Here is a 72089-nt window from a genome sequence, read left to right on the forward strand (position 1 = left end):
GAGAGGTTCGGCTTGAGTCCCGTCGGGGTCGTGTTTGTCGTCCTAAGTTTGCCGAGGTTCAAAGGTTAGTAAACCTCAAGTATTAGATAAGGAAATGTTACGTTAAATGTTCGAAGATGCAATATAGAAATTGGTATGATAATTTTCTGCTTATGTTTTCATCGTATGCATTTTTGCTCATTTTGCGTTATGTGATTCTTGTTTATCCGATGTCATTTAATTAAGTTGGACTAGTTGTTCTATGACACAAGTTTGACGTTAATCTGTTCGTCCTTTCCTTTGCTTAGGTCATTCGGACAAAATTATTATTAGTACATGCTCTTACTACTCCCGAAACACTCATTCGCTAAACTCCTTTTATTAAAACTTCTAACAAATTATGGGATTTTAGTCGTAAAGAGGCTGTAAGTTTTAGTATTGTTAAAGGCATAAAAATGGCATCCTTTTAAAAAATGAAAAAAAAACGAGACAAGCTTCACCAAAATAAAAATGTACAGATTGCGGAGCCCTCTCAAAAATATATGTATTAAATACTTAGATTTCGGGACGGGCCGTTTAGCAAATTTCACGGCCCTACCCAAAATAACAATACGCTAGTTGCTTTAGGCGCGCCTTTAATAATATTATCTCCTTAAACTCGGGTGCACATTTATGTGACCCAAATCCAAATCTCAACGGGATCGAAATACGTCTCTAATCACGGGCACATTGATTGTGGCGTTGCCCGAGATGCATTTCCATGACGTTGTAAATTCCTTTTAATAATAAATGAGACGAGTCTCGACAAACAAAAAATGTAGAAGCTGCGGGGCCCTCTAAATGTATATATATTAAAAATACTTAGAATTCGGGACATACCGTTTAGCAAATTTTACGGCCTTCCCCAAAATAACAATACGTTAGTTGCTTTAGGCGCGTCTTAATAATTTATTTTTCCTAATTCGGGTGCACATTTATGTGACCCAAATCCAAATCTCAACCGAGTCGAGATATGTCAATAACCACGGGTGCATTGATGTAACGTGGTTCGAGATATATTTTCACGACGTTGCAATTCTCGTAAAAAATAATAATAAAAGCGGTCAAGAGTTTAAAACTTGCACATAGGTTTAACATGTATAAAATCAGATAATCAAGCCAAATATAACAGTTGAGCGACCGTGCTAGAACCACGGAACTCGGGAATGCCTAACACCTTCTCCCGGGTTAACAGAATTCCTTATCCGGATTTCTGGTACGCAGACTGTAATATGGAGTCATTCTTTTCCTCGATTCGGGATTAAAATTGGTGACTTGGGACACCCTAAAATCTCCCAAGTGGCGACTCTGAAATAAATAAACCAATCCCGTTTCGATTGTCCTTTAATTGGAAAAAACTCCCTTGCACCCTCTCGGGTGCGGAAAAAGGAGGTGTGACAACCGTTCTTACCTCTTAAGAATTTCAACTTCTTTTCTAATTCATCCTTTTTTGCTTTTTTATAGCAATCATGGGAGATGTGGAACCCGTTCCTAATTTCGTGGTTGGGTAGATTTAATCATGAAAGCCGTGCCTATGGAGGCGAGAACGTGGAAATCCATTTCCAATTTACATGGTTGGAAAGTGAAAACTCATGGTATGGATCTCTTTATCATTTTTCGTATGACAAGTCCTTTATTTTTCCTAACCTTTTTTTTAAATCCTTCTTTTTGTCAGGATTTGCTATTTGAGGAATGACAACCGAAGTGGCTACTGCCCTTCGAGCCTCTTCTGGTACTTCTCTTTCTGTGGAGAGAACTCAAGCTAGGTTGTCAAAGAGGAAAGTTGTAGAAGAAGATTCTGAGGACGATGAAGACGAAGACACCTCTTTGATAGCTAGACCAAGAGCCAGGAGACACATAGTTTCCAAGAATGAAGTTGAAGTTACCCCTGTCTGTGCCTCTCTTACTGAACCAGTTCACGTTCCCTCTGAAGATGAAACCACTCCGAGGGACACCAATGAATCTATTCATCGTCTCTTCGTTGGTGGTTTTGAAAGTGGAGAACTAGGTCCAGTTTTAGATGAAGTTCTTCTTTCTTCCTCTATTCCCATTCCTTCTTTTCCTGCTTCTTTACCTACTTCTGCTCCCTTACCTGCTTCGAGTCCTATGACTCCTGTTATTTTCACTTCTTCTACCACTCTTCCTTCTATAGTTCCCCCTTCCTCTGTTCAATATGCAGAGGAGGGTTCTAGTAGCAGAAGTTTGGCTATGAGGAGCGTTACGCTTGAAGTTCCTGCTAACAACAACCTTTTAAGGAAGTCTGGTAGAGCAGATGACTGGCTTAGGCCTTTGATTGGAGATATTGAGAAGAAGAAGATGGACAACCATAGCTGCTTAACTTTGATGAATGATATTGTTCATTCTACTTTGAAGGTATTCTTCCTTCACTTACTAACAAGTTTTTTTTTAAAAAAAAATTCTTATTTCTATGAATTGTCATTGCAGGCTAACCTCATTGGTACAGAATTGATGGGAAGAATTTCCCTTCTGGAAAAGAAAGCCCGTGAGTCTGAAAAGTCTATCCACGAGGCTGAGGAAATAGCCAGGGGAGCACAGCTAGAAGCAGCCAATTGGAAAGAACAGCTTGAGAATGCTCAGGGAACTATAGAAGAATTGCTAGAGAGTAGTAATCTCCTGGAGCAACAAAAGCGAGGTTTGACTTCTGAGCTAGCAGTTGCCAAGGCTTCTTCAAGCCAATTTGAGAAAGATAAGGAGCGCATTGAGTGTTCATTTCAGAACAACTATCAAATTGTAGTGAAGAGATCAGAGAACTTAAGGTACTCTTGGCCAAGAAAGAAGAGTATGCAGGGGAGTTAGAGCAAAGCTTGACTCAAGCTCAAGCTGATTTAAAAATCTCTTCTGATAAGGTACGTACCTTAGAGAGTTCTCATGCCTCCCTTGAAGCATCCCTTGAATCCTCTTTAGCTGAAAATCAAGTGTTAAAGAATGATCTTGCTATGTGGGAAAGGGAGTATGAACTTCTTGAGGAGAATTTTAACATAGAGGTGAGTTGGGCTTTTCTAAACTCTCGTCGTGATGCTCTAATGGAAGCCAGTCAAGAAAACTTTGATTTAAACTCAGAGTTGGCCAAAGTTTTAGAGACCATTGAGAGAACCCAACAACCACTTGACTTTCCTTCTCCGTGAATTGAAGCTCCCGTGGCTGAAGAACCTTTAAATGAAGAAGCCGTTGCTATGGCAGTTGAAGTTGAAAATGTTGCAATTCCAACTTTAGAGGGTGAAACTTCTATGACTCAGTCTGTGGAAGTTGAAGCTTCCGTGACTCTTGCTTCCCTCGTTGATTCTAACATTTCAAGCTCAATTGAAACCGTTCCTGTTGCTGCTTCTTCAGAAGTTGCCACCGTGCCTGTGGCTGAAAGTGAAATTAATATTGCAACTTCCGATGTGCTAACCCCTTCAATTGGATGATGGTTTTATCCCTTAGTTTTTAAGGGATTTTTTGGTGAAAGTCCCCAGTTATCATAATGGGGCACTTGTATAAACTTTTATTGACTAAGTTTCTACTTAGTCTTTTTAATTATATTAAGAAGTTTTGTTAGTACTTCAATGTGTTCTATTCTTGCCTTTTCCTTACTTATTTAGGACTTATAGAATAGTTTAGCATTTTTATCCTTTGAAAATGCTTTATGATTCTTCTCATGACTTATTAACACGAGGTTTATAAAAGAGGGCCCTTTTATTTTATCGACACTTAATGAAGAAGACGTCTCAACTTCACAATGGTGTTATAATACGATGAAAGAAATAGGAATACACATGTTTTGTATGAAACAACTGTGACAAGTTTTATTCATGAACTTTAACAAGTTTTTTACATGTATTAAAATCCATCTATGACTTTCTTATAACTGTTTTTCTTGTAACAGATTTTTACAGCGGTGAAATAAACAAGGTTTTTCTTCATAACCTGTTTTAGTACATAGCCTTTATGAGTTTGAGAGATGACTCTGTTGTTCTCATGGGAAAAACATTATGATGAATGTCTTGTGTTTGTTGAACACGATGATGAATGTTGAAGACTTCGTAACTTTTTCTCAACACTTGTCTCTTTGTGGCCGACTTTTGTTCGATATTCGTATCTGTTTATCTACACATATCTGTGTATAATATGTAGTCCCCCAAGTGTTTCAGCGGTGAAGTATGAAGCCTCGAGCACTTGTTTATTTCTTTCTATTTGGTCCTTTTCCTGAAACAGAAAAAGATACGGGACTCGGAGGTGTGATTATAGATGAAGACTGCCTAACTCGTGTGTATTTCCATCAGATTAATTGTAACCCTGGGCTGGGAATTTTAGAACACTCTATTTTGCCTTACAGGTCGTGACTCATCATTTGGCACGAGTTAGGATTTTTGCCTAGCATCTAAAATCGTTAGTAAAACTTTAATAATTCAAAAGAAAAATTTTTAACATAGCGATACCTGACCGTGGGTACTTTTTCAGAAGTAATACCTCTTTAAATGGACGGCATTCCAATGTGAGGGTAAAACTTTGTCGTCCATTGTCTCCAACTCGTATGCTCCTTTTCCCGCAATGTCACGAACTTTGTATGGTCCTTCCCACGTTGGACTTAGCTTTCCTGAATTAGCAGCCTTTGCAGATTGGAACACCTTTTTAAGCACGAAGTCCCCAATTTTGAAAAATCTGAGGCGTGCTTTCCTATTGTAATATCGTTCAATTACTTGCTTTTGTGCTGCCATTCTTATCAATGCAGCTTCTCTTCTTCCTTCAAGCAAATCATGGTTGACCCGCATCTCTTCATCATTAGATTCCTCCGTTGCCCGAACGTACCGTGTGCTTGGTTCACCTATTTCAACTAGAATTAAGGCTTCCGCACCATAAACCATTGAACATGGTGTTTCTCCAGTGCTTGTTTTTGTCGTTGTACGATAAGCCCATAATACTCCAGGTAATACCTCAGGCCAATTACCTTTTGAATCCTGTAACCTCTTCTTCAAGTTGTTGATAATGACTTTGTTAGTGGATTCCGCTTGTCCATTACCCACTGGATGGTATGGCGTAGACGTTATCCTTTTAATCTGCCAACTTTGAAGAAATTCTGTGATTTGAGCTCCTATGAATTGTGGTCCATTGTCACACACGATCTCCTTTGGTGCTCCAAAGCGGCATATTATATTTCGCCATATGAAGTCTTTAACTTCCTTCTCTCGTACCTGTTTAAATGCTCCTGCTTCTACCCATTTAGTGAAATAATCTGTGAGTACAAGTAGAAACTTTACCTGACCTTTTGCTTGTGGAAGTGGACCTACGATATCCATTCCCCATTTCATAAAGGGCCACGGGGCTATAACAAGGTGTAGTAACTCAGCTGGTCTGTGCATATAGTTGCCGTATCTTTGACATTTATCACATTTGGACACGAAACTGTTTGCCTCTTCTTCCATCTTAGGCCAATAATATCCTGCTCGAATCAATGTTCTTACCAGTGATCTTCACCCCGCGTGATTTCCACAATGTACTTCGTGCACTTCCCTCATCACATATTCTGTTTGAGAGGGTCCGAGACACCGTGCTAGTGGTCCACCGAACATCTTTCGATAAAGATTTCCTTGATAAAAACAATATCGAGCGGCTTTTTTGCGAAGCGCGTGAGCCTTCCCTTTGTCAATAGGCACGGTTCCGTGCTGTAAAAAAGCAATAATTTCGTTTCTCCAATCCCATGTTAGATGATTAAAATTTACCTCATTCTTATCAGGTTCGAGAACGGAATGAAATAAATGTATGACTGAAGCATTTCCGTCGTTTGCTATGTCAGCTGCAGATGCAAGATTAGCTAAAGCATCTGCCTGCACATTCTCATCTCTTGGGATCTGCATTACCTTCCAAGTTTGGAATTGCTTAATTAGTTCCCGTACCTTTTCGAGATATTCTTGCATTCGAGTTTCCCTGGCTGTATAAGTCCCTAGCATTTGATTGACCACGAGTTGAGAATCACTCTTGATTATAATTTGTGTTATGCCGAGTTCTCTTGCCAATTCCAAACCTGCAATTACAGCTTCGTACTCTGCTTCATTTTAGTTATAGAATGACATTTTATAGCTTGCCTAATAATTTCATCCGTAGGTGGTATGAGAACTATACCCAGACCTGCTTCTTTTATATTGGATGATCCATCAGTGAATAAAACCCAAGTCCCTGGGTTTGCACCATTAAAAACTTGTAATTCTTTTTTTGCTTCTAAATGCATCCCCTGACTAAAATCAGCCACGGAATCAGCTAGTACTTGAGATTTTATAGCGGTCCTGGGTTGATAAATGATTTCGTATTCACTTAGTTCTATAGCCCATTTTGCTAATCTTCCTGACCGTTCGTGTTTATGCAAAATATTTCGAAGCGGAAAAGTAGTAACTACAATAATGGGATGACATTGAAAATAAGGTCTTAATTTTCTAGATGTCATGATCAAAGCTAATGCTAACTTTTCTAGCTGTGGGTATCGTGTCTCAGCATCTAATAAGGACTTACTTACATAATAAATAGGAGATTGTTTACCTTGGTCCTCACAGACTAAAACATCACTTACCGCAACTTTAGATACAACCATATAGATGAGAAGCTTTTCTCCCACCTTTGGTTTTGCCAATAATGGTGGTTTTGACAAATAAGCTTTAAATTTCTAAGGGCTTGTTGACAATCTTCATTCCATTCAAAATGATCTTGTTTTTTGAGTGCAGAGAAAAACTTAAAACACTTTTCTGAGGATTTGGAAATAAATCTCCCCAAAGCTGCAATTCTTCCCGTTAATCTTTGAACTTCCTTTTTATTAGTAATGATATCAGGAATTTCTTCTATTGCTTTGATCTGAGAAGTATTTACCTCAATACCACGGTTAGAAACAAGAAAACCCAAAAACTTACCTGACGCAACTCCAAATGCACATTTTTCTGGGTTGAGTTTCATATTAAATTTTTGCAAAATTTCAAATGATATGATCATGAGACTGCTGGGTTTTGACGAGCATATCGTCTATATATACCTCCATTGTCTTTTCTAAATGTTCTTGGAACATTTTGGTGACCAACCTTTGATAGGTTGCCCTAGCATTTTTGAGACCAAAAGGCATTACTTTATAATAGTAAGTCCCCCTGTCTGTGATGAAAGAAGTTTTTCTTTATCACTAGGGTCTATTTTAATTTGGTTGTACCCTGAATATGCATCTAAAAACTTAAAAGTTCATGTCCTGCAGTTGCATCAATTAATTGATCTATATGTGGTAAAGGAAAAGAATCTTTTGGACAAGCTTTATTAAAATCTGTATAATCTACACAGACTCGCCACTTACCATTTTTCTTAGGTACAACAACTGTGTTGGCTAACCAATTAGGGTACTTTACCTCGCGGATTGACCCAATTTTTAATAGCTTTTGGACCTCATCTTGAATCACCTGGTTTTTGAAAGCCCCTTGCTTTCTTTTCTTTCACTTTATTGGTGTAAAGGATGGGTCTTCGTTTAATTTGTGATTCATCACATCCGGTGGTATCCCTGTCATATCAGCAAGGGACCAAGCAAAACAGTCCACGTTAGATTTTAGAAATTCAATTAACATACCTCGCATGTTTGAGTTTAAATTAACTCCAACATAAACTTTCCGTTCAGGCCATTACTCAAATAATATCACAGCATCGAGTTCTTCGATGGTTGTTTTGATATTTTCATTCTCCTCAGGTTCTTGAATTGTATCAGGTCTCGAGTCTAAATCTGTTTTCTCTCGCTCAGTTGAGGTTTGATTGCTGACACCTTCAACTGTTTCCTGTAATTGCTATTTTTCTTTGTTTACGATGCTCGTATCTGTTACAGTGTTGATACTCCTTGCTGTTTGCTGATCCCCTCGAATTTGACAAATCCCTCACGGTGATGGAAATTTAATAACTTGATGTAGAGTTGACGGAACAACATCCATATCATGGATCCAAGGCCTCCCCATGATCATATTGTAGGCCATTTCCATATCAACTACCTGAAATTTAGTTTCTTTAACAACACCTGCAACAAAAGTTGTTAGAATTATCTCTACTTTTGTTACCACACTTGAATTGTCGAAGCCTGACAAGGTATGCGCCTTGGGTATTATTTTGTCTTCAGCTTGCATTTCACATAATACCCTTAGTAGTATAATATTTACGGAACTCCCTAGATCAATCAAAACTCGTTTTACATTAGTATCATGTACAAGTAAAGATATTACCAGTGCGTCATTATGGGGGGTTATCACTCCTTCGGTATTTGCATCATCGAATGAAATACTTTCATTTTCTAAAACCTGCCGTACCCGTTTCCCGTGTGTAATTGTTACTTTAGAAACCTTATTGGAAGTTGTGTAGGTTATGCCGTGAATATCTTCTCCCCCACTTATCACATTCACTGTTCTCTTGGGTGAAGGAGCCTTTGGTGGCTCTTGCCTATTTTTCGTATAGGCTTGTTTACCTTTTTCACTAAATAACTCAGTGAGGTACCCTTGCTTCAATAGATGATCCACTTCACTCTGCAAGAATCTACATTCTGAAGTTTTGTGCCCGTGATCATTGTGGAATTCGCACCAATGATCTGGATTGCGTCTATTTGGATTTGACCGCATCTCTTTTGGCCACCGCACCTTATCTCTCATACTTCTCAAAACAGCCACGAGCTCGGAGGTAGTGACATTAAAGTTATATCCGCCGAACCGTGCCTTTAATCTTCTGTCATTATCTCGCGACTCTTGTCTGTTCCGATCATTTCTGAATTTTGATGAAGAACCAGAGTCCCTATTCCTCGATTTTTGATCATATTGCTGGCTATCTTGTTTTTACCGTGGGTCTTTTCCTATAGGTCCCATATATGGATCGTACCTGTTTTTACCTGATCTTTTTTCGGTTTCTGATCTTCTGGAACCACCCCTTTCTTCATGATGAAACTTAGGTACAATATCTTCTTCAATTCGCAGCTTCGTACTATACCTGTTGTGAACATCATTCCATGTGGTTGTAGGGAATTCTCGAAGGCTTTCTTTGAGTCTTCTCGTGGCTTCAGAACTTTTGTCATTTAAATTACTTGTAAAAGCTATTGCAGCCCAGTTGTCAGGCACACGGGGTAGAGTCATTCTTTCACGCTGGAATCTATCAACAAAGTCTCTGAACAACTCTGAACCTCCTTGATTGATTTTGAAAATATCTTCCATTCTTTTCTCAACCTTTTGTGCTCCCGAATGTGCTTTAATAAAAGAATCTACAAGCTCAGCAAAAGAATTTATAGAATTTTCAGATAAAAGAGAATACCAGGTTAATGCACCCTTGGTGAGTGTTTCTCCAAATTTCTTGACCAGTACTGATTCAATTTCTTGTTTGGTCAAGTCGTTGCCTTTTACGCCTGTTGTAAATGCAGTCACGTGGTCACGTGGGTCTGTAGTACCATCATATTTCGGGATGTCAGGCAGTTTGAACTTTTTCGGAATTGGAAGGAGAGCAGCACTTGGCTTCCAAGGTTGTTGTGAGTATTTATCCATGTTAACTCCTTTTATTACAGGCGGAACTCCAGGGATTTTCTCAATACGTTCATTTTGTTCCTTAATCTGTTTCTGCAAGGTTAGTACAAAATTTTGCAAATAGGAATTATTTGAATTACCTGGTTCCCCTTCATGTGGTTCGCTGGTGATTCCTCCATTTCCAGAATTAACAAGACCAGAACGGGGATTCTTCAATGTATTATTATTAGGAGTTGGTGTGGGTGGTGCAACAGGCAATCGACTAACTAGAGCCTGAAGAGCTTTGCCGACCTGTGCATCAATTAGCTTTTGTAAAGCTTCATTTGTACCACCTTCAAAGTGTTCAGATTGTTCCTGTTGATCAGCACGTGATTCAGGAGTGCCTTCACGAGATTGACGAGGTGAATTTTGAGGGGAGGGAACCACTTCAATGTTATGTAAATCTCCTTGATTTTGATGGATTTGATTTTCAGGGTTTCCCAAAGTGTTTTCATTGTTATTGTTGGTGTTGTTGTTTGACATGGTGATAACAATGGACAAGATGTAGCTTAAAAGAAAAGATTATCAGATTCCCGGTAACGGAACCAATTTGTTTAACCAAAAATCTGAGTCTTTGGTCAAAGCTAGAAAGAAATTCGGGTTAGTGATAATCAGGAGACAAAAATAAAATATTTTTGAGAATGAAGGTAAAGCAGTAAATAGTTTTGTATTTCAGTAAGATCTCAATAGTATTTCCTATCCTTACAGATGTTGAGTCTCTCCCCTTTTATAGTTGATTCTAGGAGAAGATATAATGCCTTTGTCTTAATGAGGCAATTATGAACAATAAATGATATTTAAAAGAAACGTTACACAATCATTTCTATTTAATTCAGATTCTCTGACGTATTTGACATTTAATGCTGTATTTAAACTCTTTTACGTCATCAGATTCGTATCTTCAACTTCTTCTGATCTTTGATCTTTAAACGTCTCGAATAGGTACGAGACTCGTACTTACTTTAGTAACGGTCCACACCTATGTTGCTTTCTTTTCCCCCTATCTGTTGTCGCCCGTGCCTCTAGGCTATTTATTGCGTTTTGACCTTTTGACCAGTCCATGTGTCATGACACGTCATCTTCAATATTCAGACTCAGTTTTTTCCCAATACACCATGAGCCCATGATTAAGAGATGAGCTAGGTGGGAGGACAATGTGGTAAAATATGATATAAGCAATTCGTAAAAATATTCAAATCAAATCAAGAGGCAACAAGTTAGCTAACAGAGACCACCCCAAAACCACAATACATGCACACATTATTCTTTCAAAATGGGTCACTTTACATCAGTATGTACGCATGATTCTTGTTTTAATATTTCCACAAACCACAAGTTGAATTATTCATTACTTTTGGAACAAGAGATTTTTATCCCTTTCAAGCAAAAAACTAATACTCCTATTAATAATGGATGGGCCTCATATCACCCAGATTTCGGACAGTAAACGAGAAAAATACACATGGGACCAATAAACACGGTACTTGGGGTGACAAATAATGACAATACAAATTGCAAGGCATATGTCATGGTGAAATATATATAGAACAAGGACAGCGCAATAACTATGAGAAAAAGTCCTTGCTTAACGATTATGACTTCTCTTTGTATCCAGCTTTTTCTAAAAGAGACCCACTTATGGACAGAGGCGGATTCAGAATTTTAGGTTTATGGGTTCTTACAAAAATCTCGAGTTAATATACAATACTAACTGGATGAACGGAGTGGGTTCTAAACTAAATATTCTTAAACATTTAATGTATTTTTCAATATAAATACAGGTTCTAGACAAAAGCTACTGGGTTCACGGGAACCTATAACTATTAAACTGAATCCGCCCCTGCTTATGGAGCTTCCTCTTTAATATCTTCTTTATGATTTATTTATAACTCTCGAATCTTAGAATCCCATAGATAGAAATCTAAGTTTACTAAAAAGAAAATGTCACGTTATGTTAGTGTGTTATTTTATACTTAAACAAATTCGAAAGCTAGTTGGATTGAACCAACAATCATGCAGGTTTCAATTTAGGGCAACAATGCGAACTGCAAAAGCAGAAGCCAAAGTTCTCAAAATCCTGGGTTTTCTCACATGTCGTTTCCTGCCTTTTGCTTTAGGACAGAGCAATATATAACTACAAGAGCTGATGCTTAATGAATTTTAGCTGCTCTCTGCATTCCGTTCCCTCTAGGCTTTAACAATGTTGGGTTTTTTGGCTTAGCGTGGCGTGCATCAAAAATTGAGGGAAATGAAAATTTTGAAAAAAATTCTTTTACAAAGTAACTTTATCTCTCGTTGGAAAAAGTGAGGAAATTTTTTACACTTATATAGAGAAGCACTGACTCTTAAAGAAAGGCAAGTCTCGCATCGTCGTCGTCATTGCTCGACTCGGATTTAAATTTGAATTTGATCAAATAATCTGATTAATTGATTAACTTTTTTTGGATAAATAAATAAGTATATTTGTTAATATTAACATTTTATGACCGTTTTCGTAACGACAATTTTAACTTTTCCCTCATTTTATTTCTTGTAGTTTTTCAGATCAGCCACTGGTGAGGCCTTTTTCGTAAACAGCCACTAGAAAGGATGCAACTTTTGAGTTGCACTTTTTGAGTAATTACTCAACCTCTTGGCTGTATATATTTGGCCATTCCTTACGATTTTTCTACGGAAATTTTGAACTCTCCTCTTCCTTTCTGCACTTCAAATAAAAGTGTGATTTTCTGCCGCTATTTGTGTTCGTTAGTAATTGGTGTTTGAACTATCATCACACTCACACCAGTGAGGTTGATGCGTTTTATCCTAAGAGGATATAATCCTAAAAATTCAAAAGGGGATTAAGTTTCTCAAAGACACATTGTGGAATCAGTGGCTTGAATTTGTATCTTTCTCCCGTTTATGTTTATGTCTTAACGTTTCAGAATTAATCTTCGAATACAGAAAGATAACAAAAAATGGCCCACTTAATTGGAGCTTTCCTCTCTAATATCTTCCTTATTTTTGTTCACAACTCTCAAACGTAAAAATTGGGCGCCCCTTTTTAACCTGTAGCCGCTTTGTTTTTCTGTTTGCACCCGTTTTAGTTTTTTGTTAAAAGCCTTTTTAAAAAGACGATTTTCCCTTCTTTATTAAAAGACTACTTTCTCTCCAAGTATACGCTAGTCCTTTATGTTAAAACTAGAATTTTCTCAATGGAAGCTAACAATACACCTATGTTATTTCAAGGAACAATGCAAAGTCGTTAAGCACATTTTAGGACTTTTCAGAACCAAAAATGGGAGGAAAAGTTGATTTCATCACCAATAAATTCACTTTCAAATTTTCTTTTCTTCTAGCACTACAGAAGGATGATCTTAAAAAGCCTTTGCCACTACCTCTTTATAGCGAACATGCACGGAAGAATTCATTGGAAAGAGAATCTTCATCTTTTTCATGATTGATTATACCTGTGATTGCACGTTCCCACGTTGTCGAAATATACTGCGAGCCATTTTGTAACTGGTGAACTTCAACTTTAGGAGCTGAAGTTTTTGTTTTTGTAATTGGTGAACTTCAGCTCTAGAGCTGAAGTTTTTGTTTTGTAACTGGCGAACTTCAGCTCTAGAGCTGAAGTTTTTATTTTGTAACTGGTGAACTTCAGCTTTAAGAGTTGAAATTTTTTGTTTTTGTAACTGGTGTTTGTTTTATAACTGGTGAACTTCAACTCTAGAGCTGAAGCTTTTTGTTTTTGTAACTGGTGAACTTTAGCTCTAGAGCTGAAGTTTTTGTTTGTAACTGGCGAACTTCAGCCTTCTTAGAGTTGGAGTTTTAACTAACTTTTCATATGATTCGAACGTTGAAAGTATTAGATGGAAATACTGGTGCTCACTAACTTATGTAAGCCTCTTGGTCAGATTCCTCCAATTTGGTATACTTATTAAATACCAAATTGATGAACTAAAATCTTTCTATCTCCACAGCCCATGTCAATTACTAGAACATTTTCACAATCAACGACTTCAGAAAGGAGTGGCCTATCGGATTGAGGGCGGATATAACTTTGAGGGATAGTAGAGTGGCGAATTCCGCTGGACAAAACTTTTGTTTCCATGGAATATATCTGGCTATCTAAAGCATATGAAAAAAGGGATTTTTCGTTTTGGAAGGGGTATAATGATCATATTATTACGGATTTTTGTTAGTTGGCTACAAATCAATAGTTTTTAAAAATAGGGTACATGTTAAAAGGCGGCATAAATATAGAGTATGGTTGCAAATCGCCCATCTTAAACCTCGAAACATCTTCCCGTATACTTGGTTTTACATTCTGGGAAACGTATGTCTTTTCAGCAAACTTCAGATAAAACCCAATAAATTTTGGACCACTTTTTGACATTGGGCCCAAAACAGGAAACTGTCGACGATAACAAATTTCTTTTAAGTTATTAAATGCTTTTCTTTTAAACTAATTGAAAGTAAGAAAGATTTATTATGAGACGGCAGATGATATTGATTAGTAATTAAGTTGTCTCCACGGAATTGCCGACAATTAGTTTAGGTGAATGCCACAAAGTCATGAAATTATGAATTTAATCGGGTCATTTACTTCTGTACCCAGTTTGGGGTCACAATTGTACTTACACACACTTTGCACAAAAAATTACAAGCCTACTTACTTTAGGATCAATCTCAGACTTATCGAGTATGAAATTAAAAAAAATTAGTTTAAGTGTAATGTATTTAAGACTAAATAGGTCTGAAGTGTAACAAACACTTTCATGCACTTAAGGTCAAATAGGTCTGAAGTGAGAGAAATTATATTTCAGATGCATTTAAGGCCAAATATGTCAGAAGTGTCAATGTTTTCATGCACTTAAGACTTAAGACACTAGTAGGTCTAAAGTGCAAATTGCCCCGACAAAATATATATGTTCAAATTTTAACAATCCAATATACGATTTAACAATTAAATCTACTTTAAATGAGCTCACATTTGAAACATAACCTCCAAATATCATCAAGAACAAACCCCAATCATCAATTTGTCAAAATAAAAATAAATCTAATAAACTCATTTTGTAATTAAGGAGGAGGAGGAGAAGAAGAAGAAACCCTCAGCGGTAGTAAAGCATAAAATACCACAATAGCTCACCATATAAAACCCCAAAATATACATTAAAATATGCTCACAAATACTATATGAATTCACTATCACCTTTATTTTCACGGAAGAAGGAGGAGGAGGAGGAGGAGGAGGAAGAGAAAAATGTCTGAAGTTGTCTAAACTTTTAGTACTAGTTAAAAAAAATTAAAAAAGTGGGTACATGTTAAATTGGAGCGATCAAATAGGATGCCCCGTGCAATTTAACGAATTTAATAAAACCTTTTTGGGCCTAATTTTTCATTTTTCTCAGACAGTTTCCAGTATATATATATATATATACATGAAAGCTAGTAATCGAGCCATTGGCGCAACCAATCTCCAAATGAAATTTCCATTTAGTAAAAGCTTGACGTTTTCCAACCTTCAATTCCCACCGGAAAAGAAGGACCAAAGTAAAATTGCAAAAGTAAAGCTTGCTGTTCATGTGAACTGGGGATTATTACAAAGTAAAATTTGATCATGTAATTAGCGAAATAAAGATCTAGAAACGATGCACACACCCAAACTTGTAGTTGATGATAGATATCAAGGAGGAATTTTTTTGTCACGTTCAAAAGAATAAGTGAATAATTTTGAGCTGAAATTTTGTAACTGTAGTTTTGAGTCTCGTCTAAATACTCACTAAACTAATGAGGATCGATACATATAATCAATAATAAAAGCTCCGTTCACGGTACATAAAAGACCGTCGTCGGCCATTACCTTGACCAATTCCTTCTCCCAACTTGTTTCCTCGAAATCATCCTCACAGGATAATGGTCAAAATTACTAACACCTTCCTCCTTATTAGTCGGACTCTATTATGAATTCCTTATCACATTCTTTATAGGCCCTCTTATCTCTTCCTTTTCCGAGCTTTGCTTATGGTAGAAGATATCAACAACAATATATACGGAGAAAATCGGGCCCATGGTACCCTCTAGTTTCCGATAGGATAAACCGAGTTCGAGGCATGATGACAACGGACCGGAATCAAGGCAAGGGTATCATCGAGTCAGAATTCGAGAGCATAGCGCTCGCCCTCAAGAATATCGAAGTCAAGATTCGGGATCAGTCCAAACCCGAAAAACTTCAAGAACATTGTCAAGCAATCAAGCACGACCAACAGAAGGCCGTAATATCCGTGACCGGCTGAATATCACGGCGTGAATCTCGGCACATATTGATAAGGAACCAGCGATCGGTTAAAAAGAATTTTTTTTTTGCCTTTTATGGAATTGTACCTAGAGTAGAATTCCTCTATTAAATAAAGGGGGTGGGGAGGGGGTATGATAATTCATTAGACACATTGTAACACGCATGCAAAGCAATATACTACGATTTTCTCCGTTATTAGCTCTTTTTCTTGTCCATCAGTGCTAGCCATTGCGAACCAAAATCGGGGTGAATATTTCACTACGACTGGAATCTTCCTCCTCGTGTGGTTTGTATTCATTATATCTTTTTCACCAATATAATTCAATTTATCGTTTTGTATCAAATTAATTTGCGTATTCTTAAAACCACTTACAAATTTAATTATTACGGGACAACTCGTAATGTTCATATCGATTTATTATGCGCCTCTGCATCTAGCATCGGGTAGACCTCATATAATAACTGTCCTACTCTACCATATCTTTTGTTTTATTTGGTTTAGAATAACACACTGGATCTAGGTCGTTACGATACTTAAGTCTCTAATGTCAAAAGAAGGAATGAACAGTTTTAATCCTCTCAACAATTTCCTTTCAAATTCATAACAGGAAAATTAGAAACACAAGTGGCATCTAGTCATAGTATAAATTTTCGTCGTCGTCATTCATAATAGTACACAGAAGTAGCGCATATACAACCAAGGAAAAATTAAGAAAAGTAAAACAGAAGTACAACTTGAGAGCAATAAATTAAAAGGATCAGGCTTTGAAGCACGTCCACAAGTAGTGGTGGTGGTGGGCGGCGTTATCTTTGTCTATGATACCCTCAACGTAACGAAACTCCTCGACATGACAAGGGATATTAACTGGACCATTGTGATGAAATCCGTACTCTTTCTCTGCTTCTTTCAACAACTTGGTGAAGAGGGGATGATTAATGTGCATTACAGGTATTACGAACTTTTGTTGCTCCTCTCCTTGACCTACCAACACCGTAACACAACCTCTTGGGATGTCCCTCAATTCATCCTTTTGATGATGATGATGATGATGAAGGTGAAACGGCACATGAACATGGAAATTCAGATGATGGCGTTTTTCTCCGCTCCCCATCCCTGCTGAGATTAATTAATAAGATCCAACCAAAGTTTTTCTTTTGAGTTTTTGTGAGGCAGAATATGTAATGTATTGAAGGAAATGTTAGAAGAAGAGGAGAGAGAAAGGCCAAGGATCAGAAGAAGAGATGACTAAATTGAAGAGGGTGAGGGAAGAATCTGTTAAAGATCTCGGAACGTTGCTCATAATATATTTATTTATGAGGTATAATTAAGAATGGTTTGAATTTGATATGTTGTTGAATGGGAAAGAGATGGCTATTTATGCAAATTGGCAGAGGTGGATTTGAGGAATATGTCAATAACTCTTCACCGACTCTTAACGCATAAGAATAAGAATTAGAAGGTGCGTTCCAGATAAGGAGGAGACTCGTTTTGTATGTATATCTACATGGCATAGGGAGGTTTAAATGTCCTCCCCTGGTGACGGCTGGCCACAATTTAAGGGAAGTGGTTGGGTTGGGTTGCGTTGGGTTTCGTTTGAATTGAATATCTGGACTTTTATCTCATGTGTTAAAGATTTGAGCAATTACCATGACCACTGTGAACGAATAGTAGCTTCTTTGTCTTTTCGGGATATAATTAATCTAGACGTGTCCATTATAAATTAATAGTAATTCTTTAATTTGTACAGGAAAAGATATATACATAAGATAATGTATTATTTATGCTGGGAAAGGAAGGACGTGTCAACCTTTTAAAGATTATTTTTATTAACATATCCTTTATTTTCAGGTAATTTTAATTCCACGTACTCGTGTGCTTGGATATAAATAAAAGTCTTTTCTAAAATGACTTACAAGCTGGAACTCACCTGGAAGTAAGAAAAAAGTGGCTGATTATAGAGACTGATTTCAAACCAAAACTTCTGGAAATTGTTAAATGGCCATGAAATTTTCTTTTGATTAGTGGTTGTTCTGAGTAGGGGTGGGCATATATCAGTTCGAACCGAAAAAACCGACTGAACCAAATTTTTTTAATTTCGGTTTCGGTTATTCGGTTTTTTCGGTCGGTTTCAAATTAAATTTTTTAAAATTCAGCTTTTCGGTTCGGTCGTCGGTTATTGATTTATTTTTTTCGGTTAACCGAAAAACCGAATTATTAGTACATGGATTCTTTAAAATATATATTTCATACTTATATAGGCTAAGGCCCAATTTTAAGTTTCATAAAAATTAGCCCATCCCAAACCCAATTGCCCAAAATCCAAATACGCTAGGGTCCTTCTCAGTTCACTCATAAGCTCCTTTTCTTTTCTCATTCTTAGGCTAGGGCTTTTCTTTCTCCCTTCTCTTCTCAGTTCTCTCTATCGGCAGTTCCGCCCCCCAAATACGCTAGGGCTTCCATTGATACACTAGTGATTTTCCCAAATACGCTAGGGATCTGTCATTGTCGTCAAATTTCTTGTGGTGGTAAGCTTAATTTTTGTTATATTTCGCTCATTTCTTTTTTTCTTTGTGTTCTCTACTCCTCGCCGATCTTCTCTTCTTTCTCTCGTTTCAGTTTATTTTTTATTTTTTTCCTGCTAAAAGTTAGTATTTAAAGACTTAAAGTGCATGCAACATATATATTGTTGAAAGAAGTCTTGACTCTTGAATGTGATGTCCATTTTCTTGTAATATTTGTTGGTTTCAGTGTTGTTGAGAGGTTCTAACTTGTTATTAAAACAAGAAAAGCTCACTGCTCAGTATTTTATTGTTATGCTTGTATTCTTTTTTGTAGATGGAAGAAAATGGAAGTAAGGTAAGCGAAACCTGCGAAGGTGGGGGTTCAAATGATAGCATACCTAATACTGAAGGTCTCAGTCCAGACAGTCCTGATGAAACTCCAAAGAAAAGGAAAGCGATGCAACCTAGATCTGATGTTTGGAAACATTTGAGAAGTATGATGATCCTAGTGGAGCTAAAAGAGCAAAATGTAACTACTGTCAAAAAACTTATGCTGTTGCTACGAAAGGTAATGGTACTACATCAATGAACAATCATCTCACTAAGTGTCCCAAAATGCCCCGTAGCATGGAAAATAGTCAAACACAAATCAGTTTTCTACCAGCTTCAAATGGGGCAAATAAAGGGCTGCTTACCACTTGGAAATTTGATCAAGCACTTAGTAGGAGAGCTTTAGCTCAAATGATAATTTTGGATGAACTGCCATTTAGTTTTGTTGAAAAGGAAGGATTTAAGAAGTTTATGAGAGTCACAATGCCTCAATACTCAAATTCCTTCTCGTAGAACATTGACAAGAGATTGTTATGAACTTTATTGTGAACAAAGACATAGTTTGAAGAAGTCCTTCAACGAAGCACGTCCTAAAATCTGTCTTACAACATATACTTGGACTTCTATACAAAGAATAAACTATATGTGTCTTACTGCTCACTTTATTGACAGAGATTGGAAATTGCATAAAAGGATAATAAACTTTTGTCCTATCTCTAGTCATAAGGGTAATGATATGGCATCGACAATTACTAATTGCTTGCTTGATTGGGGTTTGAAAAATGTATTTACTATAACTGTAGATAATGCTAGTTCCAATGATGTCACAGTAAGAGAAGTGTCTAAACAATTGACTACTTGGGGAACTAATATAATGAATGGTAAACACCTGCATGTTAGATGTATGGCTCACATACTTAATCTCATTGTACAAGATGGGTTGAAAGAAATTGGTGTTTCTATCAAGAGAGTTAGACAAGCTGTGAGATACATTAGACAATCTCCCGCTAGGATTAGAAAGTTTAAAGAATGTTGTGAATCTCAAAAGTTAACTTCCAAGAGATCATTATGCTTAGATGTTTTAACTCGATAGAACTCTACATACATGATGTTAGACACAACACAACAATTTGAGCTTGCCTTTGACAAATATAGTTTCTTTGATATTGGATTGTTGTATCATCTTCGTACCTATGTATGTGAAGATGGAACTAGTGCAGGTGATCTCACAAGTGCTGACTGGGATAATGTGAGAACAATGGTAAAATTTCTTGAAGCTTTTTATTTGCTTACTTTGAGGGTCTCTGGTTCTATTTATGTCACTTCCAATGTGCATTTTATTGAAATTTGTGAGCTTGATCTTATTTTGAAAGAGTGGATGGAACATGAAGATACTAGTTTGAAAGAAATGACAAAAAAAATGAAAGAAAAATTTGCCAAGTATTGGGGTGAACCTGAAAAAATGAACAAGATGATCTTTATTGCATCAATTTTGGATCCCCGTAACAAGCTTGAATATGTTCCTTTTGCAATTGTGAGGATGTTTGGAGAAAAAGAAGGGAAAAAATTGATTTTAGAGGTGAAAAATTATATGGATTCTTTGTTTGATTATTATGTAAAAAAAATTCAATAGGAACATCATCTGCTTCATCTGGAAACACAACAGCTACTGTGAGTGGTTATGGTAGCTTTTTGAAAAGAGGAACAATGAGAACAAAATTAGAATTTGAGAAACATAAGGAAGTGACCGGAGGTTTAGGTACTAAATCAGAGTTAGAAAGATATCTTGCTGAAGATCTTGAGCCTGAAACAGATGACTTTAAAATCTTAAAGTGGTGGAAAATCAATGAGCCTAGATTTCCCATTCTTGCGGAGATGGCTCGTGATGTATTAGCCATTCCTATTTCAAGTGTTGCATCTGAATGTGCATTCAGCACGGGAGGTCGCATTCTTGACTTGTTCAGGAGTTCGTTGACGCCTAAACTGGTGCAATCTCTTATTTGTCTTCAAGATTGGCTTAGAAGTGAACCTATTCCTATTAAAGTTGAGGAAGACTTGGAGTATCTGGAACAACTAGAACTTGGTAATTATTTTGTGTTTTGCCTTTATTATATTACAAATAGTTTACTTAACACTGATGCATGACAAAGTTTTCTTCAATATTTTCCTTAGATCTGGCTAATAGTGCAAAAGATTCAACTATTATTGACATATAGTGGCAACATGTACCATGTGTGGTAAGTTGATAGCCTTCTGTATATTTGAAGATATAACATTGATATACTTTATTATAAATCAATTGTGTTTTTGACCTATAATTATGTCTTTTGTTGCAAAGGTTTGATCATGGTGCCTAAATGGAAGTGATGCTGCAGTAAATAGACTTCACTTGTTTCATGCTACTTAATGTAATTATTTCTCTGGTTTTGAGACTTCAGCAGCATGAAAACTTTCTAACTTTTGGATTACTCTTTTGGTTATGTAATATGCTTGTACTAAACAATGGAAGCAAAGTAGCATAGATTCTAAGTTTTTTGTTCTCTCGTGGCTGTAAGCAGTGGCAGCAAAGCAGCATAGCTCTTTTGGTTTTTTGGTTGTGTAATGTAGTGCTCTTTTGGTTGTAACTACTAACTACTCCCTACTCCCTAGTTTATAATTGTTTTGTATGATTGTGGGATCTTGTATGGACCAAGTAGAGGTGTAATTACCAGCATCCTTTGGTTATGTACTTATGTTTGTTAGCAACATCAATTGTAAGGTCTCTTTTTATTAGGATGATTTGAGTAACATGGAACTCATACAAGATTTTTGTTACCAGATTTGAGTAACAGGGAACTCATACCAGATTGAGAAATCAATGTTTAAATTGATGTAATAAATTGTTCCTTTTTCGGTCATCTCATTCCAGTTCAAAAAATCCAGGCTTAGACTGAACTTTATAAAATTAGGCCTAGTGTAGTAGTGTTTGTTATATATGGGATTAGCCTACATATAGTTTATGATTATGTAAATAAAAGAACAGATTTATGACTTAACACATTCAAAAAGTCCAAAATTTTGGAAACAACCAACAAATTAGTCCAATTATTAAGCAGAATAAGCCCAGCCCAATATGATAATGTTCAAACCGAAAACCGACCCAAAGTAAACCAAACTAAAATTAAAAAACCGAATTGAACTTATTTTAGTTCGGTTTTGGTTATCATATTTACAAAACCGAAAACCAAATAACCGAACCGAATTTCTTCAAACCGAACCGAACCGACCGAACGCCTACCCCTAGTTCCGAGTCTTTCGCATTGGTAAAAACTTACATTGTGGTTAGATTACCTTACTCTTTGTTTTTTTATTTCTTTATCATAATCAATCTTTAAAGTCGTAATAACTTTTTCCATTTCAACTATTTCTGAGTGTACATTCTTAGTACTCCCTCCAAGACTTTTAAAATTTGTGGTCCTAAACAAGTTAAAAAGGAGTTTAGAGTATCTGTGTGATTATAAAAATTTCTCATTAAGGGTAGAATTGGAAGTTTAAGCTAAATTGTTGCCAAATTTAGAAAAGTGTCATTTTTTTATACAGACCAAAAAGGAAATAAGTTCACATAAACTGAAACGGATGTAGTAACATATATGTTGGGAATAAACCCCTACAAAAATAATATTCACGGTAATAAAAGCGGAATAATAACGTAGCACCGAGATACGATAATTAACAAGAATAAAAGAGTAACAACGACACCAAGACTTTTACATGGAAAACCCTTTTGAATAAGGGAAACAACCACGGCCCTGAGAAGAGCAACTGATATCACTATAGCAAGGAATTTTACACTTTGTAGGTCCGAGTAAAATACTCAAAAGACCACTACAACACTTAAAAGAAATAACCCTCTTTTGATATTCCCACCTCACTACAATATCACTCACTCTCTATTTTTCTCACAGACTATTTTCTTATACCCTGTCCGTGAAACATCACTCTTTCTTTCTAACTCTCATATATATTTTTTCCTCTGAGATTGGTGTATAAAATGAGAGTCGAAGCTCTTCTTTTATAGGCAGAACCTCGCCTACTACGCTTGACATTTTTCATCTGCACGCCTGCCATATTTGACAAATGCAGAAAGAAACGTGGGCTGTTGCTAATCAAGGAAGGAAGATTTCTTCCTTGATTTAGGGGATGGACCCCACAAACTTCCCCCCTCCAGTCCCATTCACTTGAAGGAGGAAACACCGGAGGTTCTAGTTTGAGTGTATGCCGACAAGTTCTTTGCATAGCTCAAACTTGTCTCTTGGTACCACTTTGGTCAGCATATCCAGAGGATTCTCACTTGTATGGATCTTCTTTACCTGCATAGATCCATCCTCTATCCTTTCTCGAATCCAATGATATCTCACGTCGATATGCTTCGTCCTTGCATGATACATGGTGTTTTTGATCAGGTCTATTGCACTTTGACTGTCACAATAGACGACATACTCCTTCTGATGCAACCAAGCTCTTGAAGGAACCATTTGAGCCATATCATCTCCTTGCCAATTTCTGTAGTGGCAATGTACTCTGCTTCAGTTGTTGAAAGTGCAACACACTTCTGCAACTTAGACTGCCATGATATAGCTCCCCTGAAAATGTAAACAAATATCCAGTAGTGGATTTTCTGTTATCAATGTCACCTGCCATATCAGCATCTGTATAGCCCTTCAAGATTGGATCCGATACTCCAACGCACAAACAATCTCCCGTGGTACCTCTTAGGTACCTGAGTATCCACTTGACTGCTTCCCAATGTTCTTTTCCAAAATTTTCAAGAAACCTGCTGACAACACCAACTACGTGAGTAATATCAGGTCTAGTGCATACCATTGCATACATCAAGCTTCCGACTACTGAAGAATAAGGAACTCTAGCCATGTTCCCTTTCTCTTCTTCTGTTGTAGGACACATCTTTTTGCTCAACTTTAGATGACTAACAAGAGGTGTGCTAACTGGCTTAGCATTCTTCATATTGAAGTGTTCTAGTACACGTTCAATGTACTTCTCCTGAGATAGCCACAATTTTTTACTTGTTCTCTCTCGAATTATCTTCATCCCTAGAATTTGTTGTGATGGGCCCAAGTCCTTCATATCAAATGACTTGGACAAATCTCTCTTCAACTTTGCGATCAGCCCTTTGTCTTTTCCACAATTAACATGTCATCCACATACAACAACAATATAATAAAGTTATTCTCAGAAAATCTTTTGAAGTATACACATGGATCAGAATAGGTTTTTATGTATGTTTGACTTTTCATGAATGAGTCAAACTTCATGTACCACTGCCTTGGTGCCTACTTCAATCCATAAAGACTTTTGTTCAATTTGCACACCAAGTGTTTCTTTCCAGCTACTTCAAATCCTTCTGGCTGCTCCATATAGATCTTTTCTTCCAAATTTCCATAAAGAAATGCAGTTTTCACATCAAACTGCTCCACTTCAAGATCTAGGCTAGCTACTAAGCTCAAAATTGTTCGAATAGAAATCATTTTGACAACAGGTGAGAAAATTTTGTCAAAATCAATACCTTTCTTCTGTTCGAAGCCTTTTACCACCAATCGAGCTTTGTATCTGGCCAACTTGCCATTTCCATCTTTCTTGAGTTTAAAGACCCATTTGTATTTGAGTGTTATTTTACCCTTTGGAAGTTCAACCAGCTTGTACGTGCCATTTTTCTGTAAATATTCCATCTCTTCTTGCATGGCTTTCATCCACTGGTTCTTTTCTCGATGGGACAATACCTCCTTAAGACTTTCTAGCTCCCCCTCATCACTGATGAGGACATACTCTGTGGAAGGGTACCTGCATGGCTCTACCCTTGGCCTCTCTGATCTCCTCAGAGGTTGAGGTTGTTCTTCTTCCTGAGTGGGGTGCTCCACTTCCTCGACACCTTCATCAAGTTGTTCCCCCTGCTCAATAACCTCACCAGGTTGCTCCCCCTGCTCGGCAACCTCGTCGGTCGTACTTTCTGCACTTGTGGGATTGTTAGAAGTAGAAGGAATAGTAACAAAGTTAGGAATTATACCATTCTTCGCCTTTTCTGACATATCAGCAGCAGTTCCAACTTCACTTTCTCGGAAGACTACATCTCTGCTTCTGATGACCTTCTTCTTTACAGGATCCCACAGTCTGTACCCGAACTCTTCATCTCCATATCCGATAAATATGCAGGGAACAGATTTATCATCCAGCTTTGTTCTCTGCTCTTTTGGTACATGTGCAAAAGCTCTGCAACCGAACACCTTCAGATGCGAGTAGGACACCTCCTTGTTGGTCCAAACTCTCTCTGGGATTTCAAACGCCAACGGAACTGATGGACTCCTATTGATCAGGTAACAGGCTGTCTGAACTGCTTCACCCCAGAATGACTTAGGCAGTTTAGCCATTCTGAGCATGCTTCTCACCTTCTCCACAATGGTGCGGTTCATCCTCTCGGCTACGCCATTGTGCTGTGGGGTTCCAGGAACTGTCTTTTCATGTCTGATCCCATGACTTGAACAATACTCTTCAAATTCCCTTGAAGTGTACTCACCTCCATTGTCACTTCGGAGACGCTTTAGCTTTCGACCCGTCTCCCTTTCTACTAGAGCATGAAACTTCTGGAAAACTTGAAACACCTGATCTTTGGTTTTCAAAATATAAACCCATAATTTTCGTGAAGCATCATCAATAAAAGTAACAAAATATTTGTTACCGCCCATTGATTCAATTTCCATTGGGCCGCAAACATCAGAATATACTAAATCAAGTATATTCAATTTTCTTTCAGACGATGTCTGAAATGAGACTCTATGCTGCTTACCAAATAAACAGTAGTCACAAGGTTTTACCGTTGTACCTTTGGCATAAGAAATGAGTGATTTCTTGGCAAGAATCTGCAATCCCTTCTCGCTCATATGACCCATTCTTTTGTGCCACAAATCTACAGAAATCTCATCTTGTGCCGCGTTCAATTCACCTTGGCATATTTCTGCATTTGTCCTGTACAACGTGCCACGAGCAACTCCCTTTGCAATCACCAATGATCCCTTAGTGAGTCTCCACTTTTGATTTGCAAAATAACTCTCGTATCCATCTCGGTCTAAAGCAATTCCCGAGATCAAGTTCATCCGCAAATCAGGTACATGCCGCACATCCTTTAGAACCAATGTGCATCCGACATTTGTCTTGATACAAATGTCACCAATCCCCGCAATCTTTGAGTAACTTGTGTTACCCATTTTCACTGTGCCGAAATCACCTGCTACATATCTGCAAAAAAGATCTCTTACCGGTGTGGCATGGTGAGATGCCGCTGTGTCAACCACCCATTCCGACTCTGGACCTGACAGGTGCATGCATTCCTCTTCCTCATTTATAAAGAGGACAACATTATCATTATTTTGCACCATGGCGGCTGTGTTGTCGTCATTCTTCTGGCCACTGGTTTCACCTTTTCCCTTCCTTGGATTTGGGCAATCTCTTTTGAAGTGACCTGGTTGATCACAGTTGTAGCAATTTCTGGATCTTGATTTGGATCGTTTCTTTGACTTCCCACGAGCTCTGGATCTACCATAGTTGCTCAAACTCCTTTGATAACTCCTGCCTCTACCTTCTGTGATAAGAGCCTGTCCTTGATTTTCAGGCTTCTTTCTCATCTTCTCATTGAGTAGAAGAGCCGATGTGACATCTTTCAACTCAATAGTAGTCTTACCGTGCAGAATGGTTGTTGCCAAATTATCGTACGAAGATGGCAACGAGTTCAATAGCACGATGACTTTATCTTCTTCCTCAATTTTCACTCCAAGGTTGGGAAGCTGTGTGATTAGTACGTTAAATACATTTAAATGTGACAAAAAATTTGTACCTTCACCCATGTGTAGGGCGTATAACTGCTTCTTCAGGTGCAATTTATTTGTCAGCATTTTGGACATGTATATGCTTTCCAACCTTGTCCAAATTCCACGTGTAGTGTCTTCATCAATGATGTTATTTACCACATCATATGATAAGTGCAACCTAATTGCACTAGCAACTCTTTCATCCAAGTCAGCGCAATTCTCAACTTTCATGGTATCAGGCTTTTTGGCATCAGCATCTAGTACCTTGTGTAATCCTTGTTGGATGAGCAGATCCCTCATCCTTCTTTGCCATGTTGAGAAACCGTTATCTCCGTTGAATTTTGCTACCTCGTACTTTACTCCGGACATTTTTATTTTTCACCGAGTATAGTACTACCGATAGTGAATAGTATTTCAGTGAATGAGCAGAACATGTGCTCTGATACCAGTTGTTGGGAATAAACCCCTACAAAAATAATATTCACGGTAATAAAAGCGGAATAATAACGTAGTACCGAGATACGATAATTAACAAGAATAAAAGACTAACAACGACACCAAGATTTTTACGTGGAAAATCCTTTTGAATAAGGGAAAAAACCACGGCCTTGAGAAAAGCAACTGATATCACTATAGCAAGGAAATTTACACTTTGTAGGTCCGAGTAAAATACTCAAAAAACCACTACAACACTCAAAAGAAATAACCCTCTTTTGATATTCCCACCTCACTACAATATCACTCACTCTCTATTTTTCTGACAAACTATTTTCTTATACCCTGTCTGTGAAACCTCACTTTTTCTTTCTAACTCTCAGATATATTTTTCTTCTGAGATTTGTGTATAAAATGAGAGCTGAAGCTCTTATTTTATAGGCAGAACCTCGCCTACTACGCTTGACATTTTTCATCTGCACACCTTCCATATTTGACAAATGTAGAAAGAAACGTGGGTTGTTGCTAATCAAGAAAGGAAGATTTCTTCTTTGATTTATGGGATGGACCCCACAATATAAACATTTGCAATCAGTTTTCTAGATACAATTTAATCATATGAAAGCGTCTACATTGATTTTGGGGTCAGTGACATTTTCTCAAAATATTTGAATTAAGATTGATAAGTCACAGTTTTTAGAAAACAACCAAATTCAAACACAGCTACTTCGACGCTAAGTCTTTCAATTGTATAAACTCAAATAGTAGACATGTATCCTTATTCTTCCAAAACCAAATTATCTAAAATTAATTCCTCAATAAAAAATAAAAAAAACTAAACGAGAATTGCAGCTCAAAATTTTATCATTACTAAAGCTTTCAGGACTTAAATTTCGCAACTCCCAAGTTGTGAAGTCTACAAAACTCGGAGTATATAATTGGATACTAATCAATTGATGCCAGCTTTACAAGATTATTTCAAATAGTCAAAAGCATGGGACTTGGAATTAACATGTTGGCTGAGTACCATAGGTAATCGGTAGGACCATGAAGGTGACTTTTGTATGGGTCAAAATTGGACCGACCTCAACCTATGTTGATCAAGTACCTTCGAATCAGCGTCCCGAGGGAGACGACCTTAAGGCGAAAGAAGAAACTGTACGACTCTTGTAGGAGTGAAAGCCCATTAGAAGACATTAAGAATATTCCGTCGAATATTCCTTATATTTTATTTCTTCAATTCAGAAGGTTTTCTCGCTAGTATATAAAGGGGGGAAAGGACCCTGTAAAGGAGAGAGGATTATGAAAAACTTATCAATCTTGAACAAAAAGAAAACTTTGCAACTCTCTTCTCTTTACTTATTACCATTTTAGAGATTACTATATTCAGCTACGATTTACCCCTTCATCTTTGATTGATTTGTTCAAAAAAGGTTCTAACATCTTTTGAGTCAAACAATTTGGCGCCGTCTGTGGGGATTTCTATAGCTGAAACCATAGTTCTCATCTAGATTCCCGAAAGTGATAATTACTTTTCTTCAAGCTTCGTATAAACCAACAATGGCGGGAAAGGAAGCGAGGCTAAAGGTGGTAGAAGATGTCTCGAATAATCTCCTAAACTCCCTCGACAAAGCCGGCAGAGAAGACAATGAAAATGCAACACCAAGTGCTACGCCGGAGGGAGAGATATCACCTCTTCCACACGGGGATCTAACGATTTTACGCGAAAGGGGAACCTCAACATCCACAGCGGGGGAAGCCCCACCAGCAGTCAAAAGTCTACTAGAAGAATGGTTAACGAGTGCTTTGAGCAACATGCTAGAGAAACCTTTCCAAGGAGACGTCGAAGACGTGCCACCTACAGAAATCGTGGCTGCCGCTGATGAGCCAAGCGCTACACAAACAGGTAACACCCGCACTATTACTAATGCAGGTGATGATGCATTCATGGCCATCTTGAAATGGAAGAGATTGAAAATGAGTATAAAACACTCCGCGGCCAAATGAAGGAACATCAGGAGAGGGTTGACAAAATACCGGGCGCTCCGAAGCTATTACCAAAATGCGATGTGGGCCGTTTCATCGAACAGCCATACAGCGAAGGGGTTGCTCCTCATCCTATTCCAAATACCTTCAAGATGCCGCTATACTTGAAAATATATGACGGGACCACGGACCCAGAGGATCACCTAGTCCATTATGTTACTGCAGTAAAGGGCAATGATCTGTCAAAGGAACAGGTATCGTCTGTGCTGTTAAAAAAGTTCGACAAAACTTTGACAGGGGGAGCATTGACATGGTACTCCAAACTACCGGCACGATCGATATCGACGTTCGAAGAGATGGCGGATAAGTTCGCCACCGCCCATGCAGGAGCGAAGAAGGTCGAGGCTAGGGTCAATGACATCTTCGCCGTCAGGCAAACGATGGGCGAGGGACTTCAGGATTTCCTGGCCCGATTCAACAGAGTAAGGATGAGTCTACCGAATGTGTCACAAGGGATGGCAGTAGCAGCCTTTCAAAATGGGTAAAATAGGAACGGATCAAAGGCGACCAAAAAACTACTTAGTAGACTCATGTAGTACCCCTACCACATGGGAAGAAATTCAAAATGCCTATAGGTAAGGGCAGACGAGGATGCCCTGAACGAGCTGTTTCAGTGATTGACATCAGTCCAGACCGAGACAAGGAGACATCGACGTAATGATGGGCGAAGAGATCAACCACCACATTTCAATCAAGAAAGGCATCATCCATATAGCCGCACATCCAACCTGCCCCCTCCGCAACACGCAGACATCGTGCCGCGACACACTGTACCCTTCCGAAATGAAAGAGGTATGCCTCCACTACTATCTGCTCATAATTTTTGTGTTTCCCCTTCAAATATAGTGTACGCACTGCAAAAACTGGGCACGAAGGTGCAGTGGCCGCAAAAGATAAAATCGGATCCGAACACCAGGAGGTCGAACGTCCTCTGTGAATTCCACCAAGAAAGAGGACATAAGACCGAAGACTGTATAGGTCTGCGGCAAGAAGTAGTTAGGATGTTGAATTAGGGGTACATGAAAAAACTGCTAAGTGATAAAGGAAGGGCCAACTTCGCTCGAGGGCGCGACCCATCTCAAGGACCTCCAAAGCCACCATCACCAGCGCGTACCATACAACTAATTATTGGTGGCAGCGATGATACGGTAATCAACCACGTGAAGTTTACCACCACGCACAAACTCAAACGGACAGTCGCCTACGAACGATATGATGACCTCGAAAATAGTATCATATTTGATACGTCAGATACCGACGGTTTGTCTTTCCCTCACTATGATTCTTTGGTTATAACTTTATGCATCGCTGACACCGATGTAAAAAGAATCATGGTGGATGACGGAAGCGGCACGTGTAATGTTTACCCGCGAGTTCTCATGCAAATGAGGCTCGAGGATAAAATAATACCGCGTTGCATAACACTAACGAGTTTTAATAATGCAGTAGAACGGACATCCGAAGAAATAATGCTACCTGTCCTAGCAGAAGGGGTCACCCTGGAAACAATATTCCACGTCATGAACCAGGAAACGGCCTACAACGCTATCATAGGGCGACCATGGATACACGACATGCGAGCCATCCCCTCAAGCTTCTATCAAGTGATCAAATTTTCCACCCCATGGGGGATATTCAGCATCCGAGGCGAGCCATGCACCGCCCAAGAATGCTACTGGATCGCCCAAGATTGCATACACACCAAGCATCTAAAAGGGGCAAGCGCAGAAGTGTAGCATTCAACCATGTCCGGCGCCAAACCCGGCATACAAGTAGAGGCTATAAAAGATCCTGACATTGTAGAAGCTTGCAAAGCAACCGTAGAAGATCTTGATCCCATCCAGTTAGATAACACCGACTACACCAAAAAGGCTTATGTTGGACACAACCTCTCGGAGCTAGGTGAGTATCGTGAGCTTATAGCTAACAATGCCAATTTGTTTGCTTTTTCCCACTCAGATATGCCAGGAATCCCAAGAGAGATCGCCACGCACAAATTGAATGTCCACCCACTTTATCCGCCGGTACGACAAATAAGGAGGAAGTTTAATACCGCAATCAATGAGGCAGTCAGCGAGGAAGTTGATAAATTACTCCCCAACGGTTCCATCAGAGAATCGAAATACCCCCAATGGGTCGCCAATGTGGTCATGGTCAAAAAGAAGAATGGGAAGTGACGAATGTGTGTCGACTTCACTGAATTAAACAAAGCATGCTCGAAGGACTCTTTCCCGTTACCCCACATCGACCAACTTATTGATGCAACAGCGGGACATGAACTGCTGAGCTTCTTGGACGCATACTCCAGCTATAACCAAATTCTAATGGCTGAAGAAGATCAAGAAAATACCTCTTTCATCACTCACCAAGGTACATACTGCTATAAGGTGATGCCATTCGGGCTGAAGAACGCAGAGGCCACGTACCAAAGGTTAGTCACCAAAATGTTCAAAGAACAACTTAGTAAGACAATGGAGGTTTACATCGATGACATGCTAGTGAAGTCGGCAAAGAAAGAAAATCACATTGGTCATCTGAAGGAAGCCTTCAAAATACTAAGGTAGTACGGAATGAAACTGAATCCGAAAAAGTGCGCCTTCGGTGTGACTTCGGGAAAGTTCCTCGGTTTCCTTGTGTCACAAAGCAGAATCGAAGTCAACCCTGACCAAATCAAGGCCATCGATGCAATACCGGAAATACTGACCAGCAAAAAGCAGGTGCAGAAATTAACAGGATGAATAGCGGCCTTATCAAGATTCAATTCACGATCCTCGGATAGATGACATAAATTCTTCAATGTACTAAGGAAAGATCACAGGCTGCAACAGAATGATGAATGTATCGACGCCCTGAGAAAGCTAAAAATGTATCTATCCTCGCCACCACTACTCATTGTAAGCACGTGATTTTTGCCCTATATGAGAATTACTCCCAAAAAATTCAAAATAAAATGATTTTCCTTGGTGTGAAATTTTGTGAGATTTTGTGATATTTTGGATAATTATTTGTATTTGTCTGTGTTTGTTTATTTGTTAAATTAATAAAAAATTACAAAAATATGTCGCATTTGCATGTAGGATTTAATTCTATAATTGTTACTAATTAAATTTGTTTACAAAAAATGAAAATTACAAAAATAGGCATCTTTTGCATTTTTAGCATTTAATGTCCAAATATACAATTTTATGCTTAATTATTACTTAATTGTGCGTTAATTGTTATTTGGAGTTAATTTGCACTTTTATAACTTAATTTAGTTCTTAATAATAGTTTAAGTATTTTTATAATTTAGTTTTAGAGAAATAAAAGAAGAAAAGAGAGCGAAAATATAAAGAAAGTCGGAATTGGGCCTCGTCTTCGATTTCAAGCCATAGGCCCAAAAAATGGCCCAATCTTCCCTACGACCCAGTCCATTTCGAACTGGGTCGACCCAGTCCATAACCCAAAAGACCCAAACCCCTTTGTCTTACATTTTACAAAACAAAACAAAAATTAAAAGACAAGAAACCCTAACACTAAACCAATCCGCCCCCACCCCTCCTATCTTCTTCTTCTTCCTCAAGCTTTCTCAAGCACACATCCATGGCAGCCCTTCCTCACGCCTCCACCACCTCAACACACACACACACCACCAAGAAGCCCATCTTCTCCATGTCAAGCTCAAAAGGCTCGTCCATGGCTGCGTCTTCGTCGTCGACCCATCGCCATGGCCATAACGCCATGTTTGTTGCTTCTTCTTGCTGCCTCTGCGTCGTCCATGGCTTCCCGAACTGCTGTTCCATTTTCTCCATAAGCTGCTGAACGCAGCAGTAGTAGACGACCAACTGCTCCTCCGCCGTAGTTGTCGTTGCTGCTGCTCGAACTTGCTTCAACTGTGCAAGGCTGCGGCTCCAGCTCCTCGCCATTGTTGCTAGCTGCGAGCTTCTGCTTCATGCTGCCATGGTCGACCAGCTGCTCCTGTTCTGCCGCGTCAACTGCTGCCCGTGTCCAGCTGCGACGAGCAGCCATGGCTGCTCCGAACGGATGTTGCCGTTGTTTCTCCTTAACCTTCATTGCTACTGCTTCGATGTTGTTTCAGCCAACTCCTTAAGTTCGAGTTCGTCATTGGTTAGTCGTTCGTCGTTTCAATCCGGTTAGTAGTTTTGAATTTTATTTTGTCCATTTTCGTTTTTATATTTCTCAAAGTTAAAATCGTTAAATATTTGATTCTTGTTTTGTTCGTTGTTCATCGTTGAAATCGTTTTTCTAGTTTGTTCATGTTCATGTGCTTTGTTAAAATTAATTTTCAGATTTCAAAATAGAAGTTTAATTAGTTGTTTTCATGTTTATTTCATGTTTGTATTATTGTTTAAGTGAATATTTGTTAGTTTAATATTTGTTAGATTCAAATTGAAATTTAATTAATTGTTTCTTCAATTTGTTTCATATATTTGATGTATTTTCCGGAAATTGTTAATATTGTTAAGTTCAAGTTTAAATTCATAATTGTTTCTTCTTAGTTTTGTTTTGTCATTTGCCTAAAAGAATTTAGTTGTAATAAGGGAAGTATGTTGGTTTTAGTCATTTGAATCCGTCGTTTTTATTTTTAGATTTAATTCATGTTCATATTATGTTTGTTTGATTTTGAATCCGAAATGTGTATAGTTTGATTTCTTGTTTACCATTTGTGATTATTTCTTGAATTGGTCTCATAATCTTGTTTAAAGTTTAATATAAGAATTGTTTGTTGTAATGTTGTTAGAGTGGATTTTAAGTTCAATATGATTGAATTTAGAAATCTAAATATACTTGTTTGTTGTTGTTGTTGAATCCGAAAATAGGATTGTTTGTTGCTAAAATATTGTTCAATCAAATTTTAGTTGTTCTTTGTTGTTCAATTTGTGTTCATGTGATTTGTTGTTGAAATGTTGTTAAAATCGTGTTCATGTGATATTGTTGTTATGATGTTCATCCGTGTTCATATTGTTGTTTGAACATTGTTAGAAATTGATCATATTGTCTATATTTTGGTTAAGTTTGATTAATTGATGTGTTATAGCTGATGGGTAGTTTGGTAAATTTGTAGTACGTTCAGGGGTAGTTTGGTAATTTCAGTAAGGTCGTGAGGGGTAGTTTAGGAATTGTACATTTTGAAATTGTTTATTTGAAGCATGGGGGACAAAATGAAATGGGGTGGGTTGTGATATAGTTGTTTAATATAAAGGGGGGACAAGATTTAATTTAAAGGGGGAATCTTGCATTATTTTAAATGAAGCATGGGGGACAAAATATAATGGGGTGGTGTGATATGTTTATTTAATGTAATGGGGATGAGTGGAAAGATAATGGGTTGGGTAGAGAAAAAGTATGGATTTTAATTAATTGAAAGGTTTATGGGATGGGTTATAAGAAGAAGTCTTGAACACAAGACATAGAGACAAAATATAGAGAGAATAGAGAGAGATACGAAAAAAATACACACACAGATAGAGAGAAAAAACGGACAGAGAATAGAAGAGAGAAAAATTCCGAAAAAATATTTAAGCTTTCAAAATAAAAATAAAAGCTAAAAAATCTACTGCTTTCTTTCTTTGTTTGAAATTAGTATTAATGGTTGTTGTTTCATTTAAAGCTTAAAGCTTTTGTTTTTGGGATTACTACTCCACCGGTCTGTTACTGGGTTGTTACTGTTGCTGGGCAGTTGTTGCTATTGTACTGTTATTATTGCTGCTGATTCTCATCATCATTTTCTTTTGCTTCCAATATCAGGTACATATCTGTAAATTCATGTCACGAAAAGCTTCAACATGACAAATTAATGAAGTTCGGGAATTATAATTCTGTTTTCCATTCGTTCAAGTTCATTAGTTAAAAATTTGGTTTTTGTTTCAGTTGATTAATATAGTAGTACGTTTGGCGTAATGAATATAAGATAATTGTTACCTCTTAAAGTTCGTTTAAGCGTTGTAATAATATCATCTATTTCGGAATTTTCATTAAGTGAAGTCATGATTGAATTGTCAAAATAGGGAATATGACATAAAAATGGGCCATTGATTACATCCCGTAACATTGTTAGCTAAATGTAAAGTAGAATAGAAATATCAAGAAAACTACGTTCTAACCTCTGTTGTTGAATAAGGTTAAAATGATGTTGATTGTATTTTTTCATATATGGTAAGATAACGGGTATATGTATAACCATAAGAAAGGTGAATTGATTAGCTTGTTACGACATTAAAATATTATGAATGGTTCCGACGAATTGATTAGCTTGTTACGACGTTAAAATATTATGAATGGTTCCGACGAACAACTACGTTGTATATAAAGCAATTTTATTGAATCAGTTTGTAATATTTCTTTTTTCTTATCAACTTGACTCTTATCTTCCATTGCAAACATTAACCAAACCATTATAACTTTGGACTAAAAACAAGTAGATGAGAAGGAGATATAATTTCTTCGAAAACTATTAGTTTGTTCATCAAATTAATTCTCTTTCCTAGTTTTATATGCAATTCATTTTTTGGGTATGCATATATTGTATTTACGAAAAAATGGTATTATTAATCCCACGTTTATTTTTACCCTTTTAAATTTGAATGGCTTGGAGAAATATAATTCTTACGCAAAAAATATAATTTGCGGTTAACATTCAACAATTTATGGAAAATCTATACTACTATTAAGAATATTTTGCGTGATTAGGGATGCGTTCGCGTAACCTGATTATATTTCTAAAAGCAATTCGGATTATGCGTTCGCGCAACTTCGAACGAACATTTAATAAAAAGGGGGCTCTTCGGAGAATATCAATATTAATTTCATATAACTCGAGATGTGCGGTTCAATATTTAATTATACAAGAGCGACGAACGTTCTTAATTTTATTTTTAGCACAATTTCGAACTTAAGTCTTTTTTTTTATAATACAAAATTTCGAAAAAAATAAAATAATAATTATTATATTATCAATATCATTGTGTATACGTACGCGTGACACGATTTTTCACATTAAAAAATATATAATATATAAAACGAATACACGTACGCGTGATTCGATTCGAAGAAGGTTCTTTAATTATAAACAATCTAAATAGAAGCGGTAACAATAAAATCATGCAATAAAAATGTATTTACCAAATCAAAATAATCAAGCCGAATATAATAGTTGAGCGACCGTGCTAGAACCACGGAACTCGGGAATGCCTAGCACCTTCTCCCGGGTTAACAGAATTCCTTATCCGGATTTCTGGTTCGCAGAATAATAAACAGAGTCATATTCTCCTCGATTCAGGGATTAAAATTGGTGACTTGGGACGCCTTAAAATTCCCAGGTGGCGACTCTGAAACAAACAAACAAATCCCGTTTCGACTGTCCTTTAATTGGAGAAAACTCCCACGCACCCTCGCGGGGGCGGAAAAAGGAGGTGCGACACTCATCAAAGTGGACCCAGGTGAATGCCTACTTGTGTATCTAGCAGTTTCCAAAGTTGTGGTAAGCACAGTCTTGGTCCGTAAAAATAAAGGTACGCAATCTCCGATTTACTATATCAGCAAAATATTAATCGATGCCTAGACAAGGTACCCTCACCTTAGAAACTAGCTCTGCCACTAGTCATAGCTTCACGGAAGTTTAGACCGTACTTCCAATGTCACCCCATAAAAGTGGTACAACCTTCCCTCTAAGGGGTATCCTATACAAACTCTAACTATCGGGTAGACTAGACAAGTGGGACATAAAACTAAGCGAGCACGACATAACGTACCAACCGCGAACTGCCATCAAGTCGCAAGGGCTCGCAGACTTCGTCGGTGATTTCAGCACGGAAATATTACCCGAGGTAGAATAGGAAGCACTCTGCACTTCTACACATACCGGCCTCTAGGTCCTCTACACCAATGGTGCCTCTAATGCCTCGGGATCGGGACTGGGACTCATCCTCGAGGTCCCTACAGGTGAAGTAATTTTCCAGTCCATATGATGCCCCGAGATGACTAACAACAAGGCCGAGTATGAACTGTGATTGCAGGTTTGAAGTTAGCCCTCAAATATGGCGCTCGATGACTCATCCTCCACTGCGACTCTCAACTCATGGTGAATCAGGTCACAAGAACTTTCCAAATCAAAGAGCAGAGGCTACAAAGATACCAGTCAGAAATCCACAAACTTCTTCCAGAATTCAACGAGTGCCGCCTCGACAAAATACCCAGGGCGCAAAATATCGAAGCAGACGGCCTCGCTAAACTAGCTATGGCCACCAGGAATATCAACAAATAAAATGTGGTCACCCTCCTTCATTCCACAATAGACCATGTCGAGGTACATTCTATAAACTTAAATTGGGACTGGTGTAACCGCTCCGTAGCCTATTTGCAGGACGGAACACTCTCGCAAGACAAAAAAGAATCCAAAAAGCTCCGGGTGTAGGCAGCCCGGTACAGCCTAATAAACGACGATCTCTACAAAAGGACATTCAGCGCCCCCCTAGCCAAATGTCTTGGGCCACATCAAATAAGGCGAGTACTTGAAAAGGTACATGAAGGGCACTGAGGCACCCACACGGGCAACCACGCCCTCGTCCGATACCTCATTCGCGCCGGGTACTACTGGCCCACCATGAAAAAAGAAACACCGACTATGTCAGGAGATGTGAAAAATGTCAAAAGTACACCCCTATGATACATCAAGCAGGGGAAATCCTTCATTATGTCACTTCACCATGGCTGTTCATATAGTGGGGAATGGACATAGTTGGCCCCCTCCCAACAGGACGAGGTAAGGTACGCTTCCTCCTGGTTTTAACTGACTACTTCTCTAAATGGGTGGAAGCAGGTGCATACACCCAGATACGTGAGCGTGAGGTTATCGCCTTCATATGGAAAAATTTTATATGCCATTTTGGCATCCCCAAAGAGATCAACTGCAATAACGGACCTCAGTTCATTGGAAAAAGAATGACTGAGTTTTTCGAAAAGTGGCACATCAAACGAATACTCTCCATGCCATACCATCATGCCGCCAATGGTCAAGCCGAATCCTCCAAGGAGTGACATGCTATTCATTACCTCGACCCGTCGATATGGCTGTCACACCTCCTTTTTCCGCCCCCGCGAGGGGCGTAGGAGTTTTTTCCAATTAAAGGACAATCGAAACGGGATTTATTTGTTTATTTCAGAGTCGCCACTTGGGATATTTAGGGTGTCCCAAGTCACCAATTTAATCCCGAATCGAGGAAAAGAATGACTCCATATTACAGTCTGCGCACCAGAAATCCAAATAAGGAATTCTGTTAACCCGGGAGAAGGTGTTAGGCATTCCCGAGTTCCGTGGTTCTAGCATGGATGCTCAACTGTTATATTCGGCTTGATTATCTGATTTTATACAAATATGAATTTATGTGCAAATTTTATCTTTCTACCGCTTTCATAATTATTATTATTATTTTTACAAGAATGTGAACATTGTTTTAAAACACGTCTTTGGATTACGTCACATGAAATGCACCCACAATCCGGAACACATTTTTATTCAATGTTTTGGGATTTGGATTTGGGTCGCATGAAATGCACACCCAAGTTTAAGAGAGTAAATTATTAAACACGCGCCTAAAGAGACTATCGTGTTATTATTCTGGGAAGGCCGTGAAATTTGCTAAACGGCCCGTCCCTAAAACTAAGTACTTTAATATATACATTTAACGAGGGCCCCGCAATTTATGTGTTTTGTTTAACGAGGCTATCTCATTTTTATTTTAGAAGGATATCCTAAAGCAGCTATATATTTTTTTTTATATTTTTTCGTCCGTCTCTAAATGGAAGAAGAAAAGGTCCTACTTTATTTACATGCTTGAAAAGACCAGTTATTTATTTCACGGATTCAAGCAAACGCATCCAGAAAATTGCAATCAAACTTTGCATGAAAGGAAGTTGTTTCATGCCTCATTCTATAAGCCGATACTACTGAAGCTGAAATTATAACCAAATACGGAATTGACAGGCAATACGCATTCAAAAGGGACAAAGTATCTTATAACTAATTTGAACCCACATTGTTAGCCGAAATGAACCGTTGGGACTAATTGTTTGCAACTACTTGAAGCTAAGCCAACCTTAATTACTAATGGTTACGAAAGTTGCTTAACTTGCTTGTTAACTTGAATAACCTATTGGGTTAAGGTTCTTGTCCTTTCTACATTTCTTGAATCGCGCCACAAGTATGTCAAGCCTACGGATTCTATAAATTTAAGGGCGTGAATTCATACTATGTTACTATCTGATTATATGACACTCGAAGCAAACGGTTAATGACTTTGTCAACTCACTATTGCAATACTAAAGCTATGGAGACATACTTTCAACTTGAAACTGAAATCAACATGAGATCTACATTATTTCGGATTTCTTGCCTTTTAGACAAAATGCTGAGTCAAACAAACTCTAATTATATTGAAAGCTATCTCAGACAATTACCCATTGAAACAACATCCAAACAAACCCAGACATGATTCTAATGGAATACATGGACTATTATACATAGCTTAACATTCAATATACAACTAAAGCAAATTCGAAAGAGGCACTTCAACTCTTCATTTCTATACTCAGGTTTCAATTTTCAGCCTACATTGACAGTGTATCAGTTGTGTACCTGAGATTGGAAACAAGAACAAGAAGAGGAAGAAGATCAGCAACACTAGCTGGGCAGCAGTAAGGCAGTAATAACAACAGCAACAAGCAAACGGACAATAGTAACACAGCAGTAACAAAAAAATAGCCCAACAGTAGATTAAAACCCAACAGTAGCTTCAGAAAATGCCACGCAGCAACACCAAATGCACCAGAAAATCCTAGAATACAACCCAAATGCCCAACAGCAATGTAAACTACCACAATATGACCAAAACTTGAGTTTGCAATAGAAGATGGACCAACAGACTTTCAGTAAATTTCCACAACTCTCAATGCAACAGTAACAGAGGTGAATACTGATTCCAACAGTAAAAGTAAAGAAGATTTTTCTCCTTTCAATCTCTCTCTGGTCTCTTAAGATTAGAAAAACCAGCCTATGCTTCTCAAAACTAAATTGACCTCTCAAAGTTGGAAGACCAGCCTCGTTTTTGCTCTTTTTTTTTCTCTGAACACTTAATAATCTTCCAGCCCTTTTCTTGTTCTAAATGAGCCTATTTATAGGCAGAAATGGCAGGCCCCAGGCCGCCTTGATTCCTTCAGCCTTTTCCTGCCCATACCCCTTAGTTTCCCATGCCTAAATGTCTTTTCTTGATGCCAATTATATTGTTCCCCATGCTTGTCCTTTTATTTTATTCAAGAGGTATGGGTGATTAAAGTATTATTAGTCAGCCCCCATGCTCCACTGTTTGGTTCCCCATTAACAACTAAACTAAGGTTAGTTATTAACAACTGGGCAGACTTGAGCTCAGGGCCTGTTGAGACCCTTTTAGACTTACCAAACTTACCCTTTTAATCCACTGTTATTACTGTCTAACCCTAAACTCAGAATTTAGAATCACAGCCTATATAAGCTTGCACCTTAAGACTGATTTCTGGTTGAATACTCAGGGTATTACAGCTATGTTTAATTCTCAGTTTAGGCTTAACAAATGGCTCGAATTTAATCCAACAGGGGTGCTAATCAGATGGTGTGAGTTGGCCATATTGGAAACCAATCCTGACCAACTCACACTCAATTGATCAGGGGGCAGGTGAGCAGGCAAACTAAAATCGAAACACTACTGATTAGGCACATTGATACTAGTCTCAATATGGACAAGAGGAATAGGCTAGTATGATAATCAGTTGGCGACATTTATTTAATCAACTATATGTACACAAAGGATAACAACAAACACGAAGGAATTGACCAAATGAAAGGTTTAATGAAGACGGGTGGAATTAAAAGAAAAACGGAAGAACAATCAAACAGGAAAACCAACAAAAATTATCATGCAAACACACATTATCAGAATCCTAATAAAGCAGAAGACAGAAGAGAATACCTTAATGCCCGTAGGACAACAAATGACCCAGGATCGAACCGAACTCGACCTTTTTTGAGGTCGAATAGACTTTAATCGAAGTGTTCTCGACTGAGAACACCTCGATTAAGGTCTATTAGACCCCAACCTGTTGTTGATTTGGACGGACCCCCATGGATTCGATTTTTAGGGTTCTTGAGCTCAGATTTGTGGTTCGAAGAGTTCTACATAGATTCGAACGAAACCAACGTTGATTAGGGTATGAGGGATGTCAAGGGAGTGGCTGGTGTGAATTTGGGACTCATTAGGTGGTTTAGGGTTTTGGCTCGAATCTTTGATCGAAGATTCGAGAACCCTGGAGATGATTCGAAGTTAAGTGACCAGGGATTCGTGTTCAGGGTGGTTTGTAGGTTCAGTGGTGTAGCTATGGTGACCGGTGGCATTGTTGCCGCCGGGTTTACGTTGAAGGGGAGCTATGGCGGCTGCTAGGGTTTGGGGGTGTTTGGATAGGGGGCGGGGTTCGTTGGGATCATTTATATACCGGGCCAAAGGTCGAATCCTAGCCGTTGGATCAATCAGGATCAATGGTTCGGATTGGTTTACTTAACGAGACGGTGGGTCAATCTCTCGGTCGGGTTTGGCTTTTGGATATGGGTATTGATTGCATCCGTTGGATGAGGGCTAGATGGACGGCTGGGATCGACTGTCATCGAAGCGACGTAGTTCTGGAATCCGACTACGTCGTTTGATGGCGTGGGAGACGGGTCTTCTGGGCTAACTAACTTGGGCCGATTTTTGGTGCTATTTGGGCCTGATTTTCAGCTCAATTTTTGGCTCAAATCCGGGTATTCTTTACTATTTTCAACTCTTTTCTTTTTCTACTTTAATTAACAATCAACAAAATTCTAAAATAATTTTGTAAAACCAAAATTAGCCTACAACAATGTTAAACCTTAACAACAATTAACACACAAGGTCAAACATTTAACTAAAAAATAAAATTACACCACGGCACACATAAATGACAAAACACAATAAAAATGCATATTTTTGTGACTTTCTTTCTTTTAAAATAAAACATGGTTTAATCGACTCCACAATGCACAATTAAATTTTGAATGCGCATGCAACATGTATATATATATATATATATATATATATATCAATCACAACAACGGCAAACATTTACGGACCAAATAATTACCAAAATGTCACGTAAATTCTAAAAATCGTACACAGATGGATTTTGTTTTATTTTTTGATTTCTTTTGGAGTAATTTCCGTGAAGCAAAAATCGCGTGCTCACAATGGCCTCCAGATCAAAGTAATGAAGGGACTGCATATAGATAATCGAATCTCCATTATATGTACGGAATCAAATCTCCATTGTATGTACGAAATCAAATCTTCATTGTATGTACGGAATCAAATTTCCATTGTACTTATGGAATCAAATCTCCATTGTATGTACAGAACTGGAGCTCCACTAGTCGACATGTGATGACTTTCTACGGGAATACGATCAAATCGATGAAAGTACAAGTTCGACCTCGTTCGAACTACAACGGGATTCTACTTCGACGACAGTTCGAAGCAACATCCCAATGGCCAAGGCCATCGACGAAAGTATAAGTTCGACCTCATTTGAACTACGACAGGATTCTACTTTGACCTCAGTCTGAAGAAACATCCCAATGGCCAAGGCCATCGATGTAAGTATAAGTTCGACCTCGTTCGAACTACGACGGGATTCTACTTCGACGACAGTTTGAAGCAACAACCCAATGGCCAAGTCCATCGACGAAAGTATAAGTTTGACCTCGATCGAACTACGACGGGATTCTACTTCGACGACAGTCCGAAGAAACATCCTAATGGCCAAGGCCATCGACGAAAGTATAAGTTCGACCTTGTTCGAACTACGACGGGATTCTACTTCGATGACAGTCCGAAGAAACATCCCAATGGCCTAGGCCATCGACAGAAGTACAAGTTCGACCTCGTTCGAACTACGACGGGATTCAACTTCGATGACAGTCCGAAGCAACATCCCAATGGCCAAGGCCATCAACGAAAGTATAAGTTTGACTTCGTTCGAACTACGACAGGATTCTACTTCGACGACAGTCCGAAGCAACATCCTAATGGCCAAGGCTATCGACGAAAGTACAAGTTCGACCTCGTTCGAACTATGATGGGATTCTACTTCGACGACAGTTCGAAGCAACATCCCAATGGCCAAGGCCATCGACGAAATTATAAGTTCGACCTCGTTCGAACTACGACGAGATTCTACTTTGACGATAGTTCGACACAACGTCCTAATGGCCAAGGCCATCGACAAAAATGTAAGTTTGACCTCGTTCGAACTACGAAGAGATTCCACTTCAATGACAGGTCGAAACAACATCCCAATAGCCAAGGGCGTCAATGATATCATGTGTACGGTAAATGCAAGAAATAAAAAATCTAACAAAATCAAGTTTTACATTACAACAAAATATTATTTACACTTGCCCCTACAAACGGGCCCAAATACGACCCGTGCAAAAATCCCTACACAAAAGCAAATACAAACTAAGACTACACATCATCCCCAACAGGGTAAGCGACTTCATACCACGAATCTGAAGCAAGGTGATTCGCATAATCAGAGTTGATACCACCCCATCAGGTGTAAGGGGGTCGTACCCACATGATTCACGGGTTGCACGAGCCTCAACGTGCATAGCCTGAACCTCCGCCTCAGTAGCCCTTCCTTCGGCGTGAAAAGCCTTATACACATCAAGCCAAGCCTCCGCGTGGACCCATAACTCGTATAAACGATGGGGCACAACCGGATCGGCTGAGGCACGAGATGTAGAATGTTGAGAATGACGACTCACATCCTCCGCCCTCAGTAAGGCCGTTTGTCCGTTTAGTGCGGTCAGCTCCGCTTCCAGCTCTTTGACACGCCCTTCGAGCCCTCCAACCCGACGACCAGAGGCTTCCTTCTCCCAATCAACTCCGACCTGGAAATGCGGAGGGCGTCTTCCAAAGATACCGATTCAGAGATAGCTGCTGCCAGCTTATTAGCGCTAACGTTCAGCTCGCCCTTAAGCCCCTCAATCTCCACTACCTTAGTACTCAACTCAGTAGTCAAGGCGGCCACCTTTGCCTGTAAGTCAGCATTCTCAGCCGTCACCCCCATGCTCAACTCGAGCTCGTCCTCCTTCACCTTTAGGAAGGCCTCCAACTCACTGTTACAGGCGACAACCTTCATGAGCTCCTCATCTCTCTCCCTAAACTCCTCTATTTTGCGCTCCAACTGGTCCTCCCGCTGTTTGAGCCCCCCACGAAACACCTGAAACTCAGGGTCTTGATGATAAATATCAGACATCGCCTGATGCTTAGCATGATACTGCTGATATTTGGATGATATCTTCTCATAAAGGCCCATCCTTTTTCTCTATCGACGCTCTCTCTCGATCTCCAGGATGGGGGTCTAACAGAAAAGGAAGGGCAGAAGTTAGAAACAAAATACAGAACGATGATTACCGCATCAATCCAACGACAAAAAGAGAAGTAAAGGCACCTACCTGCAGGGCCATACCAGCGACCTTCTGAGATAACTCCATGTCGCTCATCACCCCAAGAATCTCGCTTTCAGGAGCGACACATAGAGGAGCTAGGGCCGACGCCACCTGCTCACTGTTCAGTAACAAGTTGTAATTTCGTGGAACGACCACATGACGGTCGGATCCATATATCCTAACCTCCACATGGGTATGGCAACCCATAAATTCATTAATATCCTCTTGGTCGATATCCGAGCCCGAGCCTCCACCCTCCACACGACGCCCTCCAATGTTAGACGATGCACCACCCTCAACAGAGCGCACCAAACGAACTTCTGGGCCAACTCCTTCCACTTGGGGAGATCTCCCCGACAAAATGGCATCGACCATGAATACGGGCACAGGGGCTATCGGGGACGCCCTGCTTCCATTAGCGTCCGTAGCCACGCCCTTCCCTAGCTCCAGCCTCCTCCTTTTCCTCGACAATGGCTCGTCCCCATTGGAAGATTCATCCAAAGGATGTGAGGACGGAACCGAAGAAGCCTCTTCCCTCGCGGTCACAACTCGAGACGGATCTCCTAATTGAATAGGTTGAGGAAGACCTCCCCGAACAGACTCGCTCAAGAAAAACTGCGTATCTGCAGTAGCAACGGCTTGTTTAAAGGCGGGGACCGGCGTCCTCCACCTGGAAGCTCCTCGACCTATCATCAATAAGGGTCATACCATTAAGCAAGGTCGCATGGCCAACGAAGTACTAAGTAAGACATTTACCTGAGGAAACCTTAGGGTCATAACGTTGTACAAAGGCGAGCCAAGTTCGAGTTTCTGCTGCATATGGCAACATGCGGGCTACCCAGTCCTTGATACCCATAATGGGGTGAGGCGTATAACCCATAGCTACAAAACGGCAAGCGAATAAACTTTACAGTGAATACAGAAGAGAGGGGAACATAACGAATAACGGCACGTACGAGTCCCGTTTCACAGATCCGGGAATCTAGCGGAGTCAGAAACGACGTGCTCGGTCTTGACAAAGAAGTAATTGTGCTAAAACTTGCAGCTCGCGTGGTCATCCGTTCTAACTACCAGTCCTTTCGTGCCACGAAGCCTCAAATGCACCATGGTACCCCTGAGGAAGCCAGGTGTGAACAGGTGCAAAAGGTGGTGGACAGAAACGCTACACTCCGCCAACTCTGTATACTTAGTCAATAGCAGAAGCACCTTGAGCGTGTATGGCAAAAGTTGTGCTGGGCAAACTTGGTAAAATCTACAGAATTCTTCCGCTAAGGGGAAGAGAGAAAGGGTGTAGCCGATCATAAAAGAGTACTCATAGAAAGCACAACACCCAGGTCTATGGACGTCTACATAATCCCTCCCCGCTGGAACCATTTCTATATGAGCAGGAATGCCATAGTTTATACGAAGGACTTCAATATTGACCTGCTCCGTCTCAGAAAAGACGGGGTTCGGGACAAGAGGCGGATCTTTGAGGAAGTCACTCCGGGATAAGGGGTACCTCGGTAGTAGCTCATCTACCGTAGGAGGGCTGTCACTCTTATCTACCACCGCATCCGCGCTGTCAGAAGGAGGTACCGTTGATGACGGGTTGGCTTCAGGAACCTTTTCGCGGGAATGACGAGACCTCAGCATAATATCGTTTGAAGGAGTATCAACACAAAAAGAGGAAGGAAGAAGAAGCTTCAGATGGTGAATAAAAGAAGAACATAAGGATAAGAGAGCAAGTGAGAGGGAACGAAAGAGGTCTTCAAGAAATAAATGGCTAAAGTTTTTCAAAAAATCAAATTCTTCACCTATTTATAGGATTGGGAGGTGCCAGAATCGAGGCGACTGGCCTCAAAGCAGCGCAAGAATTGAAGCACCATGTCGTTAGTCCCTGCCTCGAAAACCTGCGTAATGATGACGCACGTAATGCTGACATCACTTCCCGGAGAAGTGTATCACACGATGTTTTGCCGAACATGATGATCAACTCCTATTGGCCACGTCATAATGTTCCCACAGGACAAATTTCTCCAAAAGAATGCACGAAGTCCGCTCATTGAGGACGCATCCGGCCGTGACCCTGACAAGCGGAGGGACTAACTGTATGGGTCCAAATTTGACCAACCTCAACCTATGATGAGTACGACAAACGACCAAGTACCTTCGAATCGGCATCCCGATGGAGACGACCTTAAGGCGAAAGAAGAAACTATACAACCTTGTAGGAGTGTAAGCCCATTAGGGGACATTAAGAATATTTCGTCGAATATTCCTTATATTTTATTTCTTACAATTCAGAAGGTTTTCTTGCTAGTATATAAGGGGGGAAAGGGACCCTGTAAAAGAGAGAGGATTATGAAAAGCTTATCAATCTTGAACAAAAAGAAAACTTTGCAACTCTCTTCTCTTTACTTATTACCATCCTAGAGATTACTATATTCAGTTACGATTTATCCCTTCATCTTTGATTGATTTGTTCAAAAAAGATTCTAACATCTTTTGAGTCAAACAACCTTTAATTAGGAAAGATTGGAAAATCTGTTAATCGTTATAAGTATTTAGTTTGCTAAAACATAACTTGAAAAGAATGGGAGTCAATTCTTAAACTAGCTAGAAGCCCCTCCCATTACTTCTTATTTCTTTCCCTTTGTATTTTCCTTTAAAAGTAAGAATCACAAGTTCCATTAGAGAATGGCTCCATCAAAAGTCTGAAAAAATAGGAGTAAAGTCCATTTTATCCCCTTAACCTTTTAAGGTTAGGAAATAATTACCCCCCCACACACACACACACGCATTTTAAATGGAAAAGGGAACCCCCTTGTTCAATAATTTTTCGGTGAAATATTTTTTTGAATAAAAATCTTTCCTTTTTTTAGTAAATAATTTTTAGAATAATCAAGATCTTTCATTATAGCCAAAATCTCAAGATATGAAAAACAATTAGGACTTATATAATTTATAGAGTTCCCCTTGTACAGGGTAAAATATGTTTATATTAAATGACCGCATAAGAAAGTGATACATAGAGCCGAAGACAGAAGATAGTTGAATCAGAAGGCGACGATCCCGTCTGTTACTGGAGAGAATGATATGGCATTTAATGAGGAATATTATATGGCATTAAGTACACGGCCCATTACAAGGAATATGGCATTTACTGCATGTCGTTACACATTTTTTAATGGCCCTCATAATTGACATTAAAGAGGGGCTTGATCCTAGGACCTTGTTCCTTATGTGCAGCTATAAATAGTGAGCTCTTTTATCATTGTAAAGGAGACGAATTTTCTGACAAATACACGCTACATTCTATTCAAAGCTCAAAATAATTTTTATCTTCTTGTTTACTGATATCATTTTAAGCCCGAAAGCTCTGCTCCTAGAACTATTATTTCTACTATTTTATATCCATCTCAAGGCTAAGTATCATATTTTTATCTAATTCATCCATTATTTTAGGATCAAATTAATTCACGTATTTATAAACCATGTATAAATTCAATTGTACCATTTTACGGGTAAACACTCCTTTAGCCTGCTTCTTACATAGTTTAAGATATAATATAATGCAAAAACGCATCCATAATGAATTTTTAAATATGACATTATTAATTATAATTTCTATTCAATAAAGATATCTCAAAATAAGTAAAGATTAATAATTGCTTTAGTATAATAATTTTAATATACAAAGAAAATACATAAATAAATTAATACTCATAGCAATAATTTTTTCAGCTATTATATATGTCATAGAATTGACTATTTCAATATATTTTTTTCCTTCAAATTGAAATGCTAAAGCATCCATGGTGAATGTGTGTTCATCATATTTCTTGAATTCTGTATGCAAGATCTTTTTTCTTATTTACGAAAATTTTGACAACGCGCTTCAATATAATAGAAAAATATTTTAAATTTTACAAGCAAGAAAGACAAAATTCAAGTATTGGTTTGGATGAAAAATATTATGCTATACTTTTGAAAGGATAGAGAGAGGGGGAAAATCTGTATTTTAAAAAAGAAACTTTCACAAAAAAAAAAAATATATTGAATAAGGGGGTTCCTTTCCCATTCAAAATATGAGAGGGGTATTGTTTTCAAACCCTTAAAAGTTAAGGGGGTGACATGGATTTTACTCAAAAAAAAGAAAAAATAGAATCTGTACGCAATTTAATCTAAAATTGTGTTAATTTAGTTTTAAGTTTGACTCGTCCATATACCTCACTAGAAGGGGTCAATATCTAATCAAAATGGAGTTTTATTTCGCGGTGCAGACAAAACTTATAAAAATAAGAAGAAGCATTTGGCGAATACTTTGAAATTGTCGTCCCTTTTGTCTCAATTTCTTTCTACCAGCTGTCGTTGGAACAACCTAGCTTCTGTAACGCAAGATTTTAATTTTATGCCTCTGAATTTTAAATAACAATTTTAAGAACTATTAATTGGATTCTAAATTTAATATAAATACACTACATGAGCAAAAATTATTGAATTCAGCTAAACCCTACCCACATTCAAGCTTCTAGATTCGCGCTTACGATAATAGTAAGAAATTCTTAATTATCCCTTCCTTATAGCAATACTTAGGTCTTTAATATCGAAATAAGGAATACAAAAGTTTTAATCTTCAAATTCGCTTGCAGAAAGAAGAAAAGTGTAGTAGCAGCTGTATTGTCATTCAATGTTCGTCATCGTCATGGGTAGGTAACACATACAAATACAATCAAAAAAAGAAAAGAAACCCAAGCACCTATATATATACTATACAAAATGAAAAAAAAAATAAAAAATCAGGCCTTAAAGCACGTCCACAAGTGGTGATCCTTGTCTATGATATCCTCAACGTAGCGAAACTCCTCAACATGACAAGGGATGTTAATGGGTCCATTATGATGAAATTCATAGTCTTCCTCTGCTCCTTTCAACAACTGTATGAACAGAGGATGGTTGATGTGCATCACAGGTATCACGAACTTCTGCTGCTCCTCTCCTTGACCTACCATTACTGCAACACATCCTCGTGGGATGTCCTTCAATTCCTCCTTCTCATGCCCATGACGATGAAAGTGAAAAGGCAGATGTAACTGGACATGGAATCTCGAATGATGATGGCGTTCGTCTACGTTTCCCATCTCTCTGGAAATTAATAAGATCCAACCAAAGAAAATTAACAAGTGGTGGCGGCTTTCTTGTTTGTTAAAGCAGAAAGATATTGTGTAATTAAGGATGGAAATATTACAAGAAAATGATCAGATCAGAGAGAGAAAGGCCAAGGATCAGAAGAAGAAATAGCTAGATTGAAGAGGCTGAGAGAAGAATCTGTTAAGGAGCTTGGAACGTTGCTCATTAGCTATATATCTAAATAGGGGTTTTACAAAAAATTGAGTTTGAGATGAGAGTTGTTGAATGGGGGGAGATGGGTATATATGCCAGCAAAAGGGAGGGAGCTAGGAATATGTCAACTGTACACCGAATGCTTACTTCACATACAAGAAGGCGTGTTGCCGACGCGGAACAGCTGAAATGGTAGTAGCTTAGGCAGGTAAATTACGCCAATTGCCGCCGCCTTAATTAGGAGGTAGCATTTCCATTTTCCAGCAAATAAGGAGGGGTAGTGTATATAACTGAAGGGTTGGGCAGTATGCAATGGCAACGCGGTGCGCTAAGCTTCTGTTATACACGGGATCTGAGAAAGGGTCGGACCACAAGTAGGGGCGGAGATAGAGTGGGGGAAACGGGTGTGGCCGAACACAATATCTTTTGTTCAAATCATGTATTTTCTTGAGAAATCCATTGAATATGTACAACTTATTAATTTAGAACTCAGTAACTTAAAAAGATTACAATCCCGAACCCATATGGTTCAAATATTGGCTCCGCTAGAAGGGTTTATTGTACACAGTCTTACTTTGTATTTCTGCAAAAGCTTGTTTCCACGGGGTTGAGTTGTATGGAAAAGCCAATATATAGCTCAATTTTTTAAATATAATAATGTTGAATTTCATTAGTTTTTATTTTTTATTTTTTTGTGTTTACTTTTCTATATTCAAAATTTCTTAAGTGAAATTTTTGGAGGTTGAGGTCGTCAAATAGTACTATTCAACAATATTCAAAGCTAAGATGACAAATTCAACTCATCTTATCGCATGTTAAGGGCTTGAATAAGGTTAAGCGTAGAATAAATGTAAAGTGGTAGGTTTGAACGGATTATTGTTAACTTTTATCTCATGTGTTAAATTGTAGATATTGGGAAATTACCATGTATAAATGACATGCGTGTTTGACCTTCTGCAAAAGGATTACTGTCCAATAGAAGCTAGGGCCTAGGAGCATCTTTGCAAGCGAGTTTACAGGGTGAAAATTTCAACTAACATAGTATTTATTTGCTTTTAATGAAAGAAAGATCACATTTGGAAGAATATCTTTTTAGAGAATGATAATTTGTTTTAAATTAATTTTTTAACTTCAACTATAGTATTGTTAGGATCTAAAAGCTCCCCGAAAGTCAAATCCATACTAACTTTTTGGATTATTTTTTATTTTACAAATAACCTAAAACAGATGGTATTTTTAGTTTTAGAAGCTAGAAAGCTTAGAAATAAACAAAATACTTAGCTGATTTGCAATATTAAATCAACACTTTAGGGAATTGATTTCGTTACCTTTTAGAATTTAAAAAAACATCTGAAGTTTATTTTTTTTTCTTTTCGTGATTTTTTGTGATATAAGAGTATTTACATTTGTTAAGTTCTTATGGATAGACTAAAAAAAGATGAATAAAAATGTAACTCATAAATTTTGGAAATGTTAACAACCAAGTCCGAACTTCTTTTTGGGCAAAAATTCAAAATTATAAGTCCAAACACTGAAACACGTCACAATGATTTTTCTTTCAAAAATCAGAATCTACCAAACACTAAACCAAATCCATTAGAACGCCTTCTACGTTTCACCACAAAATAGTGATTATATGTTCCTACTTACTGAATATATTATCAAATGGAAGTTTCAGGTTGAAATGTCCCACATTGTTAATTATAACAACAGTAAAATATAAAGTTCTAAGTTGTAAAATCAACTAACCGCCCTTTCTTTTACATGTCCAATTAGCAAACACGACATTATGGGGGTACTGTTTAGGTTTTTGGTTGAGGGTGGGGGTGGGGGTGGGGGAATTTTGGCATATTGCTTAGAGCCTCACAATAAGAATTTCTCACTAACTCCTTTTCCAGTTAAAGGCCTATGTGGAGTTGATTAAGTAGATATGTACGAATATATACCTTTCCTGTGGCATTTGAGGACGAACCGGTTAAAATAGGCTTCTCTCAACAGGTAAATGAGCTTTGACCATGTTAGCTTCAAAAATCACAAGGCTTCGAGCTACTCAGCCTACGAGCTAAGAACCTTCTGAGGTGCTCGAACATAGCCGCTAACGACTTAAAAGTCACCCTAGCCGCAATCCTGAACTACGTCATGCAGATTTATGATCTCCCCAAAACAACCCTTAACAAGATAGAATTTATCCAAAGAAACTTCCTATGAGGTAGCACGGAGGAAGAAACTGAAATGATGCCTTTTTGGACATAAAATACGTTTATACAATTAAAAAAAGTTATATTTCTAACTATAACGCAGTATTATACTGCGTTTTATTAAAAAATTAATTTTTTTAAGGGCAACGCAGTATAATACTGCATTTTCCTTAAATGCAGTATTATACTACATTTCCCTATAAAATTGGGCCCACCAATAATAAGAGTTTTGTAGGACTGCAGAGAATATTTGTTTTCTAGTGTAAAACGTATTATAATACTACGTTTTACACTGAAACGTAGTATTATACTGCGTTTTACACTGATTTTTGGACCCACCAATAAGTGTTCTGCGGATAACTGACATAACAATAATTCAAATACATAAAACGTGGTATTATACTGCGTTTTACATAAAAAAAATTTGCACCCCAAGCTCGGACTTGCCTTATTTAAAGGCGTTTGATTTTTATGAAAATCCATTCAAAACTTTCTTTCAAACTTCCGTTCATACTTCTCTCTTCTTATTATCAAGCATTTTTTTATAATGACTGAAGAGCCAAAAATAAGGATTTCATTATATTGGGGGGGGGGGGGGTGAGGTTGTAATGGAGAATAACTCTGTGAGGTATAGCTCACCTCCACAGTGTCATGTTAAATTGCCGCTTACAATGGAGTACGATAAATTGGTATCGTTGTTACGTAAAAAAATGAGTGTGAGGAAACGCTCGGTGAACCTTAAAGTAACTAGTAGATTTCCATATTCAGTGACTACGTAGGGGTTTGCTTATTATTCTGAGTTTAACATCGAAGATGATGAAACTCTTAGAGTTTTTTTGCGGATTCCGGATGAATACAGAGAATTTATTGTTATAAAATTATTGGAAATGTACGTCAAGGTTGAAGACGTTCCCAATAATGAAGGTATGCATAGTAGGGATAACCCCTAGTCATCGGGTGGTTATTCTGGAGCAGTTTTTGCCGGACAGATTGCTGATGAAAGAGCTTGCCTTGATTTAAACTTGTCACCACCGGCGAATGAGCAGTCACAAAATAATTTTTCGACTTTATATAATCCACAAGACGACTGGTAAATTTCAATTTTCTACGCTTTAACGATGTTTATTTTATGTTTTAATTGGATTTGTATTAACACTCTTATTTTTTATAGGGGGTGTAAGCACGTGATTTTTGACCCTCCCCGAGGATTTTCACATTTTTAGCGTGAATATGTGAAATTGGGTCTAATATAACCATTTTAACTATTTTACTTTATTTCGTTGCAAAAAGAAAAAATCACAAAAATACATATATAAATTTTAGTTTATGTATTTCTCATAAACTTGAAAAAATACAAAAATTGTACTTTATTTTGGTACTTTATATAAATTCGAAAATCACAAAAAATATAGTTCTATTAATGTTTGCAGTCATTATAATTTTACAAAAAAATACAAAAAATATTACTTCATATTTTATCTTTACATATAAAAACAAAAATTACAAAAATAGTTTTAGTAATATTTTGTGGCTATTTTAAATCTGGAAAAATATATATTTAAAAAGATATAGTGTTGTTTAAATATTAGTCTTATTTTGGTAGTTGTTTTGCTTACATAGGGCTAGTTAAGCAACGTTTCCTATTTCTCGGGTCCGGGCAAAAGAATAATATTCGGGTTCAAACTACCCGGTTTTAGGCCTAATTTCGGACCTAGCCCATAATAAATCGAGTCCAGGACACATGGGGAACCCCACCATGCATGGGGGACACAAACATTGGACCCCTACACACGTGGGGTCCACTTTTCTTGGCCAAAGCTACAAATGCACGAGACTTGGACTGGGCAAAGGAGGGATTTTAAAATTTTGGGAGGAGGAGAACTGTTCATCTCCTTCCTCCTTTGGAAAACCTAAAAAACAAAAGCAAAAACCAGTCCAAAAACCCTCACCCAAACCACCCCGTCTCCTCCCAACTCCGTCACCATCTTGTCCAAACGCCACCACCCAAACATCACGACCACCACCTCCGACCAGCTCCCCCCGACGCCTGAACCGCCGGACCCCTTCGAGCAGCAGCTGTCGCTGCTGCTGCTGCTTCACATTCATCTTCTTCCTCCTTCCCTCAAGAAAACCCTAGCAAAACCCTACTGTCCAAAACCGAACAGACCCTATCCCCGACGCCAAACCACCAGTCCGGCTTCACCATCCTCACGCCCCCCAGCAACTATAACCTTGCTCCTTCACGTCCAAACTCCACCACCCAAACACCATCACCAAACAGACCACTCCACCTCCAGCAACCACCCGTCAGCAGCCCCCCCAACGCCGAAACCACCATTTCCGACTTCATCAAGCCCAACGACCACCACGCCTTAGGTTGGTTCAAATAGCAATTGCTGTTGCCTCCCGTCGTCACTGCCCAAACCACCCTTCATGCCTGCAAAGTTCAGCCATGAACGACCCTTCCCCTTGCCATGACTGACCAAGAAAACACACATACGCACAAGCTGAAACCTAACGAAAACGTTCAAAAAAACAGCCCAGAAGTTCTGTCCGGGATGAGTTCCGTCGAGGTCTGGTACGTCGAGGTTGTTGCTGTCCATTTTTGGCGAGTTCGAGATGTTGAAACTCGACGTTGCTGTTAAACGTGAGTATTCATGTTATTTTTGTTGCCTCGGTGTGTTCTTTGCTTCCATGTCTTGTCTCGGTAAATTTGAGTAGTAGTAATATATTTGTCGTATTTCAAAGTTTATCTCGTCATGTTAGTTTATCACTGATTGTTAATGTTATGTTCTGTTATTAATTTTATATTTTTGTTTATCACTAATTGTTAGATGTTTGTCATTTATTGTTAGATTATCAGCTTATATTTCATTAAACAAGATTAAGAGGAAAAAGAATTAGAGTTTATAAATAGCGTCAAATTAGTAATTTATGGCAATATTGTCGTTTGTATTTAATTAGATTAAAGAAACCGGGGGTGCATCTCATGTGACCCGGCTCCAATTTGGAACATAGTTAAATAGAACTTGTCGTGAACCACTAGTGCGTTACGTACAACATGACTTGCAATATATTTTAATAACTTTGAATTAACTCTTTAAATAGATAAAAAATAAAAATGTAGTAACTTTAAGTTTACCCTTTTAAAAATAAAATAAAAAATAAAAAAATAATAATAATAATAAAAATGAGACGAGCCTCGCCAAATGAAAACGCACAGATTGCGGGGCCCTCCCAAAAATATACGTATCAAATACTTAGATTCCGGGACGGGCCGTTTAGCAAATTTCACGGCCCTACCCAAAATAATAATGCGCTAGTTACTTTAGGCGCGCCTATAATAATATTATCTCCTTAAGCTCGGGTGCACATTTATGTGACCCAAATCCAAATCTCAACGGAATCGAAATGTGTCTCTAATCACGGGTATATTGATTATGGCGTGGCCCGAGATGCATTTCCATGACGTTGCAAAGTCTTTAATAATAAATGAGACGAGCCTCGACAAACAAATGTACAAGTCGCGGGGCCCTCTGAATGTATATATATTAAAACACTTAGAATTCGGGACAGGCCGTTTAGCGAATTTTACGGCCTTCCCCAAAATAACAATACGCTAGTTGCGTTAGGCACGTCTTTAATAATTTATCTTCCGTAATTCGGGTGCACATTTATGTGACCCAAATCCAAATCTCAACCGAGTCGAGATATGTCAATAACCACGGGTGCATTGATGTAACGTGGTTCGAGATATATTTTCACGACGTTGCAATTCTCGTAAAAAATAATAATAAAAGCGGTCAAGAGTTTAAAACTTGCACATAGGTTTAACATGTATAAAATCAGATAATCAAGCCAAAATATAACAGTTGAGCGACCGTGCTAGAACCACGGAACTCGGGAATGCCTAACACCTTCTCCCGGGTTAACAGAATTCCTTATCCGGATTTCTGGTACGCAGACTGTAGTATGGAGTCATTCTTTTCCTCGATTCGGGATTAAAATTGGTGACTTGGGACACCCTAAATCTCCCAAGTGGTGACTCTGAAATAAATAAACCAATCCCGTTTCGATTGTCCTTTAATTGGAAAAAACTCCCTTGCGCCCCCGGGTGCGGAAAAAGGAGGTGTGACAGCTCTGGCGACTCTGCTGGGGACAGTGACCCAGAACCACTGGTTCAGGGTTAAGAATTCGAGCTTAGAATAATTGTTATTATTTGGGTTTATTTATTATCTGATTATTACATGTTTTGAGCCTAATGTGTTAAACGCTACTTTTACCGCTTTGATATTATTTGAACTGTATATAAACTGTGCCGAAACCTTTCTCTTCTTACCTCCGGGGATGTGCTTACTGGTTGAGACTCCCTATTCTGTTAGTGTCATACCCTGAATAAAAGAGGCTCGGAAAGTTTCTAAGCCGGCTGGCCTTTTGGTTCCCGGAAAGGAGCTCCTTCCTCAGCTCGAGTTGTCCGCTCGGGTACACTGTCTAGAACACCGACCCAGGTTTTTGAACCTAGTATAACAAAGCCACATGCCGGATCCCTAGTAGGAACGTTTATTTGCATCATGTGCATTTGACTTAGGGGACTCAACATAGGGGTTGGGTCCGTCTAGGACAAGCAACCTGAAAATAATAGACCATCTTTCGGCATCCTATGTGCTACATGTTGTATTTAGTCAAGGGCGAATGGGTCATTTGGTCATTTCCAGCATGGTGTTATTTTAATCAAAGCATGGGGAACATTTGTGGAATCCAAGAAGCCTTGGAATTCCCTATGTCCCCCACGCTTGCATTTTTGGGAAAAAGCACATGGGGAACATTGGTGGAATCCAAGAAGTCTTGGAATTCCCTGTGTCCCCCACGCTTTCATTTTTGGGGAAAAGCACGAGGGGAACATTTGTGGAATCCAAGAAGTCTTGGAATTCCCTATGTCCCCTATGCTTCCTATTTTGGGAAAAGCGCATGGGGAATATTTGCGGGAATCCAAGATGTCTTGAAAATCATTATGTCTCTCATGCCACATTTTTTTAAAGAAATAATAAATATAAAAAATAAAAATATATATATAAAACAAAGCATGAAAATTCAAAAGATTTTGTATGTTTTCATTATTTTCCACAGATTAAAAAAAAATCGTGAAAAAGAGGAGAAAATAACAATGTAGAGATGCGGCTACTTATTGTTAGAAAAAAGAAACCAATGTCCGAGTAGTATCGAAACTCTTCCGAAATTTTGAAAATAAAAAAAATGTCTTGTTAGTTTGTTATATTAAAAGCAAAGGAAAAATAGAAAAAAATCATCATTGTTCTGTCTTGTTTTTTCAAAAATATTAAAGAAAATATTTTGTTTTGCCATTAAATGAAAATGAAAAAGAGTCTAGTTTTTTAAAATGTTTTATTTTATTTTATTTTGTTTGTCTATGAAAATGCCAGAAATAAAAATAAAAAGAGTCGGGCGTTGAATGTGATTTTATTATTTGTTCCAAAATAAGTATATATATAATCCAAAAAAAATTCAAAAGAAAATTCAAAATTCTAAAAGATAAAATAGATAAATAAAAAATCCGAAAATATTTTGATTCTTCTTTAGAAAATTCAAAATTCAAAAAATACTTTTTTTAAAGCATTTCTTTATTAAAGGTAAAAATTCCAAAAAAAAAACATTTTCTTTTTCTTTGGAATAAGAAAAACAAATGAAAAAAAAAAAGAGAAGGAATGTTTTACGTTAGTTAGTTTGTTTGTTATGAATGAAAATAATAGTTTGTTTATTTGCTATAAAAAAAAGAATAGAAAATGGAAAAGGGTCTTCTCAAAAATGGTTTATTGGCCCGAACTACGCGGGTTTGATTCTCACCGGATGTGAGATACGTAGGCAACCCTCATCGGGTCCAACCCCACCTTTTGCTAAAAAAGCCAAAAACAAACAAATAATAAAAAAATATATGTCAAATTTTTATTTTTGTCATAAAGAAGTCGGGTGACGCTGTTTTATCAAGACATAGTCGAATGTTCCCGAAAGGGACGCCGGAAGGCTGACTTTGCATAAACAGCCACCTTTGGGTCATTTTTAAGATTTGGTCCGATTGACCCACACAGCCTTAAAAATCTTCGTCCCCGAGACGTTGATAGGCCGTGTTTGCAGTATTGAGTTTCCTATTTTCGGAAAACAATAAAAGAGTCATAACTAAGTCAGGAGATGCTGTTTGTCATAAATAGCCGAATGTTCCCGAAAGGTACGCCGGAAGGCTGACTTTGCATAAACAGCCACCTTTTGGGTCATGTCTAGGAGTTTGGTCCAGTTGACCCACACAGCCTTAAAAAGCTTCGTCCCCGAGACGCTGAAGGGCCGTGTTTTGCAACACCAAGTTTTATTGTAATTTGAAAAAAAAGAGTCGACGGTCAGGTGAATACCGTTCAAATTTTTTCATAATAAGCCGAGCCAGTTTCGGCCGCGTCTTAAACCGTTCTTGCCGAAATAGCCTTAGAGTATCTTTCAGTTGTCGAAAGGTTATTTTCGTAAAAGAATGGATAAGTTTGTAAAGTGTCAAAATAATCCTCCCCGGCCTCAAAATTCATGTGAAAATTGGAAGGGGCCACATTTGCAAAAAATAACCATTTGGTTAAAATTGGCAAACGGAGGAAGGAAGTTGGCCATTTGTTTTGAAGTTTATAAATCTTTTGACTAGAATATGCGGTTTGTTCGATTTTCAAGTTTGTGGGTTAATAATTAAATCCTTGAAACCCAGTTTGTTTTAATATGAAATTGAAAAAATGTTCATTATTGTTTATCTTTTATGGTCCGAACTACGCAAGGTCTGATTCATGCGGGGTCATGATACGTAGGCAATCTACATAAGATTCGACCACACACAAAATATATATATATATATATATATATATATATATTGATAATAATAAGGACCGACTGAGTCCATTCTAACATATTTGGTTTTGAATTGTGAAGAAAGTTGAGGTGGTTGGTTTGTGCCTCAAAGAAAAATGACAACTAACGTCGAAGCTGTTACAAGTGCTCCAGAGACTCAGAGTGGGAAGGTTCCTCGTCATGAGTCACAATTTGCGACACAACAAGAGCAGTACCACTCTCCTGAGTATCACTCGTACTCGTTTGATCTTGCTGCAAAAACTGAGAAGCCTGCCCGAAAGATGGTACAGGAAGAGATGACCCAAAGATTGAAAAGCTTAGAACAATGGTTGGAAAACATACAAGGGCTAGCAGGCCAAAAGAGTGTTGCCTTCAAAGATCTATGTATGTTCCCCGATGTCCACTTGCCGCCTGGTTTCAAGACCCCCAAATTTGAAAAGTACGATGGACATGGAGATCCCATAGCCCACCTGAAAAGGTATTGCAATCAACTGAGAGGGGCAGGAAGAAATGAAAAATTGTTGATGGCTTATTTTGTGGAAAGCCTTACGGGAGTAGCCTCCGAATGGTTTATGGATCAAGACACGTCTCGCTGGTATGTCTGGGATGACATGGCACAGGCCTTTGTCAGACAGTTCCAATACAACATCGACATTCCCCCAGACCGCATGTCCCTTTCAAACCTGAAGAAGAAACCAAGTGAAAGTTTCAGGGAATATGCCATAAAATGGAGAGAGCAAGCAGCTCGAGTTAAGCCACCCATGGATGACCACGAGCTAATTACTGTCTTCCTTCAAGCGCAAGAGCCAGATTACTTTCAAAACATGGTGTCCGCAGTTGGCAAAACCTTCTCGGAAGCAATCAAAATTGGAGAAATGGTAGAGAATGGTCTTAAGACAGGCAAAATTATAAGTCAAGCTGTTCTTAAAGCCGCAACTCAGGCTATCCGGGTTGAGTCAGATAATCTTAGCGACACAAATGAGGAGATTGAAGAAATCATGATGACATCAGGGTCTAGAAGAGGTCCCAGGAGAACATCTCGAAGGTATGAGCAGCCTCCTCAGGTTTTCTATGGCTCCCTTGAGCAGTATTATCCACCTCAGGACGCTTAATACTCTGTCGCTCCACCTCAGTATGTTGTCCAGCCACCAAAACACCCTAGGACGCGAGCACGAGCATCACAAAATCTCCAGAAGTCTCCACAAAATTTTCAGGTGCCCTATAACCCACATCCAAGCCAGAGGTATAAAGGGGAACAAAGGTTGAAAGATAATTTTACACCAATAGGAGAGTCCTATGAAAGCTTATTTGAGAAGTTAAAGAATCATGACATGATTGCACCTATTCCTCCAAATCGTGTGGACCCACGTGCAAGAAGCTTTGACCCTTCTAAAAGGTGTGAATACCATTCCAATGCCCAGGGGCACAATGTTGAAAGCTGTCGGGATTTGAAAAGAGAAATAGAAAGAATGATCCAAGAAGGGCGGATTGTGATCAATAACAGTGACATGGAGCACTCGAACCCTATCGAGAACTTGTTGACGGAGGGTGATGATGTTGAAGCGGGTAATGGTCTTGGCAGTATTGATGCAAAGCTCAGTGGATAAGATTCCAGGTTTTGATAAAGTGGGAGGACGCTTCGTTCCTTGGTCAGCAAGAGAGAAACTTGTGGTGGCTTATTTTGTGGTCATTTCTGTTGTTCGGATTGTTAGGGTTATAATTCCGATTTTGTCCTGTGTCAAACTTTCTTATCTTTCCATTTTTTTTATAGTGGTTGTTTAAATTTTGTCCAGTTTGTTTCAGGATTTTGTTCTGGTTTATTTTGTTTGTTTTGTTATTCAAACCATTTCACCGGTCTAATGCAAAATCCGGTCTTATATTATATCCAGTCATCTTTTGTTTAGTCCTTTTGTCATTTTGTTCAGTGCCGATTCTAGTGACATGATATGCGCACACACTTTGGGCTTAGTCTTTAAAGTTAATCACCAAACCCTGGAGAGGTGATCAGAACAGTTAAAGAAAAATAAGAACGGTTGAGATCATACAGAGCTCGAGTCATGTGGAACTGGGGCAAGTAAAATATGAAGAAAACCGTTAAAAGCAAGATTCGCCAAATTGGCATGAGGGTCGTTCATGATAATGAGAGTGTCGCCCAACGGTGCTTTAGAAGTGACAAAGGAAAAAGCAAATGTTTAACATAATTGTCAAGTCCAGCTCCATCGGAAGAGACTATAAATCTATTGTTTGATTATGTTGTTTGCACTTGGCATGTCTTGAAGACTGGAATGACGAAGGCATTTTGTTCTGCTACCCAAACACTTTATCCTTCGTTACCCCTTTTGAGCCTTATTTATTTTCTTTCATACCCCTCGTTCGGAATCAGTAGCAACGAAGAGAAAAAGGGAGAGAAAGAAAGAAAACAACAACGAAATAACTAAGAAAAAAAAGAAGAAAATCAAATAAAAAAGAGGAATTGGGAACTACGTTTGACCTGATTCCTCAAAGAGGATACGTAGGCGCTTCACGGCTCGGTCATAGTTTTGAAAAATGAAAAAAAAATTAAAATATCCCCAAGCAAGAAACTGGGGCAAAAGTTGCGTTTGTTGTAAATAAATCTAATTCCGAAGGTTGTAATTAATAACCCAAAATTAATGCATTTTTTGAGCCTTTAATACCCTTTTTTTCTAGCCCTATCCAAAACCCACATTACGGTCCAAAGAAAGACCTTCCGATCAGTCTTCAAAAAGATGCCAAGTCAGACAAATGAAGAGTCTTACCGGCAAACATAACATTCTGTTCCACAGCAGAAAAGGGCTCTAATCTCCAGCAGAAAGAGTCATACCGGCGACACTCCAAATCCCCAGCCGGAAAGTGATACAAATGAGAGAGTCTTATCGGTGAAAACCTTCACAGGCACCATAAGGCGATGAAAGCTGAGAGAAAACCCAAAAATGAGAGAGACTTGATAGTGAAAACCCTTCGGGCACTACAAGTCGAATAAGATTGAGAATCAGATGGGGAATCGCCAATTGAAGATCTTGAAAGATGATTGACGGTAGAGGATAGGCCACATACGCATGTCATGGCCATTAGAGTCGGTATCTGCATTTGATAGGTTTTTATTTATAGTTTCTTTTGTTAAAGAGTCATTTTTTTCCTTTGTCTTTTTATTCTGTTCCCTTTTATCTTTTTCCTTTCATAGAAAAATCCCCAATAGAGTCTGTCTGGTCAGAACAAGTGAATTGACTTCAAAATATGCCATCAGCTTTCCAATTATGCCAGATGAGATCTGACTAGTACCTCCAAATGGTATAGTCAGCAAAGAACAAGCGCGAGGCCAGTGTCAAAAAAGATATCCCCAGCAAAGGGAATTGACAAAAGGATTGACAAGCGTCAAGAGGGATATCCTTGCCAAAACCAAGGTTATAAACTAGACTAAAAGGTCGGGGAGATCAGTGAGCATGATTTGGCGAAATCCATACTAGACTAAAAGGTCGGGGAGATCAGTGAGCATGATTTGGCGAAATCCATACTAGACTAAAAGGTCGGGGAAATGCCAGTTTCCAAGCTATGCCACAAAAGAAGAGGGATATCCCCAGCAGGAAGGGATATCCCCAGCACATAATATCATCCCCAACAAGTCGTGGAACACAGCGCAATGAAGGCGAAAGGGAAAGCCATCCCAGTAGGAGTATCGCAACCAACCACCATGTTTACAACTAACAAATTTTGTTTGATTTGAAGCAGGTAACGGAAATGGCATTGATGCCAGAACTGCATGCCACAATGGATATTATCGAACTGGGGCAGAAAATTTTCCTTCCATTTAGAAAATTTTCTGGAAGTCAGGTACCCCCAGCTGATAACATTTTACCCCCAACAGGTAAGTAAATAATTCCCCAACAGTGTTATCCCTAGCAGTTGCGAGGAGTCCAACACAAGGTTGGAAAGTCGGTATCCTCAGCGGTTCCTTTCGGGGAAAGGCAAAACGACTCTCAAGGGAGGTAGTCTTCGAAGGAAGAAGCTATGCAAAAAAAAAAAAAAGAATAAAAAGATAATAATGAAAAAAAAGGAAAAAAGGGTAAAAAAGTCATCCCCATCTAAATTATCCACAACAGTTTTGAGGGAGGACAACACAGGTAAGTAAATAATTCAAAAAAAAAAAAAGGCGAAGGTTTCATTAATAGGAGACGCACTTCCTAGTTTGAAATCATTAGAGTTCTACCCATAGGAGATGCATTTCCTCCTAAGATTGTTTTAGTTTCACCCCATAGGAGATGCATTTCCTCCTAAGGTTGTTTTAGTTTTACCCATAGGAGACGCATTTCCTCCTCGGTTTGTTTTAGTTTCACCCATAGGAGATGCATTTCCTCCTAAGTTTAAGTTTTACCCATAGGAGACGCATTTCCTCCTAAGTTTAAGTTTCACCCATAGGAGATGCATTTCCTCCTAAGTTTGTTTTTACCCATAGGAGACGCATTTCCTCCTAAGTTTATGTTTTACCCATAGGAGATGCATTTCCTCCTAAGTGGTTGTGAAAAAAAAAAACAAGACCTAGTCTGATGAACTTTCTCCTAGGATCAAAATCTTAGTCTGATGAATCTTTCTCCTAAGATAACCAAAAAACAAAATGACCTAGTCTGATGAACCTTCTCCTAGGATCAAAATCTTAGTCTGACGAATTTTTCTCCTAAGATAGAGACCTAGTCTGACGAACCTTCTCCTAGGATCAAAATCTTAGTCTGGCGAATTTTTCTCCTAAGATAGAGACCTAGTCTGACGAACCTTCTCCTAGGATCAAAATCTTAGTCTGATGAATCTTTCTCCTAAGATAACCAAAAAACAAAAAATGACCTAGTCTGATGAACCTTCTCCTAGGATCAAAATCTTAGTCTGACGAATTTTTCTCCTAAGATAGAGACCTAGTCTGACGAACCTTCTCCTAGGATCAAAATCTTAGTCTGATGAATCTTTCTCCTAAGATACCAAAAAGAAAAACCTAGTCTGATGAACCTTCTCCTAGGATCAAAATCTTAGTCTGATGAATCTTTCTCCTAAGATAACCAAAAAACAAAAATGACCTAGTCTGACGAACCTTCTCCTAGGATCAAAATCTTAGTCTGACGAATCTTTCTCCTAAGATAACAAAAAGAAAAGACCTAGTCTGATGAACCTTCTCCTAGGATCAAAATCTTAGTCTGATGAATCTTTCTCCTAAGATAACAAAAAGAAAAGACCTAGTCTGATGAACCTTCTCCTAGGATCAAAATCTTAGTCTGACGAATTTTTCTCCTAAGATAGAGACCTAGTCTGACGAACCTTCTCCTAGGATCAAAATCTTAGTCTGATGAATCTTTCTCCTAAGATACCAAAAAAAACAAGACCTAGTCTGATGAACCTTCTCCTAGGATCAAAATCTTAGTCTGACGAATTTTTCTCCTAAGATAGAGACCTAGTCTGACGAACCTTCTCCTAGGATCAAAATCTTAGTCCGATGAATCTTTCTCCTAAGATGCTAAAAAAAACATTTTGAAAAAGAGTCATTTTCCTAAATCCAGGCACCCACCTGTATAACGAGAGGAATACATTTCAGTCTTTACTTTCAAGTGTTGAAATTGGGAGCCCGCCCATAATAACAGAGGCATACATTCAGTTTTTACTTTCAAGTGTTGAAGTTGGGAGCCCGCCCATAATAACAGAGGCATACATTTCAGTCTTTACTTTTCAAGTGTTGAAATTGGGAGCCCGCCCATAATAACAGAGGAATACATTCAGTCTTTACTTTCAAGTGTTGAAATTGGGAGCCCGCCCATAGAACAGAGGCATACATTCCAGTCTTTAAATTTCTTGTCAGGCGCCCACCTACATAACGAGTGGAATACTTTTCAGTCTTTAAATTTCTTTTCAGGCGCCCACCTGTATAACAAGAGGAATACCTTTTAGCCTTATACTGCAGATTTTGGAAATCAGTAACCCCACCAGAAGGTAGAAGGTTACAACAGGAATCCCCAGCTCCGGGAAGCAGAAGGCTACAACAAAAATCCCCAGCATTCAATCCCAGTTAGAAATAGTAAAAGCTCGCCTCAAGAACGCGAATCAATAGTCTGGGATGATCAACAGAAGCTGGTCACAAAAACAAAAAAACAAGAAGAAAAAAAAGAGAAAAAAAGAAAGAAAAGAACCCAAAATACGGAAGTGGAGAACAAATGTGGTCTGCTCAAGAACTAGCACCTACAACTAGCAAGTGTCAAGGTTCAAATCCAAAGTCTGTATGAAGCACCATTCAAGACTCAAGATCAAGTTTCAGAAGACTTAGAGATAGAAATCCTTGTAACTAGTAGCTGATAGGCTTAGTTAGTCTTTTTCAGTTTTCATTTTTGTTGTAATGACAGGACCGCGGACCGGAACCTCAACGGAACGACACCTCGATCGGCTCTCCACCTCGGTACCCTCTACCATCTCTCTCATATTCGAACTACACGTGGCCTGATTCCTGTATAACCAAGGATATGTAGGCAGCTCAGATACCAGGGCTCGGTCACATTCCCTTTTTTCCCTAGTGTGGTCCCTCCAAATAATGGTCGGGTCAAAAACATGTCTAGTCGTTCTTTGTCGGAAAACTCTTCGTGTTTCCAGTCAAAGAGGGGCAGCTGTAAGCACGTGATTTTTGACCCTCCCCGAGGATTTTCACATTTTTAGCGTGAATATGTGAAATTGGGTCTAATATAGCCATTTTAACTATTTTACTTTATTTCGTTGCAAAAAGAAAAAATCACAAAAATACATATATAAATTTTAGTTTATGTATTTCTCATAAACTTGAAAAAATACAAAAATTGTACTTTATTTTGGTACTTTATATAAATTCGAAAATTACAAAAAATATAATTCTATTAATGTTTTGTAGTCATTATAATTTTGAAAAAAATACAAAAAATATTACTTCATATTTTATCTTTACATATAAAAACGAAAATTACAAAAATAGTTTTAGTAATATTTTGTGGCTATTTTAAATCTGGAAAAATATATATTTAAAAAGATATAGTGTTGTTTAAATATTAGTCTTATTTTGGTAGTTGTTTTGCTTACATAGGGCTAGTTAAGCAACGTTTCCTATTTCTCGGGTCCGGGCAAAAGAATAATATTCGGGTTCAAACTACCCGGTTTTAGGCCTAATTTCGGACCTAGCCCATAATAAATCGAGTCCAGGACACATGGGGAACCCCACCACGCATGCGGGACACAAACATTGGACCCCTACACACGTGGGGTCCACTTTTCTTGGCCAAAGCTACAAATGCACGAGACTTGGACTGGGCAAAGGAGGGATTTTAAAATTTTGGGAGGAGGAGAATTGTTCATCTCCTTCCTCCTTTGGAAAACCTAAAAAACAAAAGCAAAAACCAGTCCAAAAACCCTCACCCAAACCACCCCGTCTCCTCCCAACTCCGTCACCATCTTGTCCAAACGCCACCACCCAAACATCACGACCACCACCTCCGACCAGCTCCCCCCGACGCCTGAACCGCCGGACCCCTTCGAGCAGCAGCTGTCGCTGCTGCTGCTGCTTCACATTCATCTTCTTCCTCCTTCCCTCAAGAAAACCCTAGCAAAACCCTACTGTCCAAAACCGAACAGACCCTATCCCCGACGCCAAACCACCAGTCCGGCTTCACCATCCTCACGCCCCCTAGCAACCATAACCTTGCTCCTTCACGTCCAAACTCCACCACCCAAACACCATCACCAAACAGACCACTCCACCTCCAGCAACCACCCGTCAGCAGCCCCCCCCCCCAACGCCGAAACCACCATTTCCGACTTCCTCAAGCCCAACGACCACCACGCCTTAGGTTGGTTCAAATAGCAATTGCTGTTGCCTCCCGTCGTCACTGCCCAAACCACCCTTCATGCCTGCAAAGTTCAGCCATGAACGACCCTTCCCCTTGCCATGACTGACCAAGAAAACACACATACGCACAAGCTGAAACCTAACGAAAACGTTCAAAAAAACAGCCCAGAAGTTCTGTCCGGGATGAGTTCCGTCGAGGTCTGGTACGTCGAGGTTGTTGCTGTCCATTTTTGGCGAGTTCGAGATGTTGAAACTCGACGTTGCTGTTAAACGTGAGTATTCATGTTATTTTTGTTGCCTCGGTGTGTTCTTTGCTTCCATGTCTTGTCTCGGTAAATTTGAGTAGTAGTAATATATTTGTCGTATTTCAAAGTTTATCTCGTCATGTTAGTTTATCACTGATTGTTAATGTTATGTTCTGTTATTAATTTTATATTTTTGTTTATCACTAATTGTTAGATGTTTGTCATTTATTGTTAGATTATCAGCTTATATTTCATTAAACAAGATTAAGAGGAAAAAGAATTAGAGTTTATAAATAGCGTCAAATTAGTAATTTATGGCAATATTGTCGTTTGTATTTAATTAGATTAAAGAAACCGGGGGTGCATCTCATGTGACCCGGCTCCAATTTGGAACATAGTTAAATAGAACTTGTCGTGAACCACTAGTGCGTTACGTACAACATGGCTTGCAATATATTTTAATAACTTTGAATTAACTCTTTAAATAGATAAAAAATAAAAATGTAGTAACTTTAAGTTTACCCTTTTAAAAAAAAATAATAATAATAAAAATGAGACGAGCCTCGCCAAATGAAAACGCACAGATTGCGGGGCCCTCCCAAAAATATACGTATCAAATACTTAGATTCCGGGACGGGCCGTTTAGCAAATTTCACGGCCCTACCCAAAATAATAATGCGCTAGTTACTTTAGGCGCGCCTATAATAATATTATCTCCTTAAGCTCGGGTGCACATTTATGTGACCCAAATCCAAATCTCAACGGAATCGAAATGTGTCTCTAATCACGGGTATATTGATTATGGCGTGGCCCGAGATGCATTTCCATGACGTTGCAAAGTCTTTAATAATAAATGAGACGAGCCTCGACAAACAAATGTACAAGTCGCGGGGCCCTCTGAATGTATATATATTAAAACACTTAGAATTCGGGACAGGCCGTTTAGCGAATTTTACGGCCTTCCCCAAAATAACAATACGCTAGTTGCGTTAGGCACGTCTTTAATAATTTATCTTCCGTAATTCGGGTGCACATTTATGTGACCCAAATCCAAATCTCAACCGAGTCGAGATATGTCAATAACCACGGGTGCATTGATGTAACGTGGTTCGAGATATATTTTCACGACGTTGCAATTCTCGTAAAAAATAATAATAAAAGCGGTCAAGAGTTTAAAACTTGCACATAGGTCCAACATGTATAAAATCAGATAATCAAGCCAAATATAACAGTTGAGCGACCGTGCTAGAACCACGGAACTCGGGAATGCCTAACACCTTCTCCCGGGTTAACAGAATTCCTTATCTGGATTTCTGGTACGCAGACTGTAGTATGGAGTCATTCTTTTCCTCGATTCGGGATTAAAATTGGTGACTTGGGACACCCTAAATCTCCCAAGTGGCGACTCTGAAATAAATAAACCAATCCCGTTTCGATTGTCCTTTAATTGGAAAAAACTCCCTTGCGCCCCCGGGTGCGGAAAAAGGAGGTGTGACAGGGGGTAGAGTCCGGATATGAATTTTACATGTTATGACCCCGCCCCTAGTTGGAATATACGTAGTTTTACTAGATGATAGTGATTATGACAACAATGTCGATGAGTCTGGAGATGACACACCCTTCCATGATGAGGATGATGACGAGGAGGAAGTGGATGCCGAACCTGAGCTGACGAGGGAGCATGCTCCTCCACCTCCTGTTAGACCAAGAGTGTACGAGTCTCACGTGCCCTTTCATGAGCGGAATATTCTCTACCTTGATAATTTGCCAAGTATGCCCGACGTGGATTTCCTCACAAGGAATGATGATGAATTTCGGTCAGCGATGTGGGATGAGTCTAGACTAGCGATGCTTGCAAAGGACATGTATTTCCCTGATAAAGCTCGCCTAATCAGGGCTGTAAAAATCTACAGCGTAAGAGAGTGTCGTGAGATAATGGTAAGGGAGTCAACTACGAAGGTATACAAGGTTGTATGTCATAGAGACTTTATGGGTTGTCGCTGGATGTTGCGTGCCAGCAAGAAGAAATCAGGTTTGTGGAAAGTGGGTAAACTTATTAGCACCCACAGATGTGAAATGGACACATTCAATGAGAATCGCTACAATCTGGATATAGACTTGATTTATCTTGTCTTGATTCCATATTTGGAAGTGTCCATTAGATTCAAGATTAAAGAGTGTATTACAGTCATCCACTAGGAGTATGGTTGTACTATAACCAAAAGAAAGGCATATCTCGGTCGCAAATGTGCCTTTGAACATATTTATGGTGACTGGGATAAGTCTTTTTCAAATCTGCCCAGGTACATGGCCGCACTGCAACACTTTAACCCCGGGACTGTTGTTGAATGGAGGCGTGAGCGGAGTCCGGACAGACCCGAATATATTTTCAACTATGTGTTCTGGTCATTTAAACCAGCAATTGATGGTTTTGTGCATTGTCGTCCTGTAATTTCCATAGACGGTACTCATGTCTATGGAAAATATGATATTAAGCTTTTGATTGCAGTTGCAGTAGATGCCAACGGACAAATATTTCCACTAGCTTTTGCCATTTGTGCCAACGAAAGCGAAGAGACGTGGACGCTTTTTTTGAACCACTTGAAGCAGCACGTTGTCTAACAGCGTTCAGGTATTTGTCTAATATCTGATCGACATGGTGGTATTTTAAGTTCTGTACGACACTTGCCTGAATGACAGGAACCCTATGCATACCACCGTTACTGTGTGAGGTACCTGAAGGCTAATTTCAAGAAGAAATATCCTGACAAGGTCTTGCATGATTTAATGTGGATGGCTGCAACTGAGCACCAGCAGTGCAAATTCATGAGGCGCATGGAAGCGATCTGACAGTTAGATCCACGAGCCTATACTTGGTTGATGGGACATGAGCTTCTCATGTGGACATTGCATACTGATGGCGGCAGACGATAGGGAGCCCTGACTACAAATGTGTTGGAGTCATTCAACGGCTTGTTGAAGTCTGCCCGCAGATTTCCTGTCACTGCCACGGTCCGCATGACATTCAAACATAGTGCGGAGAGGTTTGTTGAAAGGCATGGAGCTGCATCGACATTGATGGACAGTGGTGTTCAATTTATGCCAACACCGATGAGAAGATTTGAAAGGTACAGGAGGCGAGCACATTGGCATTCATTTTTATAGTACGATCACGATCGGGGTGTTTTTGAAGTTAAGACCGCTATCCGCGGACACCGGGGGAATAATCTACAGACGGTGAATGAAGCCAGCAGGTTATGTTCATATGGAAAATGGACCATCTACTACATGTCGTGCGCACATGCCTTGAAGTGCTTTCAACAAGTTGGTTTAGAGGCAACCAACTATATTGATAGGCAATACAATATTGTTGCATACGTAGACACGTATAGTGGGAAGTTGTAGCCATTAGGTGTTGAGCATTATTGATCGCCGAAACCTTTTAAGATGGTGTGTAACAAGGACTATTTGCGCAAGCTGCAAGTGCAAAAGAGAACGCGTATACGGAAGCAAATGGATGTTGGTAACACCGTTTATGCGCGTAAATGTGGCATATGCTTGCAAACAGGACACGACCGTCGTAAATGTCCTTCAGGTGGTATGTTTGGCGGTGGTAATCCAGCTCCTGGTGCAAGTTCGTCGAATGTACCAACTACCAAGGAAACACCTAGTCTTTTGTTTTCGTATTGTTTTTTGTAATGCGTGTGTGTACTATGTATGTTGCAATATTTATCAAATAAAATTATGTTCCACAATCTCGTTACTTCTTATTTTTTAACATGACCTTTTGAATTGGGATACTGATATGGTTGTTCAAATATTAAACTTATTGGTGTTAGTAAAGAAGACCAATCTAAAAATTTTTAAAAAAATTACAAAATCAAGACATCCTTTATTATCCTTCTTAAAATTAAATATGTAAAGCGTGGTATAATACTACATTTTGTGAGTTGTCTTGTCGTTCTGAAAAAGCTGAAAACCATATGAAAAAGTTGTTTTGTTCCAGAAAAATTAAATATGTAAAGCATGGTATAATACTACGTTTTGTGACTTGTCTTGTCGTTCTGAAAAAGCTGAAAACCATGTGAAAAAGCTGTTTTGTTCCAGAAAAATTAAAAATGTAAAGCGTGGTATAATACTACGTTTTGTGAGTTGTCTTGTCGTTCTGAAAAAAGCTGAAACGACTGTGAAAAAGCTGTTTCGTTTCAGAAAAAATTAAATATGTAAAGTGTGGTATAATACTACGTTTTGTGTGTATGTAAAGCGTGGTATAATACTACATTTTATGCGAAATCTTGCCTATAAATAACGGGTGCATTCTAGTTGTTTTCTACGCTTAACAATAACCAATAGCAAATATTTCCATAAAAACAAAATTTCTCTTTAAAAAATGTCTCAACAACCCCCTTATGTCCCAAGGTGCGCATGCGGAAAAAATAATGCATGATGTACGATTGTTGGGAAGAAGATGGACGCCGCTACTGGGCGTGTATGAATAAGTTGTATAGGTAACTCGACGAGCCTACATGCAATTTTGAGGTATGGATTGATCAACCCTGTCAGCAGGAATACTACAAGGGCCAGTTGTATTTTCTTCATAATTAGTGTACGAGGTACCGGGAAAGAGAGCGCCAATCCAAACAAGAAGTTGAGGAGTTGAAGGCGAAACTCAAAGAGGTGGAAGAAGAAGAAAAAGCTGGAAGACCAACTCAAGTGGTTGGAGCAGAGAATACTAGGCGATCGTGAGTAAATAATGGCATATACGTGTTGAGCGTCGCAGTGTATCTTTATGTTTCCCTTGTCAAGCGTTTTCATTAGTTGTACTGTTTATGTTGTGTTATGTTTGCTATGTTTGTGTTTGTGTTGTACTGTTAAAATAAAATTGTTGTTCAAACGCAGTTAAAATAAAATTGTTGTTAAAATAGAATTGTTGCCATAATTTACATAATGTAGTATTTACACAAAATACAAACAAAAGTAAATCAATGAGTCCCGCAGCCTGTGTGCTTCAGTGCTGCC

At 38.7% G+C, this 72089-nt stretch overlaps 1 protein-coding gene across 1 annotated transcript; it reads right to left on the reverse strand.

Moving 5' to 3' along the window:
* Positions 1-49340: 49340 nt before the first annotated feature.
* On the reverse strand, positions 49341-49682 carry LOC104213752 (auxin-responsive protein SAUR32-like). The gene has a single exon (XM_009763296.2). The coding sequence runs from the start codon at positions 49680-49682 to the stop codon at positions 49341-49343; it is 342 nt and encodes a 113-aa protein (XP_009761598.1).
* Positions 49683-72089: the final 22407 nt, after the last annotated feature.

This window comes from Nicotiana sylvestris, chromosome 3 (genome assembly GCF_000393655.2).
Source record: "Nicotiana sylvestris chromosome 3, ASM39365v2, whole genome shotgun sequence".
In the NCBI taxonomy this organism is placed as follows: domain Eukaryota; kingdom Viridiplantae; phylum Streptophyta; class Magnoliopsida; order Solanales; family Solanaceae; genus Nicotiana; species Nicotiana sylvestris.

Bases quoted from the DNA above. Each gene is read 5' to 3' on its own strand.
- LOC104213752 (XM_009763296.2), bottom strand. From the start codon at position 49,682: ATGGGAAACGTAGACGAACGCCATCATCATTCGAGATTCCATGTCCAG.